This window comes from Adiantum capillus-veneris, chromosome 7 (genome assembly GCF_014529385.1).
Source record: "Adiantum capillus-veneris isolate H3 chromosome 7, ASM1452938v2, whole genome shotgun sequence".
Lineage (NCBI taxonomy): Eukaryota > Viridiplantae > Streptophyta > Polypodiopsida > Polypodiales > Pteridaceae > Adiantum > Adiantum capillus-veneris.
The window spans coordinates 86,552,061-86,624,149 of NC_140937.1; the positions used below are offsets into that span (position 1 = coordinate 86,552,061).

The window sequence follows — 72,089 nt, forward strand, 5'->3', positions numbered from 1 at the left end:
ACCAAATGGGCTGAAGCAAAAGCAACACGAAAGGCGGATGCAAAAACAACAGCTAAGTTCCTCTTTGAGAACATTATCACAGGTTTTGGATGCCCCTTTGAACTTGTGAGTGACAATGGAACTCATTTTATAAATGAAGTAATAAAAGAACTCACATCAAACTTCATGATATCTCACCACAAGTCTACACCCTATTATCCCCAAGCAAATGGCCAAGCTGAGAGTACCAACAAAACTCTCATCTCCATTTTGACAAAGACAGTCGAGGCTCATCGCACTGATTGGGACCTAAAGCTTACATCAGCTTTATGGGCTTATCGTACAGCGTATAAAGTTGCTATTAATTGCACACCGTTTAAGATGGTGTATGGTCAAGAAGCAGTTATGCCATGGGAGTTTGTCATTCCTAGTCTTCGAGTAGCTTCTCAAGAAGGTTGGGATGGTAACCCCTTAGTTGAGCGATTATATATCCTGGAAAGGCTAGATGAAGAGAGGCAATTAGCTGTGCGAAATGCTCTAGTGGAGAAGGATAGGAGAAAGAAGTGGTTTGATAGCCATTTAAAGGATAAAGACATCAAGGTTGGTGATAAAGTTCTTATGTACAGGGTACGTAATGAAAAGAAGAAATTAAAATACGCTGGTAAGGGACCATATCGAGTGTGTGAAATTACCCCGCAAGGTACCATTCGTGTGGAGACTCTAGATGGAGTTGAAACCATTGGATTCCTTAATGGGAGTAAATTCAAAAGATATTATGATACTCTAAGCCAGGAAGAGTTGCAAGCCATCCATAAAAAGAAGGCTGCCAAGGAACAAGCAGAGCTTAAAAAACTCCAAGCAAGAGTTGAGGCTCGAGAACGACAACAACGTCTTAGACGCCAATGGGAGGCTAATCTGGGAATCACGCAAGCATTTTTCGAGGACACAGATGACGACTCATTAGAATCTGAGCCACCCCTACGATACCCAATTGAGCTAAATAGCCCCTATGGGAAAGTACTATACAATGCCTTATTAGATACGGAAGCTAAACACAATTTGTTATCCAATGGATTTTGGTGTCAATTAGGGAAACCGACCCTATCCCCGAGTACGATGCAAGTCAAGGGCATTAATAAAAAGAAAACTGCTATTCTTGGAGTCCTTCAGACCCCTATTGTCTATGACAATGGAAGCATAGTGCAGAGGTTTCTAGTCATGCCCGCAGGAGCTATGGAAGGCAACGTAAACCTGGGACGCACGTGGATGTTGGAAACCAAATGCACTATTGATTGGGATACTGGTAGTGTCACGACGCGACCACCGACTCTTACCCCTATCATTCAAGCAAAGTCACCTACGTTGCAAACTCTAGCAAAGTTGAAGGATGGCCAACATTCACAAGCCAAGGTGGTTAACTCGTCTTTGCCGGCTACCCATGAACCTAGCACTTCAACACTTGTAGTTGCAGCAAGCAGTAATATTGCAAGTACTCAACCTGCACGACCTAAGAGTACATATCAATGGGTCCCCAAGGCCTTACTTCCAACTACCTCAACCCTCCCATCCATTCCAAGAAAAAATTCCCCTGGAAAACCAAGAGTGCGCTGTAGGAGAGCCAAGACCAAATCACGATGGATTCCAAAACGACTATTAGAAGCCCAAGGCTACTATGATGGAAATGAGCAAATTTGGGTACCTAAACGTAAAATGTGTCCTTCCCTATCGACAACAAACCCATATGAGTCAAACAGTGTAACGCTAAAGCCAATGGCAGACCGTGGAAAGGGAAAGATCACAGAATGCTACACACCTAGTCCAGAGCTAGTTTGGGCTCCAAGGCAAAACCAATTTATTCCACCTAGCTCAGGAAGGGGGGAGTTCCATGAAGCTTCTATCTCCTCATGTAATTAATCCATAGAGGTAAAAGCTTCTACACAGCCTCCATCTATAGTAGTGGACCTCCATGAAGCTACAAAAGAATCCACACCTCCCAGTGTTCAAGAATCACCTGATGAACCACTTCAAGTTCGATCCTGGGAGAGTACCTTACCACCCTTGCAACTTGACGAGGCACCTAGGGTAATAGAAAACTACTGGCAAAAATCCTCACCTATTACCAACTGGAACAATTGATTTCAAAGGGTCACGACATCATTTCAAACGGTATGATCTACCCAAGGAAGGGGGGAGTGTTTGTGGACATCCATCATTCACTTGCTTCCCTCTCAACCTTTCTCCCTGACCTCTTAATCTCCAATCTTAGGGAATGTATATATAAAGCCTTATACTCACAAAAACAAGATAAAAAAGTAAAAGAGAAAGAGCCATAACACAAATCATAAAACAAATTATGCACAAGAACACGACCCTTGTAATATTTACACTCTAACCATCATCTATTTGAGTGTACAGATATGGCTAGTACGCTAGAGTCATCCACTCCTACCTTGGGTGAGAGGTACCCTCGTTACTTTTCACAAATATTTCACATGGTCTTTCCAGTGCTTGCATGTGAATGGGATTTGATAGGTACGCTAGCATGTGAGAGGAATTTTGAGGAGTTAGAATGGCTGATACGTCTCTTGACCACGTCTGATCCATACTTAGTAGAGAACGTTTCTCCCATTGCACAAGCCTACCCTTTTGACCAAGATGACTATAGGCATCTAGTGACCTTCTTAGTAAACATGGGCACCTATGATGAAGAAGAAAATTTACAGGACTACACGGATGGCACATATGGTCTCATGGATGATGACTTTGTTTATCTCGACGACGAGGATAGGGGTTTAGCCTTAGGGTTTCCCCCCAACCTTTACAATATCCTATTCCCTTGACTCTCTAGGGGGAGTGCAAATAATTAGGTTAGGGTTCCTTATGTTTTTTGTTGTGTTCAATAAGTGTTAGTACCTTTTCCCACTAATGTGCCTCCTGGAGGTATTCCTTTTGTTTCCTAGTGTGTACAGGAGCGTGTTGCTATTGATAGGATTTGGACCTTCATGGAATCTTTATCTCGACTCACTCTTCAAATCAAGCGCGACCATCGACACAAACAGGTGTTTCTTATCCATTAGCATTGCCCCTTATCTTTTTTGCATCTATGATTGTCTGCTTTAATTGTGATTGGTAGGATAATATCCAGCACATTTGCTTAGTAACAAACATTTAATTCAATGTAATTTTTTGTCATAATCACTTGTCTAGGTTTAAAAATCAACCAGTCCGACTAAGCTAGTTTGACCAAGTTAGGTGTTAGAGATCTTCTCTTAATACCATGGGGAATTCCTTCCTAATAATCAATGGTTACTTAGGTTCTTAATCAGATTTAGGCAGCATTGTGTGAAATGTACTAGGGCTTTCTAGTGGGCTTGACCCTATTGACCTTTCGCTTAAGTATTATAAAGGGAGTTTACTAGTGTGATGAGCCTGGGGAGGTGTATCAGTGTTATATGACCCCCCAAAGTTACAAAATTAAAATGCTGGAAATGAACAAACAAAAAATCAAAGTGCCACACTGTAAAATCTTAAGCTGGAAGAGAAATCTCAGCTTGATTTGGTACTTCACTCACATGTATTGCCTATGGTACTAGAACCCTAGAGATTCCCAGTGTGGGCGCTTTTCCTTGAAAAGCAAAAAACCCAAGGCATACAAAATAAGCACACACATCAAATTGAATCACTGTGAAAACACTTTGGGGGGTCAAAGAAAAGGTAATCAGTCAGGCGATGATTTCATGAGAAATTCCTTTTATCGTAGCTTAACTACAAGGTCCTCTAGGTATAGCCTCTAGTCAGCCCTCGAACATGAAATACTTGGCTCTCGCGATTAAACAACTTAATTGACCAGAGAAAATTAAGAAGCTTACCCATGGTATTAATAGTCGATCTCTAGTGCCTTTCGACCGTTAAATTAGCGACCCCAGACTTGTTTAATTTTTCACCTTTACATCTGTTTATGCATTTGATTACATTGCAATTTAATGTTCATTGCTGACAAATTGTTTGAAATTCTTTTACCGATCAATTTGTCTACCTAAAACTGCATATGCTTTTTACTCACTTATGAGAATGCAATTATTGTGCCAATGTTGTTTGATTTTGCAGTGACTGAAGAAGGCTAAGGACATTCATCTCAAATGCTCTTCCACCTCGACGAACGAGCTTCAACTCAATAGCTTCTGAGGACGGAATCTACATCAGGAAGGGGGGCATGTTAACCCTCACGGCTCACGGACACCCCATCACCTACGACGGACGTGTATTATGTATTTGGTAGAGTCAGGTACCGGGCTTGTCAGACCAATAGAAAAAGGGTAAGAGTGATCGCCGATGAGAGGCGCACTCTAACCGGGACATTCAAGGGATTAGTTGGCTAAGCATGGGCGCCCAAGTGTGAATGGGGTGAGCTCATATAAAAGCCAACTAAACCTAAAATTCACTCATTCTCTCATTTGTGCAATAGAAGAGTGCTCTTGCTCCATCTCCATCTCCATCTTCTTCTTCTTCACCTCCTTGTGTGTGTGTGTACGTGAGAGAGAGAGAGAGAGAGCGCGATCAAGCATTGCGGCGGCACGACGGAGGTGAAGCGGTTGAGCGCGACGTAGCGGCGTCTACTTCTTCTTCGCGGCGAGGAATCCTCCACGGCAGGAGCATAGAGCGGTGAGTGACACACCAATGCCCTCTTTTGAGCTTATTAGTTAAGCTAGTTGTATGCTTGGAGCCGTCTATGGCTCGCACACAGTGTTAGGCAAGGCCCTTGCTTCGACAGTGCGGCAAGGAGCGCACATAGAGTGATTGCTCCCTTGATCTAAGATGCTGGGATTTCTATTCTGGTACAATCTCCCTGATCGAAAATTCATGAAGAATTGGTATTGCAAATCCAAACCGGGTCACCTCAGTAGCTAGCTTGAATTCCCAGTTTTGATCTTACTTGTTGGGTAGTATTCTCTAGTACCTGCAATCTATCGAAGAATGCTTGATAGCTATGAGTTTATAGCCCTCCTGTTAGTCCTAGCTTTCAATCGAAAAAATTTAATGAGGTTTTTCAATGACACACAATTTTCCTCACAACATCAACAGTTCAGGTCCAATTTCAATTTTGAAAAAGCCACCAGGTTCCTGTGGACTACCTCTTTGTGTGGTAAAATTTTGCTTTTGTTCTGACTCATAGGAACATGGATCGCGATCCATGTTGGGAAGCCAAATTGACTTTTCTTGGTACCATTAGGTTCAGCATGATTATTAGACACTATGGCATCAATTTTTTTGGAAATGGACCTCTGGATTGAATATTCAATCAATTCTGACACTTTGCCAGAGTTCCTGCCAGTTTGGGCTTTTAGTCTAGTTTTTTGTATCCAATTTCAATTTTGAAAAGACCCCTAAACTCCCTGTGATGTCCTCCAGTTATGGTGCAAATTTTGCCTCAAAATGTGACAGAGGAACATGGATTGCGATCCATGTACCTTAGTGCCAGAATGTACTGAAACTTGACACACAGCTGGTTCTTGGTCTACTAATGCTGGCTATATGGTTTTTGAGTGCTTTGGAGTTTTTTAGGTCAACCAAAAGTCAGCTTTAGGGCCTGTTCCAGTGGTTTCCCCCTTGATCTGATTGTTGCCCTTTTGGCCCACTTTTTGACCTTTTTTCATAAAAGTTTCTTGGGAGAAAGTACTTCAGATGTTATCACTTTTCTACTCGCCCAATATCATCTCTAAATTATAAAAAGGTACATGGATCGCGATCCATGTTTGGCAAGATTTTGGAATGATCTTTTGTGAGTTTGTGATAGAGGGTATGGTGATGCTCTTCCTTAAATCTTTTTGGATTTGACCAACTTTTTTCAAGTCAAAAGCAATATTTTGTGTCTATTTTGCGGTTTTTTGCAAACAACTCTTTTTTTGGTGTTCTTTCACTTTTTTGTTGTGGTGATCCATGTTGGACAGGCAAATTGGATTTTTTTTGCACAGTCTGTCTCATGTAAGCTTGTCTATCCCCTTTTTGAAGGTTTTGTTGGGTGTGGTTCAGTTTTGACTGAACATCAATTTTCAACTTTTCAGAGCTATGGTCTTCGGCACCAAAATAAGGTTTTGGATAGTTTTTTTCCTTGATCCTTTTGGCCCCGAATGATGGTGTAAATTGTTACTTAACCTACTCTTATAAACTGAAATAGATGCACAAACATAAATGAACTTAACAGTACAGAAACGACAACGAAGTGTGTGGTGAAACAGTCCTTTCCAAGTATGAGAAAATCAAAGAACAAAATACTCTCTTGTACTTCACTCACAGCTTTCTTTGCTCATACGGAGTAGCATCGGCTAGTCTCGGACTCCAGTCTCTACTAAGCACTAAACCTACGTCTAGCTGCTTTACTGTCTGTGTAAACGGAATGGGTGTCAAAAGCTTCGAGAGGAATTTTTTCATACACTGAGTCACTCACCACCTAAGGATCGACTTCCCTGGCAGCGGCCCCCATGTTAGCAAGTTGCCACGACGGACGTCTGCAACGTAGCTTTTTTGTACTAACATAATGTCAATATGCAAGGAAGCGACTCGAGATGGGCCACGGAGACTTGATGAGAGTTTCAATCTCACCAAAGTGAACTCAGAGGGCTACTCAAACTACGACAAAAGCAAATCAACCTCTTCCTAGTCAGAGAATCAGTCTGCGTCCAATCTCACTGCTCTAGGTCATCATGTCTTTTCGGCATACAAACAAATCAGGAATGCAACAAAACTTGAGGAGAGATATAACAACACCTAGGGGCACAATTCTACCAAGTTCTGCAACCATCTGGGAAGGTACATAAATCACGATCCATCACAAAAAATGTGTAGAAAACTGAAATAGAACTATACGAAAAGGTCCCCCTTAAGCATTAAAAAACTTATCCTAGGTCAAAACATCAAAAAACAACCATTTAAGAGCTCAAATCAATGCATTTAGCTCACAAACAATGCATCGCGAACCACATCAGAATTGAGAATGGCTACACTTAAATTGTAGAGCAAGAGACAAGGAACACCATGTGCTATTTGAAAATGAATTCTGATTACCAGTCCACGAGAAAAGTGGATTACAAATTGTAGCAATAAGAGGCTTCTCATAGTGAACGTTCAAACTCCTCCAAGCTAATGATTTTTTGTTTTCTCAACACTAAGGGTTTTGACTTAAGAGCTAAGGGGACTTTTCCGAAGCCATTCGGCCACTTACAAGGGGTGTAGACTCAGAGAGGCTAAGAGGACATGACAAAATATCTTACAATTATGAATCCTCATTAGCTGAATTACATCGCTTGTTTCGAAACAATGAGCGAGTACTACAAGGTTTGGTGTACATCCGCTTTTTACGTGTCAATCCGTTGTGTCCACCAAACACTTCGTGTACCAATTCTTGTACTTGCCTCATGATCTCCTCTTGTTGAGCTTGGGAAACTCGATGAGGAAGCTTGTTAGGCGGTGAGCATCTTGGTAGGAGCTCAATTCGATGGTCATCATTCGCTTGTTTTGGAGGTAAGTCCATAGGGATATCATTGATAAAAACATCCTGGAATCCATTTAGAAAAGTAGACAAGTCTAACTCTTCTTGATTCCTACCATTTTCATTTGATAAATCATAAGCATCATTAGTGGATTCTTTGACAAAAATCATGTACGCAAAAATCGAGCTTTTCATTGGCTTATCAAAAGCTGGTGAATTTACAAGTGGTATTTACGACTGGACTCATTAGCATCTATATACATGCTCTTTTCCCTATAGGCGAAGTAGAATCTCCTTTCAGGGAACTTCATGTTGGCACCATGCAGTTGAACCATGGTGCCCCTAGGATAGCATCCTCATGTTGGAGAGGAGAGATGAAAAAGTCTTATTGGTCGACATAGCTTTGGACATGAATCCTCAACTTTCCAATCAAGGGAGTAACGGAGGCTTGCTATCCCTTGAAAGCTGTGTCAGCAATTACAGTATCTCCCATCTCAAAAGCTTGAATGCCCAACGTGGTGGCCAACTCTGTTGATATGAAGTTGTGAGTAGAGCCAGGGTCAAACAAGATGAAGGCATCATGTTCCCTTACCTTTTCCCAAGCATAGGAGAGAGGTGATCCTTTGCAATGAGCATCTTCTTTTGGAGCTTCGATGGTGGAAGCTCAAGGAGTCTCACTGCGGGAATTTCCCTTGGGGCAAGAACGATAGCCATGTCCTTGCTCCCCACACTTAAAACACTTATGGTCCTTGCAAAAAGCTTCAAGCTCTTCAAGAGAGAGTTTTCTTTTACCTTTGTAAACTCCCTTCTCCTTGGACCGATCGTTGTTGTTGTTGTCATTGGAATTGCCTTGGGAAGGATTTTGGGCATTGGTTTTCCCCTTTGCATCACTTTTGTCTTTGTTTTCCATGGGCTTTACATTTCGTCTAGCCCCTTGTTGGAAATCGATGCGGGAAGCAACCATGGTGTGGTCGATTACTTCGGTGATTGAACCAAGCCGTTGGGAGTTGACATACTCGGCCATTTCTTCAGGTAATCCCACACAAAATTGTTGCTTTTTCTTGGCGAAGTCTATCTTTTGGAAGACAGTAGCCTTGAGACGTAAATCCCAAAACTTGTCCACATATTTGTGAATAGACTCATGGGAGAGAAGCTTCAAATTGCGTCATTCGGTAAGTACTTTGTCCTTGGCATCGCTTGCAAGCAATTGCTTCATGATGGAAACTCATAGAGTTTTCAATGTCTTTGGGGCTTCACCGTTGCCACGAAGGCTGGCCCACCATTGACAAGCCAATTTTTGGAAGTGCATAGCTACGTGTGTAGTTTGGAGGACTTTGTGAAGCCCTCGTCTCCAAAGGCCGCATCAAATTGTTGGATGAAGGCCAATACTTTGTCGGTGGCACCAAACGTGCCAACATAGGTGAGAAAAGAGATACTCTTTCCTCCCTCTTTGAACCTCTTGAGCTTTTGTGACCTTTGCCATGCAGGGTATGATTTGCGATATCCTCCCCTCTAGTATTCTCTAGGAGAATAGCCATAGCGTTCGTCAGAAGAGGAGGAAGGTGAAGAAGGAGAAGAGGGTGACCTCTTTCTTGACCTTTTCTTCCTTTCTTTCCTCTCTTCCCTTTCAAAGTGATGAGGATAAGGACTGTGGATTGACCATTTTCTCTTGGGAGGAGTTTGTGATCATCTAGACCACCATCTTCGTGGAGCCACATCTTCAAAGGAACTTAGGGATTCATTACCTTCTCGTTCTTTGGATTCCTCGTCTTGTATGGGAGAGAGTCTTTTTTTGGGGGTCTCATCAAGAGGCCTCCCAACCTGTCTCTCCTCTTGGAGAGGAAGGGAAATCCCATAAGCATGAAGATATTGAGTAACTTTGGCTTGCAAAGCAAGGTTGCCTATAGCTTGCTGCAACCTAGCAAAAAGATAATTGACAAACATGGGGGCATCATCATTAGCACCTTCATGTGCAAAATCAAAGTTATCAATGTTCATTCTACTCTCTTGGTTATTGTCAACCATGCTAATTATACTTATGTGTTTACTTAGTGTATTCTTTGGCAACTCAAAACCTTAGTTGCTACTCCTCTTAGCCATTGAAAATCAGCACTTAAGTATCTACACCCACGAGTCAATTTGGTTAATTTTAGAGAGTAGTGGAGTGGGTCTAATATTGCAGAATTGCCAAGGACTAGCTCCTTTCGGACTTCTTATGGCTCAATTATGGTAAATCCGTGGTCAAAAAAGATCCCATTATTAAGACCAAAGCTCTTGAGGTGTGCACCATATCCCACATAGTGGGCTCAACAAAACACATAATAGATGCCCAGTCCCACTTACCCTAATATAATTAACAAAATCAACAATTAATAGGCTACTTAAGGACCTCTCTTTTTAAGCAATAAAAGAGAAACCAAATTCTCTGATACCAATGTAATGGAAATGGCCTATGAACTTTGAGAATAGCGGAATTAAGAGAATTAGAGTGAGCATTTTTGTGAGATTACTTTGAGAACATAGAGGGTGAACTTAATTGATGGTAGCAAAATAAACATAGTACTTAATTAACTTGGCATGAACAATACTTTTTCAAGAGAGAGTATTAGAGAACATGATAATAGTTGAGGACCGGTCCCCCCTCCAAAAGCGTTTGTATTATAGATTCTCCCATCAAATGAGACTTGGTACAATACTTTTTCAAGAGAGAGTATTAGAGAACATGATAATAGTTGAGGACCGGATTTACTTGGAGCCGGTCCCCCCTCCAAAAGCGTTTGTATTATAGATTCTCCCATCAAATGAGACTTGGTACAATACAACCTTTGTGTTCATTGTGACCTAGGTGATGCAATGAAGATGGAAAGCTTCATGCATCAAGAGCATAACATAAAATTTTCAAAAAGCATTAACTATCCCAAGCCTCAGTCCCAAGGCCTCAAACACCTTCGAAGGTGGAGGGAGCGAGCGAGGAATGAGGGTATGGAAGAGGAAGAAGAATCATTCATAGGAGAAATAAATAGTTCCTCACTTATTATCACTCTTCTTGCTTGGCATAGCATAATAGCGTAGTAATGAAGATGAAGAAGATGGCAAGCTTAAGCATTGAAGCATAGCTCTTGATTGATTTGCATTCCATAGCCAAGAGTGTTGGTGTAGGCTCTCAACTTCTCAAGAAGCTTGGAGAAGGAGATGGAGCTTTTGCACTTTGCACTTCACACAATGAGAGAGAGAGAGAGTGTGTGTGTGTGTGTGGGAGAGTATACCCCATCTCATTCTTTGTCCACCACCACCCACCCCCCCCGGCCTCTCTCTCTCTCTCTCTCTCTCTCTCTCTCTCTCTCTCTCTCTCTCTCTCTCTCTCTCTCTCTCTCTCTCTCTCTCTCTCGCTCGTATTATTTGTTACCATATACATATGGTAGTGATGTGTGTGAACAGACTAGGACCGCTGGGGCATTTTTTCCCTCTTTAGGAGGTTTTTCCCCCCGTGCATTGTATATACACCCATCACTCTAGGGCTATCTATCTTTCCATTGCAGACTAACTTATACACTCTCTATTGTGTGCCTTGAGCTTTCTTCATCTTCTCCAAGCTGTGTGTGTTTCTCTGCAACCCTAATTCAAACAATTGGTATCAGAGCAAGTCACGTCCTCCCGGGCTGAGTCGCCAACAGCTCCAGCACACACATGCTCACTTTCTTTGATTTCAGTGAGCTTTGGTGAGCGTGCGCAGGTCGACAAATACTTTGGGAAAGCTCGTAGATCTAGGTCTGCTCAATTTTGATTTGGGCTCATTTCGGCCTCCGTTTCCACTACAGGCAATACTGCACAAGGCTATTTCGTCATTTTGTGCAGAATTTCTGTCAGTGCCGTTTTCTGCATAACAGGTGCCTTATAGTCTTCTACGGTTTGTGCTATATAGCACAGGTTGTTCCCACTTCGTTTCTCCTATTTTCAGGCAGTTTTCACATCAGGTGTAGCATTTACCATGGCTGACAACAACAACACAGATGTGTTCAAGATGTTTGCTGCTGAGGACAGGTTGGATGGGGACAACTACCCTATGTGGGCTTATATGATGCAACATGTTCTTGTGTCAAAGGGCGTCTGGAACATTGTGCAGGGCACTGATGTACGTCCTGGTTCTGAGGATGTAGGCGATGTTGAGGATGTTGCAGGTCTTGCTGCAAGGATTACTGCTGTTAGAGTTGTTTTCCCTACGGTAGAACAAGCTTGTTGGGATGTTAGGGATGCACATGCTCATGCATTGATTGTGTTGTCTGTGAAGCGCACCATTGTTCCTCACATCCATTCAGCAAAATCTGCAAAACAGGCTTGGGATATTCTAGCAGGTCTTTATGCAAGCCGCAATGAGGCTAAAATTGCTTTGCTGCGTAAAGAGCTGGAGTCGAAGATTATGCATGAGGAAGATGATATGGACACTTTCCTTGCTAGTGTCAAGGATATCAATGAGAAACTTATTTCTGCAGGTGAAGTTATTCCAGACAGTTCCCTTGTGCAGACTGTTCTTGATGCCTTACCAGATTCTTACTAGACTTTTGCTATTACTTGGAGACTTATGACCCAAGGAAATCCAGAAGTTGTCAAGTTTGATGCATTATGCACATTGCTGTTGCAAGAGTCACTTTCCAGAAAAAATAGGACTAGACAGCGTGCAGTTGAACAGGCTTTTATTGCTTCTCAAAGAAAGGGTGGTAACAACAATGCAGCCACCTCTTATGGTTCTGCTACGAGTGGAAAAATTTTGTTCCTAATGCTTCTGTTGGTAGCAAATCGTCTGGAAATTCTGGTGATAAGGGCAAAAAGAAGATGCGTTGCCATTATTGTAAAGCCAATGATCACTTAATCAAGTCATGTCCTAAGTTGAAGGCCAAAGAGGCTAAGAAGAAAGAGGGTGGTTCCACTGCAAATGCTGGTTCCACTACAAATGCAGCCATTGTTGAGTCTTCTGTGAAAGGAGATTGTGTTGCTGATGTTGATGCAGAATGGGCTTTTAGCGCAGAGTGCACTTACAATCCTGTTGTCCATGATGCATGCTTGTCAGTTGCTACAGATTCACATGTGTGGTATTTCGACAGTGGTGCTACAAAGCACATTACCTCACATCGTGAATTGTTTACCTCTCTCGAGTCTGTCCCTCATGGGAATTCAGTCACTTGTGCCAACAACGCCTCTTATCCAGTTTAGGGAGTTGGAAAGATTGTGCTCACTGTTGCTAATGGCAGTTTCTTCACACTTGTTGATGCACTTTATGTACCTGGGATCAAGAAGAATCTCTTGTCTGTATCCGCACTTGCTAGACTTGGACTTGTAGTCAAATTTGTGGATGACAGATGTACAGTTCATGATCTCAGTTTTGGTGATGAAATTGTTGCATCTGGGCTTTTGTGTCGTGGGCTATATAAGCTCACTTTGTATGACAAGTGTGGACAAAATTTTGCAAATGATGTTGCAGATTCAAGGACTATTTCAGATGCAAAACTTTGGCATGCACGTTTTGGTCATCTGAATTTTTCCAGTTTGCTGCGTTTGCAGAAATCTGATATGGTCGCTTCTTTGCCGCCTCTTGAAGCACCTGTCAAACATGTTTGTGAAGGCTGTATTTTGGGTAAGATGCAGCGTTCTAAATTTCCAAAGGATGGTTCAGTTCGGGCCACATGCAGGTTGCAGCTTGTGCATAGTGATGTTTGTGGGCCCATGCAAACTCCGTCCTTGGTCAATTACCTGTACTTCGTGACTTTCATTGATGATTACTCCATGTATGCATGGGTATTTCCGCTTAAAGCGAAGTCCGAAGTTTTTATGTGCTTCAAACAATTTCTAGCTATGGCTGAAAATGTCTCAAAATGTACTATGGGCACCCTCCGTTCTGATCGAGGGGGGGAGTATATGTCTCGTGTGAATTTATTGCATTTATGGCTAGTCGTGGGATAAAACACCAATGTACAGTGCCTTATACACCTCAGCAAAATGGTGTTGCTGAGAGGAAAAACAGGTCACTGACGGAAATGGCACGATGTATGGTCAAAAGTCAAGCTTTGCCGCATTCTTTTTGGCTTGAGGCCATCATGTGTGCCACTTATGTACTTAACAGGTGTCCTACGAAAGCTTCGCAGTCTATTACTCCATATGGAGCATGGCATGATAGAAAGCTTTCTATTGAGCACATGCGTGTTTTTGGCTGTTTGGCGTATGCTTTGGTGCCACAAGTGCAGCGCAGAAAATTGGATGATAAGGCTGTCAAATGTATTTTTGTTGGTTGTAGTGCTGAAAGCAAAGGTTACAGGTTGTATCATCCACAAACAAAACGTATTATGGTTTCTCGGGATGTAGTGTTTGTGGAAGATTCTGTTCAGCCCTTGTTGTCATGTACTAGAGACAGTAATGTAAGCTCACAGGACATTTATGACACTTTGTTGCCTCTTTTCAGTGGTGGAAATACGAATGTAAGGTCCAATGAGGCAAATGTACAGCCTATGGGGGTTTCTGAAAATGTTCTAGATTAGCCTATAACTGATGCAGATGTACATGATGTACTTGATGAGGAAAGGGTTGAAAATGAGAAGGCTAGAGGTATGCCAAAATGGCTGGTGCACACTTTGTGTGACAATAAATTGGATGCACCTTTGTCTAGTCGTACTCGTTCAGGCTCTCGCCATGCATCTTATGCATCAGATTGTTATGCATTGGCTGTGTCTAGCTTACATGATGTTGAGGAGCCTCTGTCTTTTGATGAAGCACAGAATTCAGAAAATTGGATGGCTGCCATGCAATCAGAATATGATGCACTCATAGAAAATGACACATGGACTTTATGTGATTTGCCTCCTAGCAAAAAGGCCATTGGTACGAAGTGGGTTTACAAGTTGAAACGCAAGCCGGATGGTGAGATCGATCGCCATAAGGCTCGACTTGTTGTAAAGGGTTATGCGCAGCAAAAAGGCATAGATTATGAAGAGACTTTTGCTCCCACTTGTCGTATGACTACTGTGCATTTTCTATGTGCATTGGCAACTCATTTTGGTTGGGATGTAGATCAATCAGACATTGTTACTGCTTTCTTGAATGGTGACATATTTGAGGAAGTTTATGTAACGCAGCCTCGCGGTTTTGTCAAGAAAGGACAAGAGGACAAAGTGTGCAAATGTAACAAGGCTTTGTATGGGTTGAAGCAATCTCCTCGTACTTGGTATGAGAAAGCTAACACTCATTTGGTCAAACAAGGCTTTTGTAACAGTCCAACAAAAAGCACATTGTATGTAAAGCGTGAGGGTGATGTACTTCTCATTGTGGTTCTTTATGTAGATGATTTGCTGATCTCTGGACCAAATGAGAGACATGTTGCTGAATTTAAGGCTGATTTGAATGCTACTTTCAAGATGAAAGATTTGGGGTTGTTGCATCATTACTTGGGTATACAGTTCAAGCAGTGTGATGGTGGTATTGCCTTGTGTCACAAAAGTTACATAGAGACACTGCTATGTAAGTTTAAACTTGAGGATTGGAAACCTATTGCCACTCCCATGGAAACAGGTTTGAAGTTGAGTCTACATGATGCTGGCGATCCTACTGATGTCACTCTTTACCAAAATGCTATTGGCTGCCTCATTTATGTATGCAACACGAGGCCAGATATTCAGTTTGCAGTCTCACAGGTCAGCAGATTTATGCATAGACCAGGGTCTAAGCATTGGCAGGCTGTCAAGAGGATTTTTCGCTACCTTTGTGGCACTTTACATCTTGGCTTGTTTTATCCCAAGGGGGGATCATTGCCGCTAGACTTACATGCTTTTTTGAACTCGGATTGGGCTGGTTGTTTTGACACGAGAGTGTCCACAAGTGGTTTTTGTTTCATGCTTGGCAGTTCATGTATATCATGGTTGAGCAAGAAGCAACCTACTGTGGCCACTTTGAGTTGTGAGGCTGAGTACAGGGCAGTCTTCACAGCTACGGTTGAGTGTGTATGGCTCAGACGCCTTATGGCTGATTTGGGTGTTGGACGGGGTGTTGGACAGGACACTGCCAACACTATCTACACTGACAGTCAGAGCGCATTGGCAGTTGAGAGGAACCCAGTTTTTCATGCTTGCACAAAGCACATTGAGGTGCATTACCACTATGTCAGGGAGAGGCTCTAAGCAAGAGAGATCAGCTTGGCTTATGTACCAACACAGGACAACCTTGCAAATCTTTTCACAAAGGCATTGTCTCGTGAGAAGCTTGAAGCTTTCTGCAAAGCTTTGGGCTTACTCCCCTTTATGGACTGATTATGTCCTTAGGGCATGGCACTTCCCTTTACTCATGTGCCAGCTCTTGTTCACCGCATCACTCCAGGCATTTTTTCCCTCTTTAGGAGGTTTTTTCCCCCATGCATTGTATATACGCCCATCACTCTAGGGCTATCTATCTTTCCATTGCACACTAAGTTATACACTCTGTATTGTGTGCCTTGAGCTTTCTTCGTCTTCTCCAAGCTGCGTGTGTTTCTCTGCAACCCTAATTCCAACATTATTTAGTTACATCATTTGGACAAGTGTCTTCTTTTTCCTCTTTGAGAGAAAGAACTTAATTATTTATTTTTATGCATTTAAATTTTCATTGGACCACTTTAAAGCCTATCCAATAGGATTCAAGTATATCATGAGGGCCAAATGAGGAGGATCTTGACATATTTCTTTTATGCTTCTTAAGATATCATGTTTGAATTAAACACTTCAAGCACCTTAGTCATTTAAGCATGAAAATCTTTTATGCCTGTTGAGAGATCATGTTTGAATTGAACACTTCAAGAACCTTAGTCATTTAAGCATGAGAAGCACCTCAAACTTGGGCAAGGTTCCCACAAACACCTCATGCTTGGGTAGGATTCCCACCTCAAGGTAAGCCCTAGCTTGCATAAGGTCAAAGGACTTTTCAGATAACTTTTGGAGGTCTTTAATGGAGCTAAACCTAAGGTCTTCAAGCTCCATTAGGTAGCATTTCTCTTTAAAAGACCATCTCTCATTTGGACCCCTTTAACCTTGGCCTCGTGTTGAGACAAATCCATAAGCACATGTCTATATTCTAACCCTTGTTCCCGTTTATTCTCCCACGTTAAATGATCAATTTAATATGAAAAAATCATTTGGGTTGGTTAGATATTAGATTTTATGACAGGGTATAAGATAGCATGGTTGGGTGGAGACTAGCACACGACATTACTCTCCTTCTTTCACATGTCTTTTCGCACTTGGAAAAAATTTGGCCAACCATAATTGGAAGATGCTTTTAAATTCATTAGCATATCAGGAAACAAACAAGCAGAATGATGGAGAATCATTTCTATCACCATTCAGATAAGTGCAAAGACCATCATAGCCTAGTTCCATGCGATCACAATAAAAGATCTAATAAATAACATCATATTGGGAATGCCAATGGCTGAAAAGGTTTTAGAGATACGGAGTTCAACAAAGACGCAATTGTCACAAACAACAAAGAATGAAGACCAAGACTGGTCACCAGTGGAAGATAGCACAAAGTCCTCAAGCAAGTTAAAATGGAGAATGATGCCAAAGCAAAGTTTATTAACGATCATTCATCCCCAGCCTCCAAAGATCTTAAAGAAGACTAGGCAAAAGCAAGTGCATAGCAAATAGACCAAAAAGCTATGGAGCAAAAAAAGCCATCAAAGCCAGAAGTAAAGAAGAACGAGGTTGTAGACAAACAGGAAGCAATATGAAGTCCAAAGATCCACATGTTGCCAGTCGAGTCAACAGACAAAAGTCAAAGTGAAACTCAAAGCCACAAACCACCTTCCATAGGAACCAAGCTAGATCAAGACAAGACTATGGTAAAAGAAAAGTAGAGATCTTCAATAGAACCATCAATGAGAATAGCTATAGTCCTCAACAATACAAATGGAGCATGTGTCAGATGTAATGCTCTATTGAATAAAGAAGCAAAGTGCAATATGGTTGCAGATAGCATCCAAAGTATTCTTGAGATCACATCAAGCAAACAGAACAGTAAAGCAATGCTAGGCATGGGCGCGAGTCAAAATGAAATGGTTTCTACTCTTAGATCCAGAAGCATGAAGAGAAGGTAAAGTTTCAGGTAAAGTCTTCAAAAGACATGCATGCAGATGCCATCCTTGGATATCAATGATTAGACCAACACAAGGCCTATAGAGAAGAAATAGTGCTATTGCTCTACTTTCCAGGCGGTAGCCAACAACAATTAGAAGTACCATTAATTCCAGATTTAGAGTTGCAAATGTCCCAAGAATCAAAGACAAATCTTACAAATAAAGGTAAAGCTAAAGTGGACCTACAACTGACTAGCACAAAAGGCGTGACATCATATGCCTCAATATCAAAGAACCCTCATGGATCAGCTTTTACAAGCAAACCAGGCTTTAGAAACTTCAAGTCAATGACTGACCCAAACAAAACCTCTACGGAGCCACCAAGAACCAAAAAGGTAGTCCAAGTACTCAAGAAAGAAAAAGAAAGTCAAGAAAGTGTTTGTTTCGAGCAGTTTAGTAAAAGTCAGTGATCCAGGATTGAAGATGAAAGATCAACACGGAAAGACAATCACATGGGATGGATAGCATCACAATGGAGTTTAAAAGAACAGGAGTACTATAGAGGTAATACACACATATGGGTACCAAAACCGAAGGTTAGGGCATATGAAGTGCAATCAAGACCCTCCCAAGAAAGAAGGCCCACTAGGTATCAACCTCGACATCATCCTAGGATACCTAACAAGCAGTTCAACAATAGAACAACATCAAATGCTACTAAACTCTACCACAACTCTCAAGAGAATACATAACAAATATGAATTTCAAAGAATCTTCCTTCTAGACAAGCATTCTACACATGCTATACGAAGATTTGGCTACTAGTCAATCAAAGACCAGCTGCAACTATAGCAGAACTGCATGAAGATCTCAAGAGCTCAACAAGACCTAGAGGTAAGCAAAGTCAACAAAGGAGTTACAAAGGTCATCAAGAGATTTAGATTCCTAAGTTTTCCAATGCTCCAAGTCAAAAGACAAATGCCGACAGTCAACATCGGAGGCCCATATCAACATCAAACGCTCATTTCAACATGCCTAACTGGAGAATCAAACAGACCAAGGAGTCTTCACAATCAAAGAAGGACACCCTAACCAACAAAGCTGCAAATTCAAAGGTGATTAAACAGGCATGGCAAAAGAAACCTTCAATGCCAACTTGGTCCTTCAATAATCCTCTTTTTGAAGATTCAAGCTTACTTTTACCTGAAGCAATGTTTTTAGTAAGCTCGAAAATCTAAAAAGTCAAGTTGCCAGGGTGCAAAAAACACTCTTTGGCATAGTCAGAGTCGGACTGCTGAGCCACAAAATGAGGAAAGCATTAGTCCCAAAGCTTCAGGTTGTAATAATCTATGTGCTAAGAGTCGTAGTTATTAGGCTTATGCTCAAGCTAGAAGAGTTGAGCATATCATATCTAAGTTGTGATGAGATGAGCATAAGAGTCAAAGTCTATTAACTTCATCATGGTGGAGTGATGTAGAGTAACACTCACACATAGTGCATAATAAGATGAGAGCACATATCCTCAACAAAACGAAAACCCTTCCTAAAGAGGTGCCAACTTATAAAGCCATGACAAATGCTTTTATAGCTACACCTTCTTTCTGAAGATCTCCTCAAAAATCTTTCTTACACGACATATTGTTTTCAATTATTATTTGTGTATGCATATATAGGATGTCCCATCATTGGATATATGCATTAGATACTCTTTTTTTCTTCCACCTATGCACCTTGAGTGAACTACAACAGGCAAACCAACTTTCCATCATGCTACTCTCATGTTTACTGCCCTTTTATTTCCATATCCATCAACAAATAATCCCTTCAATACTTTATTAATATTTCCCATGCTAATAAGTACTCAAATCATGTGTGTATCCAAAGGCACCTTTTTCCCAGTGGGTTTTTTCCCTTTGTCATCCAAGTATTAGACCCTAATTTAGAACCTCACCATTCTATTTCCCTTGTACATACTCTCAATAAATAAACAAAGCCTCACCATAATGCTGCTACAATGGACAAATGCAACGTCATCTCTCACATCAGAGACAATTTCAGACCAATGAAGATGCTACAACGAAATGAACCGCATCAATAAATTCAATGACAAATAAAGATAGCCCATCGACAATCAATCAAAAACCTTACAGACTCCACGGACACTCTTCAACAATGCCCGAGGATGGACACTAAAATTAGAAGAGGGGAATGTTAACTGAGCCAACGTCAGTTAGCAGAAGCTGTTAAAGGCCAAGCCTTACAAACATCAAAGACAAATACGGAGAAGCAGTGAAGATTGGAGTTCACATTTTTCACATTTTCCAAAAACTACCATATATTGTAATTTCTCAACTTATTTCATACCATTGTAACTATTGTAACATGTTACAGGCTCAATGGGAGTTCCAAGCTATAAAGAGAAGGTCAGTTAGTGTGCCTAGGTTGTAGATTTAGTAAGTTATGGAGCCCTAAAGACTTTGGACACCCGGACATAGTATATTTTTACCCTAGGTATATAAGGCAGTGTGCAAATGAAATTAGGGTTCTCAGCCTCATTTGTTGAGATCACTCTTTGGTAAGAGCTCATGAGGTGTGGCTATCGAGTCCTTGAGCTTATCCTTGCTCATGTGACTTGATTTACACTAATCAATACTTAATTCTCTTTCATATGCCTCTCTCATACTTTTGATGATTGCTAATGATGCTTGTAGCTAGATCGTAACTAATTAGTGGTTAGTCTCGCTCTAATCTTGTGTTATTTCCGTTTATTCTTTGTGTGTGCATGTAGGTTTGATTGGAGTGCGAAAGCTCAATAGATCTATATGTGTGCGCTTGTGATTAGTTGTGTGCGTCTTTGCAATCGTAAGCGTGTGTGATTGGATTGATTTGAGGTGAACAGAAGTGGATGTGGAGATTCCCAGACATCGTGGCTTAGCTCCTCCGTAGGCCAAAAAGCTCGTCTCATAGAGTCGTCATTCATGTTGCCATGATTAGCTCACTAATTGGTGAGTGTTCCCATGCCCTAGCCGGGTGGCTCATCACTCCGGATTGTCAATTATTGTTGGTCATTGGAGTTATGCTACGATGGTACCCCCAACAAGTACTAAGGAGACATCACCTTCGTGCACCAAAATTGCCTTATTTACCCTTATATACGGCCCCCTCCTTTGTCTTAAAAAAGCCCTGTATTATACGCTCACCTACCACCTACGGTAACCTTTAGTGAATACCCTTGAGATGAAGACAATGCGCATAAACAACATATGGCAATCACTTTGTCATCCAGGTTCAAACTTTTGAGCCTGTAACTAGCTAAAACTAACATGGAACTCATTCAAATGAGAAACAATTGTGTTGCCTTCTTTTATCCTCAAATCAAAGAGTTTCTTCATAGCATAGACCTTATTCTCAATTGCTTCCTTCACATAAATGTTACAAAGAATTTTCCATAGGATGGAGTGATCTTCTCATAATCATAGCGAAAAAAATAAAATCTAGTAAGTAAAGTCTTCTCAACTACTTCCTTCCCATAAAAGCTACAAATGTTTTTCCATAAAAAATGGAACGGTCTTCTCGTAATCATAGTGAAAAAAAAATATCTAGTAAGCAAAGTCTAATAAATGTAGCCAATGCATCTAACTCAACCCAACCCTCATCAAACATGGTATCAAGAAGCATGGATAACGAGCCAAAAAGCATTAACCACTTCTTTTGGACAGGAACATCTTGGATTTATTCTTTCCATAGTTAAAAAATCCTACCATTTAACTTAAGTATATTGTAAATTTTGACACAAAAGCTGCCATATTCAGCATAAGATTATAGTAGACTCAATAGAAAATTTTGGCAAAGTTTTCATAGTGATTGGAAAATAGCTCAACCAAACATTAATAAAGAAAATGCATAATCAATAGTCAAAACTATGGTCATGAGAAAATTTGGTAAAAGTTTGATAGTACTTTGACACTAAATGGACAATATTTAAACCAAAAAACCATGATAGAGAAACACATAGACAAAGCATAAACTATGATAAAAGATCTGATCAAATTTAAAATTTGAGGAGTATTCACGCAAAAATCTCAAATGATGACAACCATAAATAGTGAGTATATAGTAAATCAAAATATAGACATAAGCTGAAACAATTGACTCAAAACAGTGACAAGCCAACACGGTTATCAAGCACCTAGTCCCTTCTATACATGTCCTATGGCGAGACTCCAATGACCTAAACCACCCCACATTGGTTAACATGGCCTCCAGTACTTGGATTCAAAAAAACCTCACCACAATCCTCACTAAAGGCTATGTAGATATGACCCAAGACAACTATCATAAAATGCCAAAATCAGCACTACGCGTGTTGGATCCCTAGATTATTTACATAAAACGTGAGAGATATAAGTCAAAACACTAGTAACAAGAGCAATTGTACACAAGCAGGCACCAAGTAGAAAAGCAACTCAAACTCAGCTTAAAAGTAGTCAAAAGGCTCCCATTTGAATTGAACTCGATCCGATCATGCATGAGAGGCATCAACTCACAAGTGAGAGTACACTACCAAAGAGCATCAAAATTATCCATAAAGTGGTCTATATGCATAGACAATTCAAACTCACATCAGAGAGCTCGTTTGCATTCAAATCAATGCTCAAAACACTAAACAACTCACAAGCATATGTGAAAATTCCATCATGCATAATCAAGAGAGAAAAAGACTACACCCGATGCCCAAATACGACATCATAAAACCATGAGCAATGTCTTTCACAACCCACAACTATCATACACTGACCATATCATCAAATTTCTCTAACCTTGCATAAAAGAGAGCAACACTTGCATCTGATGCACAATACTGTTCTCAAAGACCATAAGCTGTCAAATGTTGCATATAAACAAGAGATATATATCATTTGAAATCATGCACTTGATGAGGCATGGATAGCCGAATTGGATATTTAGTATGTCAACATATACCTTAAATGCATATCAACATGCCATGTATAGAAGCCCCTAGAAGGCACATCAACCCACCATGTGTAGGAGGGGGACACTCTTTTGAATCCCTTGCTTCAACACATCTTTTGAGGTTTTGGATTGCTCCAAGCACAATATGGACCAAATTTTACTAATTTAGTATGTAACTAGAATATCCACAACTCCTCTCTCTATGTCACTAACTTGCATTTAGTCTAGAAATTTGGGCAATCAAATTGTGTCTTGTGTCTTTCTTTTATTCTCTTTCTTGATTCAACAAACTTACAACCTCCCTTTGCATAAATTCTTGATGTTAAAACCTCAAGTGAAAAGTATAGACGACTAGACGACTGATATGAGAATCAACATTTTATGATGGAGATGCTTCTCATAGTTGCTCAAGCCCACCATGTATAATATTTTGTGTTTGTATAGAGAAGCTTCCCCCCTTTTTTGTCCCAAATAAGTGAGTAGACACTCGTAGGATCATAGAATTTTAATAACTTGACAATACATAGTTTAGAAATCTTACAACATTTGGGCTTTAATTAAAGATTCTTTTTGTGCATACTACTATGTCGTGTGACAATCCTCTATACAAATTTATGTACTATGTATTACTAGGTAAATTGCAAAAGGCTCTTCTAGAAGTTGCCAGGAATAAGGTAAGATTCTACATAAATGCAATGAGCTAACATAGGATGAATGGTTAGACACTATGTAAATGCAACAAGCAACCGGATAGAAGTAGCATGTAGAAATACTTATAAAAGGATGTTAGGCATGTGAGCTTCTAGAGGACTCAAGATCTTAAACATCAAGAAAATTCATGACTGCAACTCAAGGCACATAGCCGCTCGTTGCACTTGGTAAGGGTAGAAGATTGTTGAAAGACATTCACATATATTGAGCTCAATGTCATGGAGCTTTGGGTGCCTTGAATCTTTAAAATTACCACCAAGATGGCAAAAGTATCAATATCACACAATGGCCCTTTGCACCCTCCATCCATTTATATCCCCAACTCCCCTTCCCTTTCTTTGTAGGCCTTGCTTTTCTCACAATTTTTAATGAATCATTTTTAGTGCATTTCGTTGTCTTCCTTTGTTCGCTCCCGTCTAGGGACCTTCTCCTCTCTCTCTCTCTCTCTCTCTCTCTCTCTCTCTCTCTCTCCTTTCAACATCTCCCCCACCCTCTTTCTACCTATGGACGTGAGTGCGCATGTTGTAATGGATTCTCTACTTTTACCACACCCATTAAGAGAAACAATTTGAGTGCCACAAATGCTACACACCATTGAAAATTTGACTCCAAAAGTTCATGGGTAGTGTGGGTTATTGCATGCTAGATGGCAATGAAGCAATTCATTTCAAGCCAATTGGAAAATAGAAAGTAGGAAAAATTGAATTTATGCATGGAGAACAACACAAACCCAAATGGAAACTCTAATGGGATAAGTTAGATGCCATGGAAATGATGTCTAGGAAGTTGATTGGAGGAAAGGGATCAAGATCTATCAGTTTGAAGGATGTTTGTGCATAAGAGGCTATTGTACAATGAAGGATCATAAGTCTAAAGTGGTGGCCTTGGTGCATTTGCTGTACAGGCCTCGTAAAACAGACCCATTGGGGTATACTTGAGGCCATCTGTTGATAGAGAGTAGGGTGGATATGCCAATGAAACATTTATGGCTTAATACATGGGATGGAGAGTAGCACAAGCTTAATTAAAGAGAAAGAGAGTTTTGATACGCAACGTAGACTTTGTTTGCACAAAGGTTGCTCTTTTGTAGAGAGAGATAAAGGACAAAAGATGTCATAATATAAGCCCTTAGCCTACACATCATTCACTTTCCACATGGATGGTTGAATAAGCTTGTCCACCTCACACACATGGGATATCACATGGTTTGCTTACATGGCTTGACACATAGGATGATGACACAAAGAGGGGTTTCACACATCCATTGAAGTTGCAACAAAGCATCCACCCAACATTTTTGTGACCTTACACATGTCAATTGAAAAGACATTTAACAGAAGAGGATTTTAGAAATCAAGAAGAAATTTGTAAAAGTCAAAATAACACATATTTGAATATTTTTTTCTAAACTTTTCACACGCCTTCTCAATGGAGGCTCTTGTCTTTTGCTATATTCTCTCTCTCTCTCTCTCTCTCTCTCTCTCTCTCTCTCTCTCTCTGAGAGCCGCATCTCACTCACACGCACGAACACATGCACGCACATGCACGCTCGCGCACACACACAATCCATTTGCCTTCAAAAGAGTAGGCCATCGTGAGCTATCAACTTGTTTAAAATGCCAAAGAATACTCTATGTTAGTTTCCAAAATAAAATCATATCATCAAAAAACCTATATGGTTCAATGAGATACAAACTCATGATTCTCAAGATGCTACTAGGGACATCTTTTCTTGTTGGGGGCATCTCTTGTCCTATAAGCTTGCATGCTTCTATCATTGGATCCTTTTTAAGGGGGGAGGGGGGTCTTACCGGAATGCCACTGAAGTGAGTGCTCATCCAACATTGGCTCTCTTGAATGCCCTTAACACATGAGCTTGGCCATGTCCTAAGCTCTTGAGATGTATAAGGTGCATTCAAGGGGGACTAAAAAATCCCCTGTTGAGCATGTTGGCATGAATAAATTGATCTCTTTTGTGAATGTATATTGTTGATCTTCCTAAATTTTTTGAATTAAACAACCCCTCCTTTGGAATTCACATAATATAATAAGGGTGTGTTCAGTTTTGAGGGGGGATGCACTATTGCGTGAAGGATTTACTTCCTCTCCATTCACAATGCCCAACCCTTGCCAAAGGGAAAAGCTAACAACGTGCCAAAAATAATATTCTCTGCAAGCTATGAGGAGCGATCCAACTTATCCCCTCTTTTTGCACCGAAGAAAGCTAGTACCATTTGTGGTTCTAAGGGTGAGGTGCCGCCCAAGTTTATGGTGGGTCCTGAAAGCCATGTTGTTGTCTTTGACTTATGGATGGGAGCCATGGAAGTATCATAACCCATGTCTCAAGATTTATGATCCACAACTTGAACACGGCCTAACATGACTATATAGATACATTGCACACAAGCTCCAACAAACAAATGTAAATGTTCATGCAAAGCCCGAGAGGTGATTGAAGATGGTAGGAACAACACCCCTGAGATCAAGGCACAATGTGTGGCTAGGGTTTCAATTCCCACAATGAACGGTTGCAAACGGTAATGAATGGCATGGGGTCTCTAATAACTTTCCGATAGATGCTATGCTTTTGAGGTTTGAGCCATTGAGGATATGGACAAGAGCCACCCCTAGAATTTTTGCATGTCGATCAGTTGTAAGTGCTACATGTGTGCACCACAAGAGTTGACCCCCTTGATGCCTCGAGCTAGCAAAGAAGGGTCCTCAATTGCTTGGAATCTCTATTTGTTGATCGGTTGTAAGTACTACATGTGTGCACCACAAGAGTTGACCCCCTTGATGCCTTGGGCTAGCAATGAAGGGTCCTCCAGTGCCTGGTGGAAGATTGTAGGCATGAGCACATGTAGGATCAATGTGGGGGTTATGGAGGAGAGATGGGGCTTGCATAGAGGGAGATGCAGCCATAAGAGACTCAGGAGAGGGGGTAGTTAGTCGGCGATGCTTGGCTAGCGGTATACTCATGGCTGTTAGGGAGAAGGCACACCATGAACTCACTACATTTCTAGAGTGTGCGCATCACTGGGAAGTTGGGGGTTGAAGGGGAAATCTGAAAAGATTCATATCAATATCAGAATGTAGGGCCATTGTAGGCCTAGTCGAGATACAAGGGGCACTCCGTAAGCATGCCAAGTTGGCTTCTTTGGATAAGGCGTAATTTTTCCTCCCCACATCACACACTGAATGAACGAACAACTAACCTAAAATCATGTAAAGACGCTGGTGTGCAGTAGAGGCGGACTCTCTGCTGCAGGAAGGGAAGAGCTTACCGCGATACAAAAGGGCGAGCTTGAATAAGTACAAGAGAAAAATTGCTGGTGTAATGGCAGCTACACAGTCATTCTCTTCTCTGAAGTCCGTCTGCCCCTCTGCGGATGGTCTGCGTGCAGGAACTCGCTCCTTTGATCCTTGCAAACTTAGGGTTTCCACTTGCAACGAGGTTGTTCTGAGCTCCTTTCATGTGCGAGGGTTTGCGGCTGTTGCCGCTTCCTACCGACCCTTTCGATGTGTGGCAGCTACCGTCCACAGTAAGCCCATCTCTTTTCTTGTTTTCCTTCACATGTGATCAATGCAGTCTCAAAATCGCTGTTGCCCCTCGGTGGATTGTGTTCAAAGAATAGTGTGGCCTGCCCCATGCCATATATATGCTGGCATTGCACATCATTATTATTTTCGAGAGCAGAAGTTTCGACTGGTAACCCTTCTGGGTGGACATGGGGTGTCAGCTGCATGCTTTCTTGCATGTTGATGCATTCCCGTGTTTCCTGTCCAATTACAGTACCATGTTTTTTTCATGGATTTATGCTGTTGCCATTGTAGGTGTACCAACTGTTGCAGACACAAAACAAGCTTTTATTACCAAGTTTAGCAGACCTATTCCTAGTATCTACAACAATGTGATCCAGGAGCTTATTGTTCAGCAGCATCTGATGCGTTACAACCAGACTTACAAATACGATGCAGTCTTTGCTTTGGGTTTTGTTACTGTATATGATCAACTTATGGATGGGTACCCAAGTGAAGCTGACAAAGAGGCCATATTTAAAGCATATATTGAGGCTTTGAAGGAAGATCCTGAGCAGTACAGGTGAGGTGCTGTTTTTACTTTTAATGGCATTTACCTACTTATGGCACCTTACACTCAATTAGAACTTTCAGTGGCAGAGGTGTTTGGAGCTTCTTCTATCTCTCGATATATTCACTACTTTGGCTAGAATAGATTTTTTGTGCAAGTAGTACTGTCTCTGAACACATTTTGACATGTGACAACCACCTTCCGGGGTCTTTATATGTATAGGCTCTATTCCTGTGATGATAAAGGTGTAGGTCACGTTTCCAAGATTACTGAGAATTAGCTTGGTAGGTCCGTTTTGATCACTTGGATGGTGAGGAGCATTAAAGGTGCCCTAGTAGAGGTTACTGCATCTGATCCGCAGACTGGACATAAGGCCTAATTCGTATATAATTAGTCACTTGAGTGAATTACTGGCATAGCAGAGTTCGTTCTCCACAATCTCGTTCAAAGAGGAGTATTGGTTCAAAGAGGGCTATTTTGAGCAAGGTCCTTGCTACTATGTCTTGTGTTGATGTTGTGATGGAAACCTCTCTTTGTAATAGGTAACATGGCGGTGGGAATTATGAGGCTACATTTACGTTGTTACTCTCTGTTTCTTGATGGAGGGCAAATTGGTTGGTTGGAATTATATATCTTCTTCCATTTACATCGTTACTTCAGGGAGTGAGAAAAATCTACAAGGAAGCTTTAAATGGGGTGACACGGCTTAAGAAGAAATGATTGAAAGCTTTCTTGTATCTGAGTTCAAGATAGGTATTAACCGCAGTTCACATGACGTTACTTCAGGGAGTGAGAAAAATTTACAAGGAAGCTTTAAATGGGGTGACAGCTTAAGAAGAAAGGATTGAAAGCTTTCTTGCATCTGAGTTCATGATAGGTATTAGCTGCAGTTCACATGACACTGCCAAAAGAGCTGACAGTATATGACCTGCTGGTGTCAAACTTTAGAAGTATGGATGTGATTATCACGTGACTTAATTTGAGTGGCTGATAGGGTCGTAATCAACAAAGCCCTCTAGCTTTGCTAACAGAGAGTGATGCAGCGTTTGTATGCTGGCTTTAAACCAATGCAGTCAACTTCTTAGTGGGAGACTTGTGATGGTGTCAGCTTGGCTGGGTGAGAGCCTCGTTAGCTTCGGGGAACTGCACCTGCTATCTTGCTTGTCTGCTCTAATTTGGGAACGTTGAGGCCCGTGGGACTTGATTCTGCACTTGCTTGGATCATTGATTTACATATGTACTTACTGAACGAGGAAGGAAAACTGCTGGCAGAATGTGAATGCTTGCTCACTTTAGAAGTAGAGGTGCTCCTCTTTCATTCCTTTAGAAGATACTCGGAGAAAGGTGTACGTTACTTAAGATGGCTTCGAATGAGGATGGAAAGCTGCTGGCAGAATGTGAAGGCTTGCTGATCTAAAGATTAGAGGTGCTTCTCTTTGTTTAAGAAAAGAGCCTTAAAAGGAGGTGTATGCTACTTGAGATGGCTTTGTTTTTGCGGCCTTCATATGCTCTATGTCTCTTTCTCCCTCTTTATTACTTCCTTCCTTGCCCTTCCTCTCTCTGCAGGTTTTGATAAAGCCTGTATGCTATTCCAAATACCTTGTTTTTAGATAACTTTCCTGGTTGCAGGCATGAAAGACTCTGTGGGAGGTTTCTAAGGTATTGGCTGTATCTGAGAGAGATTTTTATTCTTGGTAATCAAGGTTCAAAATCACTTCTGTAACTCTTGCCTGTGCTAGCTTCCTTTCAGACTTGAAAGTGACATTTGGCTACTATAATGCTTTAAGGTTACATTATGGACTAATGGGGTGGGACATTTTGTACAGCTGGGAGTTTAATCCTTAAGGAGGTTTAGGTGAAAGCAATCCTGCTGATGTGCAATGTCTAGTACCGAAGAAAAGATGGATCTTTGATAACTTCTGTATAAATAACTAACCTATCGAAAACTCCAAGCCGTTGAATATTGGTGCAACATTCTGGTAGACTAAACTGTTCAGAGTTTTGGAGGTCATCGTCTGGGTTTCCCCCCCATTTAGATCTAGCGAGGGACTTCTTTGTGGCTGAGCCTGGCCTTGTGAGGCCTTTGCAGATTCTATGCACGTTGTGGACTTTCGTCTTGGTTGGCCACTTGAAGGCTTTTGTGCTGGGTGCCATATTTTTTTTTGTTTTCCTTATTTTCCCACATGTTTGGGTCATGGGGTATTTGAAGATGGGGTGGGCATTTTGGTTAGCCCCCTCTATAGAGGAGGGAGGAGGCCCTCATTCTGGTAGTGTTGTGCAGAGCCTTGTACCTCTCTTGTGATAGCAGAGCTGCCCTTGCTGGCTTATCCACTCTCTCTCCATCTTCTCTCTCTAGCGCTTTTCTCTCTCCTCTCTCCTTCTTTTGCAATAAAAGTAGGGCTTTAACCCTTTGCATTATATGAAATTGACCATAGGTCCACATACAAGAAATATGGGAGAAAAAACTTAAAAGCTATACAATGAGATCATGGGGAAAAATCCCAAATCAAACTACAGGAAACATCTAGGGATTAAGATACTCTTATTAGGTGGTGAAATGTATCTAGTTGGATGGTGATCAAGCCTACACAAATCTGCCCAAAGCTTTGTCCACCTTAGGTGATTTAGCAGAAACTGCAAAGTCTGATGCTTGTATTTGACTGATACAAAGAATCTGTTGTAAAAACCTCTTGGAGCAACTCACAAAAGCCAAGGGACTGTGAAGCACCTACCCCTAGGCTGCGCCTCTAAAATCATCCGCATCCCACTCTTAACATTTTCTGATGATGTAAGGATAAAGGTTTATGGCATAACATCTCTCTCTCTCTCTCTACCCCCCCCCATGTGTTCCTTTGTCACCCCACCTAGCGTTGCACTTTGATATGGTAACAAACATAGTAATATGGGACACCCATTTTTGCGTTATTGAGGAATTGGACGAGATTGGAGTTGTGTCTTGAAGGCCAGAAGGGACTCGAGTTTGAAGGTTCGTGTGCCCATTATCTATGTATATTTTCAAACAGCCGATTGGAGACTTGTGTGCAGTAACGGGGGCTAATTTTCGACTCATATCAACCAGTGTCCTTGCCCTTGCTGAGGAGTTTGGAGATCCATTTTGATTGGAGGTTGCTTGCAGCCTTGAAGCCCAGTTTGTATTTGTCTATGGAGGATTCCCTTGCGACCTTGGGAGTGACTTGACATTGGTACCGAAGAAGAACAATGTTGTAGAGTTCTCATGATGTAGAGACGGAAGAAGAAACATACAGAGGTAGAGCGGATGACTCTTTAGAGCATTTGCGAGAGTCTACTCATAGCTAGGAGTTGTTGGAGGAGATACTTGAGAAGGCTCTAGTGTTGCTGGTGTTTTCACATGATCAAAAGCACTTCTAGGAGGGTGCTTATGGAGGTGGTCAAAGGCTCCAAGTATGGTTCTCTTTTTTCCAAGGAGTTAGAGAAGCTTGGAGAATATCAACATTCTTGGGATCGACTTAATGCATGGATCTGGCAATTCACCATTCCTCAATTGAACTCGGGAGACACTTGGACATGTTTGGAGTGTGACTAATGCTCGGGAAATCTTTGAATCATAGGACGACGCCTACAAAGAGAGCTCATCTAGAGGTACAATTATGGACTTTGGATTCTTGGCAGGTCAAAGTCCATGATTCACATTGAGAAGATGCAAAAGGTGAATCTTCTTGCAAGGAACATATCTTTGTGGAAGATATGGCTATAATTTTGATCATGGAAGTTTCCATATGCCGAATGAATACCCTTGTCGTACAATCGTACGGTATACATTCGTATAGCGGTACTTAAACAAATACAGTCCAGCCTTTTTTTAGAATTTGTAGCATGTACCTTGATTCCTTGGACTTTGTGCCCTCTCCCTATGTCATTTTTCATAAGTTTGTTAGGCCCTTTAAACTTAGACACAGGTATGAGGTAATTTGTAGATGCTTTTTATGGTTTTAAAGAGTTTTTTTGGAAAAAACATATTGTATTTATCCAATTAGTATGATGTCATTTGAAATACGCCATATTTTCCTGTACGAAACGGTATCGTACTTTATCGTAAGACCATACAGTGACAACCCTGATGTGTTGATGCATTTAACTCCCAAGTATAGTGCTCTCTATTCAGCCTTGATGGCTTGAGGAAGGATAAGTACTTTGACATGGGGGAGCTTGGTTACACGGTGTTGGATCATAACGGACTAGCTACGGAGATCCCGATGTAGAGGGGACTTGAGGCCTTGACCAGACAGTTGTCACAAAGTGATGACGTGGCTACTTTCTGCTAGAAACCCTAATTTTTGGAAACCCTAACTCTAACTGTTGGCTGAAATTCTTAAGTGGCTGAAACCCTAATTGACGGCTGAAATGCCACGTGCAGATTTTTCTGGATTTTGCGGCGTGGAAAAAGGCGACGCAATATTTGCTTTTTCTCTACGCTTTGGCTAGGAGAGAGAGAGAGAGAGAGAGAGAGAGAGAGAGAGAGAGAGAGAGAGAGAGAGAGAGAGAGAGATTACTTGCTTTATTTTTGAAAGCCCTATAGAGGGTTGAGAGAGAGAGAGAATTTTTGCTTTTGTTCTGAAGCTTTTGGGGCTCTGCTTTTGGGCATCCCTTGTAATCATTAAATAAGCGGAGAGGGGCTCACTCTGCAGAGCCTCTGGACGCAGAGTCTGAGAGTGAAACCCTAACCACTCTCTTGTACTTTGACATTGATTTAATACGTAAAGAAATACCGAAAGGGGTGCCAGTGTCTGGGGCCAATATCTCTAGGCACGGAACTCCACCGGGTCAATGCAAATCTATTGTGATCTGTGAATTGTTTTGAAGTGGTTATTTGGTGCTGTTCTGATTGATTCTTGACTTGGAGTGTCCAAGTCTGTTACAACAGTTGTCCAAGAAACGAGAGCATAAGCAAAAGGCACCGAAGACAATAGTTATGGTACGATGAGATACCCAAGAAAGATGATACTTCTAGAACTGGTGAGGGAACTAAGAATGAGTTGACACGGCATACATGTGGAGAACATGGGTTTCTTCTAGTGCTAGGCTTCATTATGGTTGAGTCTACCCTCCATCTCTAGAGTTATGTAAGAAACTAAGTACGCAGATCTTTGTATCGATTTAGGCTCGTATGTGTGTGTGGTGCGGGTGTGGGGGAGCATATATGGGTATCTAGTTCTACACCACTCTTGGGCACGAAGGACGTTAGTGGGGATGTCATAGTCTTTAGTCAATACTATGCATGATGGAGATGATAGTTATGTCTTGTGGGTGGCTACCATGAGTCCATACCGTGTACTTTCCTTTGAGGGTGAATCTGGGCCTATCCATGATTCATCCAGGTATATTTTTTAGTGGTAAAGCGGACATGTAGACTTCACATTGTGAAGTTTTTGTCCGAGTTACGTCGAATTGATATTGTGCTGATTCTTTCTATCTTTTGTGGTGCGTATTCCCTGCCAACTACCTCATTTTTTCTATGTAATGCTTCTTTTAGTGCTAGGCTTCATTATGGCTGAGGTTGCCCTATATCTCTAGATTTATGACAGAAACTCAGCATGTAGATCTTTGTATTGATGTATGCTCGTGTGTTTGTGTGTGTGTAGTGTGGGGGTGTGGGAGCATATATTGGTACCTAGTTCTACGCCCACTATTGGGTACTATCGACGTTATTGGGGATGTTGTAGTATTTAGTCAATACTATGCATGATCGAGCTGATGATTGTGGTCTTGTGGGTGTCTACCATGAGTCTATACCTTGCACTTTCCTTCAAGGTTGAATCTATGCTTAGCCTAGATTCATTTAGGGATATTGAAGGAATTGCCTAAAGGAGTCAGATTCGGATTTGAAGTTCGATGAGGCAATTGTTGCTGTACTTGTTTCCACTTTTACACACTTGGCTCGTCTTGCTTTTCTTCATTAAGCACTCACAAAGACTTGCCAATGGATAGCACTCGTCAGATTTCAAGGCTTAGGTGGCTGCTTTTACTTACCTAGGCAGAGTCTAGAGGACTTATCCAATCTTTGGAGGATAGTGTGGTAGACTAGCCAAAGGTGGGTCATCTTTGGGATACTCGATCACAACATGGAAGCTGATTTTTGAAGATATGGCTTTGTTTTGATGATGCATTTGACTCCGGAGTGCAGTGCTTTCGGTTTAGCGTTGACTGCTTTAGGGAAGACTAGTGATTTGACACAGAAGTAGCTTGTTCCTATGGTGTTTAATCATCAAATACGGAGGTTTGGATTTCGAAGTGGCTCAGAGGCCTTGGTGGATTGTTTTCCAAGAAATGAAAGCACAAGCTAAAAGCACAAAGGGATGATACTTTTAGTGTTGATGAGAGATCCTAGGAGGAGCGATATGTCAAAAGTTTTGAGAAAAAGGGCATATTCAGAGGAAAGGTATGAAGAAGTCTGATATGCATTTGGTGTCAAGTGAGGGCATCTACTGCTGCACTTGTTCAAGCTTTATACCCTTGGTTCACCTACCTTCATCTTCATCAAAGAATCTCAAAGGCTTGCCAATGGATAGCATTCTTATAATATTTCTTGCTCACCGTTAGGCTAAGGTGTGTGGAGGATGGTGTGGAACACGAGTCAAAAGTTGCTCATCCTAGTGATACTTAGGGTCATGAGACGCATGTATGTTGGCCCTTGGCATTGTGAGCCCTGTTAGAGTTTTGGCATCTCAAGTGAATTGCCCAATGTGATCCCATTATTTATTTTGGCTTTAGGTGGGTAGGGCAATTTATTGAGGTGGCTATATAAGCACAACTAGCTCCCATTGTATAAGTATCAATTCATTGCCAAGGTTGGTTGGTTCAATATCTCTCTCTCTCTCTCTCTCTCTTTGTCTCTTTGGTGTATTCTCCCCATAGCTCTACGTTTCCGCATCGTCGACTATGACAGGGTATTAGAGCTTTGTGCTCGGTGATCGCAAGGCGGGAGAGGATCGGCACGACGCAGAAAAGCAGCATGGAGACCAGGATTGCTGAAGGGCGGCTGCATTTCTAGATTCACTGGTCGAACATTTTGAATTGCTATGTTTTCTTGCCTCTTTTCTTTTGCGTTTTCAAACGTTGTGTATAAAGTACCTTTAGCTGTTGCGTTTTGAAACGCTTGCAGTAAAGGCACTAAGCGACGATGAAAGGTTGTCCACAAGGTGAAAAGGTTACAGAAGAGCGTTTTGTAACAGGCTTGGGCATTCCAAGCGAGAAATCAGTAGCAACACACGAATAGAAACTTTAAAACCGTTGAACTTATATATATATATATATATATATATATATATATATATAGAGAGAGAGAGAGAGAGAGAGAGAGAGAGAGAGAGAGAGAGAGAGAGAGAGAGAGAGAGAGAGAGAGAGAGAGAGAGAGAGAGAGAGAGAGAGTTGACACAACACGATGGAGTTTCGCGCCCAATAGCATTGGCCCCAAAAATTGGCGCCCCTTTCGATATTTCTTTATCATTGATCATTGCGAAGTACAACTCCCGAGGGACCTCTGCTCTCAGACTTTGTGTCGAGATGTTCTGCAGAGGCGCCAAGGGCTCTTATAGATAGTACAAGGGATGCCCAAAAGTAGAGCCCCAAAAGCAATCAGTCCAAAAGCACTTTCCCCCATCTGCTCTCAAAAGCTAGCTCTAGAGACTCCCAAAAGCAGCTAGCGTAATTCCCGGAAGTCTGGACAGCCTGCCACACGGTAGCGACAGCGCAAATCGTGGAATTCTGTCGGTCGTGACACGTCAGCTTCCATATGGTACTACGTGTAAGGTGAAGCAGAAGTGAATGTTGAACTTTGCTCGAGATGAGTGCTCTAAACTGTGCTCAAGGTTCCTTTTATTTACGGAAGGGGGAGTCTTTCGTTCCTTTAGTGAGAGAGTGCAATGGACACAAACAAAGTGGTGAACACTGTGAATGAAGGTGCTGAGACTGAGAGATAGAGAGAGAAGAATATGACACCAAAATGTTGTCAAATGCTCCTCCGAAGGCCCCACTCTCTATGGCGAGAGTGGTCTACTTATGATTGCACAAATCTTACAATGCTTGGACTTGTTGACGATGTTGACCACGATGAGGACGACGACGAGACGAACTGAAATCTGAAAACGCTAAGGGCTGAAATCTGCAAATCTTTATCTGCTGAATTCTAACTCTATGTCGGTGACGATGCCGACGACTACGATGCGACGACGACGCGCTGAAAACGCAGATGCTGAAATCTGCGTTTTCCGGGCTGAAACTGCAAACTACGCAAGTGGGAAGGTGAGATCTGCGAGGTTCGGGACTTAATTTGCTGTGGGTCTATGCTGAAAACTGAAAACGCTGGTCTTCTTGTTGTCTTGTCGCGACGACGGAACTGCGAAACGCTGGATGTTATGTTGCTCCAAAAATGCTAGGCTGATTTGGTGTCATGCTGGGAGAATCTAGGGCTGATCTGCTGTACTGCTGTACTGCTGTCGCTAGGGCTGATCTGCAATGTAAAACGCTGGAAGCTTTGCAATGTTGAAAACGCTAGGGCATCTTAGGGGTCCTGTTGAGAAGTTGTCCGTTGAGCAAGTGCTCCTGCTGCCTCTTCTGCAATAAGTGCTAGCGCTAGGTTTGCTTATATATTCACTTAGTCAAATTGCCCTCCCAGATCCCAACAAAAGTCACTTAAAGATAATAAGTGAAAAATATCAAAAATAAGAAAAATAGGTCTATGCACTGTAAAAATGCTCCTGATGGGAATCTGATGATCATGCTGTGTGTAATCAAAGGATATGCATCTAATGTAAGTGTCTGGACATGCACGGTCTGCGAACAGACTCACAGAAGTGCCAAATCACTTCCTATTCTAGACGAACTGAATTAAACTGAATCCTTGCCATGAAGTAGCTTGTCCACGTACACATAGGGTAAGATGTGCACGTGACATCCCCTCCTTTTCAAAGTGAAGTACTGGTACCGAATTGTATGGAGTCGAGGGAGATCGCCAATAACATCCGGAATCCTGGAAAGAACTCTTCGCCGGCCCACTCGAATGTGTGGGTTGTGTGATACTTGAACTTCATAAAGGTCAGCAATGCCGCCTTCTTTGGGCCGCGCTGAAAGCGACACAGTCATCTGTGGCTCCTTCAATGCTTCAACTTCGTCTATAGTCATGCGTCTACCTTCTTCAAGAATCTCCGAGGCTGAAAATTCCTGAAACCACTTCCAACACAAAAACATGAAGATACCCATTCCATGTAAAGTGACTGGAAATATTCTAGTCTTTCGAACAAACTGTGCATGCAATGTAGATGAACAAAGTGAAGGAGTGTCAAACCCTTCACCAAAAACACGCAAACAATGGGGTCGAATCTCGACTTTGTGATCTAAATCAATCAACTGTGGCAATTCACAATGGAAATGCCTATGCTTTGATGCTCAATCCTTCTTGTGCGCTTTGGATACCGTGTCATGCCTAGGAAGAGACATGGAATGTGAATTCCTTGAATGCTAACATTTCATCTTTTCATGAGTAATCTGCATACATTCGTGCTCATTCATGAGTGAATTGTGCTCAACGTACAATATGCCATGCCTGGGAAAAGGGATCACGTAAGGGTAGTGATTAAAATTCAGGAAAGCAACGCGAATGAAACACTCAAACAATGCGTGGTGACTAATCATTCGAACACATAATACTTCCTGTGGGGGTTCTTTGGACCTAGGCTTGAGAGCCAAGATCGGTTTTCCCTGAGGGGGTTCTTTGGACCTAGGCTCCAGAGTCAAGATCGATGCTTCGTGATTGATCGTCTTTGCAATGAAGTTAGCTTCACTAGAGAAAGTATCAACTAACACATCATCCTTGTGAACAATCGCATCATCTTCATCCAAATCATCATGCTTGTCATTATCATTCAAATCATCATGCTTATCATTGTCATTCAAATCATCATGCTTATCATAATCATGCAAATCATGTATGTCATGCTTGGGAGAAGAAGAGATCGAGAGTCTCCTTTTCTCAAATCTCTTGCATCTGAGCCTGCACTTGAGAAAAGAGTTGCAACATCTCTTTCATGTGTCAGTCTTTCATTGGTTTTCTTGCTTTGTTCTCGTGATTAAATGTTGCTTCTCTTACGTCGCGTTCACGATTCAATTCGGCTTGTCTTTCTTTGGCTTCCAAGCGTGCTTGCTCGCTCTCGCGCACTATGGCTGCCATTCTTTCTTGGTACTTACGATCAATTTCTGCCATTCTTTCTGTTGTTCGTGCTTCGCGTCCTAACTTCCTTGCTTCGCGTTCTAACTTCCTGTCCATCATCATCTTGTCGAAAGCCTCCATAGGAGTTAGTGCAATCCTTGGCGTAGATAGAGAAGGGGAGGGTCGAAAAAACCTCCTGGTGGGGAAAACTCTTCTTCGCCACTCCCATGCGCACCACCTCCATGCGAAGTATCCATTCCGCTTCGGGTGATGACCATCCACTAAAGTCTTGGGTTCTTAAGTTCTCGAAGAACTTGGGTTCTTGTGGGTCTTGGTTCTTGAGTTCTTGAGGTTCTTGCGGTTCTTCTTTCGCTTGCAATCCGTGTTAGAGAAGGATCTTCTCTTCACCCAAGTTCTTCTCTTTTCTGCAAGCGCACCTCTTGGCGGCCTTGCGCTCACACCAAGGTTGCTTTTTCCCACCTCACGTCGATTGGCCGGCCACTAAGTGCATAGTCCACTCTCAATGAGTGAAAAGAGAACAAGGGGAGGCTGGACAAGCCCTTCTTTCTTGGGTTTCCATTCACTCTTCAAAAACAGGTTTAGGAATCGACTCGCCCAAGAGGTCTTGGGTTACGTGCGACCGCAACAAGCAAAAAAAAAAAGTGGTTCTTGTGGTTCTTTCCTTGAATGATACAGAACACTGCCAAGCTCTGTTACCAATGTAAGGTGCAGCGGAAGTGAATGTTGAACTTTGATCTATGATCACAAACAAAGTGAATGGACACTGTGCGTGCAAGTGTATGAGACTGAGAGATAGAGAGAGAAGAGAATAATACAACACCAGAGACGTTGTAAAACTCTCCTCCGAAGGCCCCACTCTCGTCGGCGAGAGTGGTCTACTTATGATTGCACAAAGTGGTACAATGCGTGTTGGAACGAGGCTATGGGGGATGCAGCCTAAGGGAAGCCATGGCATGGAGGAAGCACAGCAGAGAGAGAGAGAGAGAGAGAGAGAGAGAGAGAGAGAGAGAGAGAGAGTCGACACGCTGAGACAAGAAAAATACACACCATTCTCTTTTGTGAATCCTTACATATATAGGAGTCTAGATTGATTTTGACCATCCCTTATACATGCAATGTCCAGTAGCCTTTGCATGCTTTAAGAGTATGTTCCCATTTGGGCTTGACACCCAACAATCCCCCCCTCAAGCCCAAACTAGACAGACCGTCTCATGATACCTTGAGTTTTTGGTGTACTCGTCAACCGTGAGTTTTAGGTTTTCTCACAACCAAGGATTTTTGGTTTATCCATAACCTGGTGCTAGGTCAGTAACCCCCCCTTGAACAGATAGGGTGTAGGTCAAAACATTAGCTACCAAAAGTATTGGAGTTTTTGGTTCACTGCCAAACCTTGGGTTTATGGTGTACCCAGTAACCTCATGAGCGTGCAAAAATGGGCTGAGAACTGATAAAATGGGAGGTCTTACCATTTATGGATGGCAGTGTCTATATCCCGTACAAATTTTTATCATGGCATGACTAACAACAGATAAACTAAAAGAGGCTTTGACTGAAAATATGTTATTGTGTTGACAATTGAAAAACTTATGACATTGAATTGGTAAAAACAATTGTGATCCTATTGTTCAAAGAGTTGCCATATTCATCAGTTCTGGCATTGGTGCTATTTTCCATGCACTGATCAAGTAGGTACCTATAAAGCTTGGTTGCATCGAGCTTGACTCCAAAAATGTTGCACCTAATGTTGGCATCACAACCCAAAACTTGCATCTCTATGGTTGAGAATTTTGGAGACCAAGTATTTGGTACAAAGTTTCCAAATATCAATAAAGCGTAGCTGCTCTGCTTGTGCATTTGATCTTGATGTACCACACAACCCACAAAGTTGGCTTTGAAGGTGAGAAGCACCTCTTGCATAGGGGGGCATCCAAGAGCAGAATGGGCGGACATGCTCAAAATAAGCCTTAGGTATGAATGCTCATGCAAAGAAACACTCACAAAAAACAAGTTCATCAGTTGTGCCTGAGTTGCTTGATTGATAGCGAGTTGCAGAAAAGAATCTAGGCTGTGTTTTGTGATGAAAAAATGCTCCACACGCCACCACAGTAGTCTAGGACAGCGTTTTAAAAGTCTCTGTCTTGATCTAATTAGCTTATTCACAGCCACGGCTTTTGATCATAGCCTTGCTTCAGCTTTGTGAGCGTGTTGATAGGCTTGCTGGCTGCGCTATATCTTCAACGCCCTAGCCGACCTCCTGAGCTCGGCAATTTCGCCACCTCTAGCTGGATATGAAGGCAGAACGGGGGGTGGTGTCTGTGTCAAGGATTGCTTAGAGCCAAGCCAGGCGTTGCCCGTGATGCAGATGTTGCTTGATATTGAGCAGGTTGACGATATTTTTCTCTCAATTGCAAGCGCTGGTTCTTGCGAGGATCTTCGACCGCAGGCCCTCGTGGCTCTGATACCAGTTGTTGGAACGAGGCTATGGGGGATGCAGCCTAAGGGAAGCCATGGCGTGGAGGAAGCACAGCAGAAGGAGAGAGAGAGAGAGAGAGAGAGAGAGAGAGAGAGAGAGAGAGAGAGAGTCGACACGCTGAGACAAGAAAAATACACACCATTCTCTTTTGTGAATCCTTACATATATAGGAGTCTAGATTGATTTTGACCATCCCTTATACATGCAATGTCCAGTAGCCTTTGCATGCTTTAAGAGTATGTTCCCATTTGGGCTTGACACCCAACAATGCGTATGCAATGGACTGATGCAACTTGGGACTATGCCGATGATGACGACGATGACTTTAGGGCTGAAATCTGTGTTCTTCTATCTGCTGAATTTCGGGGCTGTTTCGGTGGCTGAAAATGACTGTTTTGGCTGCGTTTTCGAGCGCTGAAAATGGGGTTCTTGTGCATGGGACTAGGCTGAATCTATGCATGGGACTAGGCTGAATCTGCTGCTGTCCCTAAGTGCTGAAAACGCTGCCTCTTCTGCTGCAGAATGGCTGAAATTAGAAATCGCTGGCAGATCTGAAAAACGCTAGCAAAAACGCTAGGTAGCTGGGAAGTTCTGGCGATGGTAGCAAGGAAAAACGCCAAGCTATGGGAGACTGTAGGCGATGCCAACACTGGAAACGCCAGAGGCTGTGGGTGATAGGGAGAAGTGAAAACGCTAGGTTGAATGTGGTCTTGGCGATGAAGAGGACCAAAAACGTTGGGGTATTGATGGGGGTTCCTGCTGAGAAGGTGCCTGTTGAGCGGAAAGCTCCTGCTGCCTCTTCTGCCATTTAGTGCTAACTTTGGTTTGCTTATATATTAACTTAGCAAAATTGCCCTACCTACTTTTGTTGGAAAGTCACTTAAAAATAATAAGTGAAAAATGTCAAAAATAGGGAAAATAGGCTAAATGCTCTTGAAAAATCCCCTAACTGATTCTAATGGATTCTGATGGGAATTTAGATGATCATGCTGTGTGCAACCAGATGATATGCATCTATGCTGAGTGACTGGGCATGCACTGTCTACGAATAGACTCACTAAAGTGCCAAATCACTTCTAATCTAGACTGACTGGACTGACTGAACCCTGATCATGCTGTAGCTTGTCCACGGACACATAGGGTTGGATGTGTCACGTGACATCCCCTCCTTTTCAAAGTGAGGTACTGGTACCGAACTGTATGGCGTCGAGGGAGATTGCCAATAGCATCCGAAATCTTGGAAGGGACTCTTTGCCGGCCCACTCTGATGTGTGGGTCGTGCGATACTTGAACTTCATAAAGGTCGCAACGCTTGCTTCTTTGGGCCGCGTCGAAAGCGACACAAAGTCTGGTGTGGCTCCTTTGATGCTACATCTTCGTTGAGAGTCATGCTTCCTTCGTCTTAAGAATCTCCATGGCTGAAAATTCCTGAAACCATTTCCAACACAAAACCATGAACATACCCATTCCATGTAAAGTGAGTGGAAAAAATCTTGTCTTCCTCAAAGATTGTGCATGCAATGTAGATGAACAAAGAGACGGAGTGCTAAACCGTTCACCACATACACGCAAACAATGAGATCGAATCTTTCTCTTATGATTTAAATCAATTAACTACGGCAATTCACAACGGAAATGCCAATGCTTGGTGCTCATACTTTCATGTGCTCTTTCTACCAATGTGTCGTGCCAAAGAAGAGACATGGAATGTGACTTCCTTGAATGCATACTCTTCAACTTTTCATGAAAAATCCGCATACATTTATGAGTGAAACGTGCTCAATGAAATCGTGCTCATTCATGAGTGAAACGTGCTCAACGTACAATATGTCATGCCTAGGAAAAAGGATCACATAAAGACGCTGACAAAAATACAAGAAACGATCACGAATGAAACACTCGTACAATGGGTGCGTATCAATCATGCGAACACATAATACTTCCTGTGAGGGTTCCTTGGACCTATAGGCTCGAGAGCCAAGATCGGTTCTTCCTGAATGGTCGAATCGTCCTCTAGGGGTTCTTTGGACCTCGTTTCGAAAGCCAAGATCGGTTCTTCGTGATTGATTGAATCTACAACGAGGTTAGCTTTGCTAGAAAAAGCATCCACTAACACATCATCCTTCTTGTGAACAATCACATCCTTTTCATGCAACTCATCATGCTTGTAAGAAATCACTTCTTGATCATGCAAATCATCATGCTTGTCTTTACCATCCAAATCATCATGCTGATCATTCTCAATCAAATCATCATCATGCTTCACACAATCATGCAAATCCTGTGTATCATGCTTTGGAGAAGAAGAGACTGAGAGAGAGTCTCCTTTTCCCGAATCTCTTGCATCGGTGCCTGCACTTGAGAAAAAAGTCGCAAGAACTCTTTCATGTGTTGGTCGCTCTGTTCTTGGAGGGCTTTGTTCTCGCGATCAAATTCTGCTTGTCTTGCTTTGTTCTCTCGATCAAATTTGGCTTCACTTTCTTTTTCTTCCAAGTCGTACTGACGCTTCATGGCTTCCATTTTTGCATCGTATTCACGATCTATGGCTGCCATTCTTTCTTCGTAGTCGAACTTCCTGCCCATAAACAACCGCTTCAACTCCTCCATAGGAGTTAGTGCAATCTTTGTCGTCGATGGGGAAGGGTCGGAAAAACCTTCTGGTGGGGAGAATTCTTCTTCGCCTCTCTCATGCTCATCACCTCTAAGCGAAGTATCCATTCCGCTTCGAGTGATGACCATTCTGAAGTCGTGGGTTCTTGTGGATCTTGGGTTTTTAAGTTCACGAGGAACTTGGGTTCTTGGGGGTCTTGGTTCTTGAGGTTTTCTTTCGCTTGCAAACCGTGTTTGAGAAGGATCTTCTCTTCACCCGAGTTCTGCTCTTTTCCGTAGGTGCACCCCTTGGTGGCCTTGCGCTCACACCAAGGTTGCTTTTTCCCACCTCACGTCGATTGGCCGGCCGCTAAGTGCACGGTCCGCTCTCAATGAGTGAAAAGAGACACAAGGGGAGGTTGGACAAGCCCTTCTTTCTTGGGATTCCTGTCACTCTTCAAAAAACACGGTTAGGAATCGACACGCCCAAGCGAACTTGGGTTCGTGCGACCTCAACAAACAAAAAAAATTATTGTGGTTCTTTCCTTGAGTGATACAGAACACTGCCAAAGCTCTGATACCAATGTTAGGTGCAGCGGAATGATTGTTTGCGCTTTGCTCAAGATGAGTGCTCCGAACTGTGCTCAAGGTTCCTTTTGTTCTTATGGAAGGGAGAGCCTTCCGTTCTTAGTGAGAGAATGCTATGATCACAAACAAAGGGAATGGACACTGTGCGTGCAAGTGTATGAGACTGAGAGATAGAGAGAGAAGAGAATAATACAACACCAGAGACGTTGTAAAACCCTCCTCCGAAGGCCCCACTCTCGTCCGCGAGAGTAGTCTACTTATGATTGCACAAAGTGGTACAATGCGTATGCAATGGACTGATGGAACTTGGGACTATGCCGATGACGACGACCGGGATGACGATGACGACTTTAGGGCTGAAATCTGTGGTCTTCTATCTGCTGAATTTCGGGGCTGTTTCAGTGGCTGAAAATGACTGTTTTGGCTGTGTTTTCGAGGGCTGAAAATGGGGTTCTTCTGCATGGGACTAGGCTGAATTTGTTGCTGTCCTTAACTGCTGAAAACGTTGCCTCTTCTGCTGCAGAATGGCTGAAATTAGAAAACGCTGGCAGATCTGAAAAACGCTAGCAAAACCGTTAGGTAGCTGGGAAGTTTTGGCGATGGTAGCAAGGAAAAACGCCAGGCTAGGGGAGACTATAGGCGATGCCAACACTGGACATGCCAGAGGTTGTGGGTGATAGGGAGAAGTGAAAACGCTAGGCTGAATGTGGTCTTGGCGATGAAGAGGACCAAAAATGCTGGGGGTGCTGATGGGGGTTCCTGCTGAGAAGGTGCCTGTTGAGCGGGAAGCTCCTGCTGCCTCTTCTACCATTTAGTGCTAACTTTGGTTTGCTTATATATTAACTTAGCAAAATTGCCCTACCTACTTTTGTTGGAAAGTCACTTAAAAATAATAAGTGAAAAATGTCAAAAATAGGGAAAATAGGCTAAATGCACTGGAAAAATCCCCTAACTGATTCTAATGGATTCTGATGGGAATTCTGATGATCATGTTGTGTGCAACCAAAGGATATGCATCTATGCTAAGTGACTGGGCATGCACGGTCTACGAATAGACTCACAAAAGTGCCAGAACACTTCTAATCTAGACTGACTGGATTGACTGAACCTTGATCATGCTATAGCTTGTCCACGGACACATAGAGTTGGATTTGTCACGTGACTATAAAGCTCATCGATCACCATTCAGTGATCGACCTATGCTCGACCGAAGCTCTCAAGGAAATTGTCAACTTGTGTGGCTCTGGATTATGAAGCCAAAAGCAAATGCACGAGTTCATTGGAGGACAGATGCAAAGGCTTGCCCGATGAGGTCGACAATACTAGTACTCAGTCAGCTGCGTCAGTACCCACGAGGTCTGACAACCAATGTTTTAAATGTGACATGACGCTTTGTTTGGCTTAAGAGTTTGAAGCCAAAGGCAAAAGCATGAACTCAAAAAAGGACAACGGAAGGGAGAGCCTTCCATTCCTTTAGTGAGAGTGCAAATGATTACAAACAAAGTGAATAACACTGTGAATGAAGGTGCTGAGACTTAAAGAGAGAAAGAAAGACGAATACGACACCAGACGGTTGTCAAATCCTCCTCCAAGGGCCCCCCTCTCTATGGCGAGAGAGGTCTATGCTATTGATTGCACAAATTTGGTACAATGGTCTAGATGCAATGGAGTTGCTGACAATGTCGACGACAATGATGACGACGATAAGACATGTTGAAATCTGAGAACGCTAGGACTGAAATCTGCAAATCTGCTAACTGTTGAATTCGGACATTGTGTCGGCGAGGACGGCGATTGGCGATGACGCGGCGACGAGGCGCTGAAACGCAGATGCTGAAATCTGCGAACAGCAGGCTGAATCAGAAAACGCTGGCTGATCTGACCGTGCGGCGAGGATCTGCGGCGGGAAGGTGAGATCTGCGACGCTAGGGGCTGGTTCTGTGGTGATGCTAGGGGCTTATCTGTCACAGAGAATTTGCAAAACGCTAATGCTATCCGCAATCTGCAAAAACGCTAGGCCTGATCTGGGATCTGCAAAATGCTAGGATAGATCTGGAACTGCTGAAAACGCTAGGCTGAAACTGAAGCCAAACACTGGTCTTGATCTTCTGTTGGTTGGAAACGCTAGGTCACCTGCTGAGAAAGTGCACTGTAAGCTGGTGAACTTTTGGTGCCTCTTCTGCCAGAAAGTGCTAGCGTTAGGTTTCTTTTATAGGACTTACGAATTTGCCCTATCCAATTTCCCAACAAAGTCACTTATTAATAATAAGTGAAAAATAGATAAAATAGGGAAAATGGATTTTGTGCACTGTAAAATGCTCATAATGGTTACTTACTGTCATGCTGATGATCATGCTATGTGCAACCAGAGGATATGCAACTAATCTAAGTGTCTGGACACGCACGGCCTGCGCACAGGCTCACAAAGGTGCCAGAACACTTCTTAAGCTGACTTGAACCCTAGACCTGACGGTAGCTTGTCCACATGCACATAGGGTTAGATGTGCACGTGAAACCTTCGATATTTCTTTATTGTATTCACATAGGGAATAAAATTTGTGATTTCCTACAAGCTGCCCCGCATAATCCAGGCTGAAAATGACTTGTTCTGGTCCGATTTTGGCAGCAAAATTGTACTAGGACGCTTCACAAACAGAATGCCCACGCAAAAAGTGACTTCCCCGACGCATACGGACACTTTGCAAAACCTGGCGAGAATCTGCAGCACGCTGAACTCACTGTTTTTTGCCTTGAAAATGCGCCAAATCACTCGCACAGCGGTCCCCTCGCGTCCTTGGACCTCCTTGGGGTATTAGGGACCGTTTAGGGCCGAAACCCTAAATCTGCAAAAATACACAGCAGGCTGTATTTCCCTGTTTTGGGCTCCGTTTTGCGAGCTGGTCGCATCCATCCTCGAGCTCTTGCACCTGTAGGGCTATTTGCCCTTTGAATCGGGCGAGATTTCGCGCGTGAAATCTCTTCGAATTCACCTGAACCTGCGGGGGATTAGGAACTAGCTAACCTAGTACCTGTGCAAGAGACTCTTGCCTCGGCAATCACGCGTGAACCCACACAACTGTACATAGGTCAAAGGAAGAGCCCTCTTGTGGGGCATCACATAACTGAATGGAGGGGAGAGAGAGCAGTGAATGCTGTGCAAAGCTTCAACTCTTGCACTTCACTGTACATAGAGGGTAGGCAAGCACACAGTAGCTTTGGTACCTGCAACAATCCACCATACGGCTGAAAATGCATCGCCATGTTTAATTTCAAGGCTTCTCTCTCTCTCAAGCTGGAAAGTGCCCAGAAATGTGCTAAATGGCACTCATGCATGGTTTTCCCGTTTTGCACCTTCCGACCTAAAAATATCTCAATTGGTTGCTCAATTGACTTAGCGGTAGAGTATTAAAATGTTTCTCTTGTCATTCCGGAGCTAATGACGCAAATAGATTTTATGGCCCAAAATAGCAGTTCCCTAAATTTTAGGAGATGCTTCCATGGCACTTCCACTAGTCATCTGACCATTTATCACCACCGGGACCATATCCAAAAATGCAATGTAGCCCAATTATCGGGTGATCTTCTCTGCTTGAGTGGAGCCTAGACATATTATTACTCCTCGGATTCCAGTGCCAATCGGCCCGACCAACTCGTGGCGACAAGGCCTTCACGTCTGCGGATGAAACTCTCGGCCATCGGCCATTTCACACTGGCCATACAGCGTCCAGCCATTTGCAACTTCAAAAAGAGGGTCCCAAAAATTAAAAAATCAAGGGAAAGAAACCAACAACTAAGATTAGCAGTTGCTACGTCCTCGTGACCCCCCCCCCCCCCCCCCCCCCCCCCTCTCTCTCATTTTCAAGTGTCATGTCCCTCTCCATCTTACTAATCTCTCTTCTTCATAGTTTTCTTGTATAGTTATGTGGCATTGTAGGTTCTCTCATGTGTCAGCGGATCTTATCAGAGTTGAACCAGATCAGAGTTGAGGTGTCGACTAGATCGTAGGCCGGTTGGTGTCTGTTTCACACCTTCCGTTACTTATTCTAGCATGATAACATAGCCTTCATGTCTCGACCGCCTGGGCTAGGCCAATGTAGTGCCATCTTGGACTTGATTGAGAGGGAAGAAGCTTGTTGTTTTCTTCTACGTGGGTTGATTCACATATGTGGAGGCTATGGATCCTCGTCTACGACCTCCCCCTCTTCTACTTCTTTATTCCAACCTCTCTTTATCGAGAGAAAGGTTGTGGAGGATTTAGGATACGGAGTATTGCTGCATTGCTTCGGTCTTACCAGTTGGGAGCTATGTGGTTGTGCCTTCTCGCTAGAGAGCAAGCATGTGGCTTTGTGATCTAGAGGGGGATACATCTTATCTAGCCTTCTTCTCTAGGGAGAGAAGTGTTTGGGCAATAGTGGTATCATCTTCAACACTTGTGGAGTGGGTTTCTATGGTTGTGTTTCTTTGAGGAGATGGATTGGTTGATTGCTTTGTCATCTGCAATTGCATGATTATTTGGAATTGTTTACAAAGTTATTCTATCAAGGACTTGATTTAGGTTGATATGGAGGTCCAGCCTTGTCTCGGGAAGGTAGATGTGGCGTTTCAACTTTCGGCCCCACTCTATAGTCTTCTGTCATAACTCACTAAAAAACGAATTGAGAAATACATATCCTTTTTGCTAATTTTTATGAAGTTATAAATCTGTTTTCCTTTTTCAAAAGAAAAGGTAGCCATATAATCGCATTTGTATAGGCCATTAATGAGTAGTCATCACAGGCTATGGTGGAACCACGTAGTCATAGAAAGGATTAATGCCTTGGAGTGTGGGCTGGGTTTGCCAGGAAAGATAGTTATAATCAATAAGATGGCATGATCATGAAAGATTGTTAATGTGCATACATGTGGTCTAATTGCATTGAATACGTTTCTCACTCTAAAGGCATCTTGGATTGATGTTCTAAAGCTAGAATCATGTTACACTTGGAAAGAACTTTCATTCGATACCCATGCTGATGTTTTTTTTTTTTCTCTACTAAAGATTCTAGAAGATTTTAGTAGATTCTAGAAAAGCTAGGCAATCTGCTCTTCTACAAACTTCAGACTGAATGGTAGCGCTAGCTCAATGTGCTGTAAATGTTGGCCTATGAGATTTGCAGGTTATAAACTCCTTAAGGCTTAGGTAGGGCAAAACCTTTGTCAAGCTCTTATAAAATAAATCATTAGAATGATTTATTAATAAGTTTGACTAGGGCTAAGTTTCTGGGTGAAACGGTCGCACATCTATCGATCCAGGAATCCGATTGACGCGGGGAATGGCTCATTGGATTCCTCTAACCTAGAACTACATGCATGTCATGCTAGATGCCCACCGTAGTGTAACAACATCTATTAAAACGCTTCTACGATCCATTTATGCAAGAGGGTTCCGAATTGGAAAACCCAAGCTAATGGACTTGTCCGGACAAGTAGGTCCTGCTAATAGGCTCACAAAATTGCTGGTACTAATCCTCCTAAAATTCTAGACACTCCTATCCAGGGACATGTAGAAAATTGGCTTTGGAAGTCGATGAAGCATACCCACGTGGCACATAGAGCCATGTGCATGTGAGAAAACCTTGGTTTTACCAAGGTTTTCAGACAATCAACTGTCCTGCGCAAAGCTATGTAATACTTCCAAATGTCGTTGCATACCCTCTGTGGGGAGAGAGAGAGAGAGAGAGAGAGAGAGAGAGAGAGAGAGAGAGAGAGAGAGAGAGAGAGAGAGAGAGAGAGTCCCAATACATTGGCCAAGCTTTGCTAACACTAGAATGAATGCTATACCGGGGGGGGGGGGTGGGGGGGCACAGCCACAAAACAGCCCACTTCCTAAACTGTTCCTGGGAAATACTAGAGCCACCACCGGACAAAAGATGGAACTCTAAACTCTTTTAATTTTTTTGCGTGTGTGAGAATTTTGGTTACAAAAATCTGTTAGGTTTAGCACCATGAACATTTGAAAGACATGCCTAGCTGCTGCCTTTAGGCTTTCATGTCTGTCTATAAGTCATCACAGGTGATGGAAGTGTCACAGACACAATGTTCTTCTTTACGTCTCCCTTATGGTCTGCGGGTTGGTATGGGGCTGTATCTAGCTTTTACAAACCTGTTTGTGTTGTCATTGCTACATCGCCTCCTGCACTCCGTGCGGATCACGTTCTCACACTTTTTTTGGGAAGATCCCTGCATGTATCCCTGATCATTGCACCATGCTTCTGTAGGAAAGATGCCAAGAGGCTAGAGGAATGGGCAAGCTCGAAGACCGCACAAACAATAACCTCTTTCAAGTCGGGAGATGGAGAGGTGGAGGTCATTCTCAAGGACATCTCACAGCGCGCATCTGAGGGAAAGTTTCATTATAGTCGATTCTTTGCTATTGGACTTTTCAGGCTTGTTGAGAGGGCGAATGCCACTGATCCGGCAGTTTTGGAGCAGGTTAATGCCCTTGACATTATTCTATTGGTCCATTCTGCTTCAGATTTTTTCCACTCATTGGTTGTTTGTTTGTTTGTTCCTGACAGCTCTCAAAAGAACTTAATGTCAGCAAATTGAGTGTTGATCGGGATCTTGATGTATACCGCAATTTGCTGTCCAAATTGGTGCAGGCTAAAGAGCTACTGAAGGAATATGTGGAAAGGTAAGAGATAGGACAAGCATCTGTTACCAATGATGAATTAGATTGCAGGCAATACTTTACATGCTGACTGTTTGTGTCCTTCCATAAATACACCTATGTGGCCTATTTCAAAGTGGGGATTTTATTATTTGTGTTTTGGTTGTTAAACAGGGAGAAGGTAAAGCAAGCCCAGAGAGAGTCAAACTCAAAGTCAAGTGAAGCTGTTGCCAAGCTGGAGTCTGTGGATTTGTGAGTGAATTCATGGATCCTTGCCTTTGTACATGCTCATACTAAAAAGGAGCTGTTGTAATGAGACCACTACATCACCAACGTGATTTGATCTCCGTCATTTATGGGGATTTACAGAAGTTGGCAGTCTGACAGGGTAGGGCCTTTTTCTTGCTCTTGCTTTTCTGACCAAGAGATCACCACTCCACTCTTTGGATAGATATTACTATGGTGACTTTTTTTGTAAGAGATTTGATGGCGGTGGATGATTAAGGCTCTCTCCACCAATCTAAATGGTGAGCATGTGTAAAGTTGGAGTTGGCCTATCATTGTAAGTTCATATGTAGCCAGTTTTGTGAAATAAAGCTTACTTTGTTTGATCTCCTAGCATGTCCCTTAGTTATTTTGTGTGTCTTTAACTGAAAGGAAGGGGACCTTAAATCATTTGAAGTAAATGGGTCGCTTATTTTAGCAATTAGTGCAGTCTAATACTCTGTTTCATTACGGGAGTGCTGCTAATTGTGTTCAGCTCCTTTTTTGAAATAGGAGGACATCATAGGGTGTTGGCACTTGTCACTTTTGCTTAGGCTTCCTTCTAGTTTGTAGTTTTGCTCAAATAGATTCCTTGCGGTAGTGCAAGCGCTTTGTTTTCTCTGGTTATTCACAAGTTGTTTGATTGTGATTTTCTGTTTTCTGCATTTTCCTTGTTTCTCTGGTTTCCATTTTTTTAATATATATTATGTTTCCCCTTGTTTTTGCTCGTGTCTGCTTGTTGCATACATTGGGTTGTGTGTGCTCCTATGTATTTTCCTTTGTATGTTGGTTGGTGTTAGTTTGTTTACTGGAGGCTCCATCAGTTTCGAAGAATCATGGTGTGGGGCTATGGAGATATGTAGGTGGTTTTTTTTCTTGGAGGCTTGTCCTGTTCATCTGCTGCTCTCTATGCAAGTTTCCCCATCATCAATTTGCCCTGCTCTGTTGAAGGTTTATATGCGAGCTGCCGGTGGTCTCTCCCTTGGTTGCTCTTGTGGAATTTTTTGAAGTTTTCTTTGCAAGCTTTGGTCTTGGCATCGTCTTCAGTTCTTGATGCAGTCTGGTTTGTGGTGGAGATGTAATGGATGTTGGGGTGCCCCTTTCAGCCTCAGAGCTTTGGTGGTGGAGTTGCAGCATAAGGCAGGCTCAAAATATATGAGAGTAAAATTACATAAATGCTATATACAATGACAAAACAAGGTGTAGCCTTGTTTTTCTATCTCTCAAATCTCCTAGCATAAATTTCCCTATTAGATACAAGAGGTGAAAGCTCTCCTCATAATGTATCATCACCCAAGAAGAGGGATCTCATCTCTATCAAAACTACCCACAGAGGAGACGACAGGTACTATGCCACCAGGCTCAATGGGAAATGAAGAACAAAGTTTGTGGAAGGGTGGGCTTGAAGAGGAGGTGGAATCTTAGGAGTGGAATCTGTGGTGACATTAGGAAGAGGACGGGGTCTAGTTGGGTCTCCTAACTTGGCATTAGATTATGTGGGTGATTCAAATTTTTGAATAGGTGTATGTCGTGTGTGTAAAAATGTTGGGTGTGTAAGAGAGGTCATAGGATTCACTTTGCCCTCCAAAAAAGATTTGGACATTTTTAAGATTTTGGGTCATCATAACTTCTACATACAATCTTTGATTTGAGAGAAGATTGATTATTTAGAATCTACATCCCAAGCTCCCAATGCAAATTTGTTACATGATAAGTTTTCTTGCTAGATTTCAAATTTTCTATTGGAGGGAAAGAGTTTTATCCATTTGAATTTATATTATGTCCTTTGTTTACCTTTTCATATTAAAGGTTGGATTGTTTGAAGTGGCAAACAAAAGTGCCCTCCTAGACCCCATTTCTTTGTAATGGTAGGGGGTGTCGACCTTTATGGGATAGTCCTAACTCTTACTGCACAAAATTCTTAGATACCTTATCTTTAAAATGTTTGACAGAAACTTTGTAAGAAGACCTGCTAATCTGGCTGTAACAACCAGACCCTCGCCTAATTTACATAGATCCATGCTTTATCTCCATTTGCAAAAAAATAGGACAATGCTTTGGTCCAATCCAAAGGGCTCTATCTAAGTGCTTGAAGTGATGTCTCGAACATATCTAGCACCTTAAAAACTATGGCATGTGGCAGGCTCAACACACATGTACAGTTGATGGGGAGCCAATTGCCTACAAGATGCTCATAGATCCGGCTAGTGCTAGTTCTCTCACTTCTTTGAAGTGTTTTTTTTCCCCGACACACCAGAGGGCTAACGGGGGAGGCATCCCTTCCAAGTATTAGCCATGTTCTATCAATCACTTTTCCAAGTGATTGTGCAAGTAGTGTAGCAAGAACCTCACCTATACTCAATCCCAATAATGCAAAGCATGAGAGGAGCTATAGAAGCCCCAACCATCCCGTGAACAAGGTAATGTAGCACCTTCACAAGCAATAGAATGCCTTTCCACAGTCCTCACTCAAATCACTTAAGCTTTTAACTAAGCATTGTTACACATTCCACACAATAGTCTGACTTGAGCAACAAGCATAGACATTAAGCACTGCAACAACACACCGAATGCAAATATTCACCAAAACACACACACATTCAAGACAAGTAAAGCAGGAGACGTACATTAACACCCATTTCACCTAGTAAACACATTGAAGCATACACACACATACATCTGGCAATTTAGCCGGTTTGCTACGCCGCCCGCGCTTTGTTTGCCAAAATTGGTACACCACTCCGCTATCGATAGATTGGGGAGAATAGATTGGGAATATGTTGGAGTACATTGTGAGTAGAGATAGTCTCTAATCCTTTTCGTGTAGAAGAGAAAACTAGCCATAGTTGTCGTCAGTCTCGTATTGAAAAATCTAACGATTTGGGTGAGATCTATAAGAGCTATGCTAATGGGAACACCCATTTTCTTTTGGCACCATTGCCATAGAAGGTGCCCATGGATTAGGAGGTTTTGTGTTTGGAATTATAATGGGTTGCATTCTTAATAAAAAAATATTAAAACTTTATTGCTGTTACTTTACTAAAGACACTACCAAAGTTCGGCCAAAATAACGATAAACATTATGATCCGATTAACTCATAGTCCAATACAATGTTCTCTTACGATGGTGGTAGAGGTAGGAGCTTTTATAGGAAATTGGTGTAGTTAGGGTTTCCATCAACTGAGAGATGCTTAACATAAAAATAGAGGGAACTAAGGGGCTGAATTGGTAGGGAATCCACAACACATACAAGTGGCTCTTGGTGGGTGAGAGATTATTCTCCAAGTGGCAAAGGACATACACCTCATGGGCTATACAGGACACGTGTACATGGACAATCTAGAGAGCACACACATGGGAAGGAGAAAAGAGGCCCAACAAACTTCCCCTAGAGCTCTGTGTAACATGGTAAGACAGACAATCCAAATGACATCGTGACAATAAACCTTCAGACAACATGTTTATATAGAGACCATGATGTGCCTCCCCTCACATAAAAGGTTAGCAGACACATGGATCAACAAACAAAAACAATGTGCTATTCAAGAAAACATTGCTACCTTGATAGCAATGATGGCCAAGAATCGACACTAAATGACCATAGAGCACAAAAACATCTACAAAATATCACTATGTGACCCATAGTTGTAATGCATGTGGAATCTTTTATTTTTTTTGTTGTACCACATGAAGCTTTAGTTTTTCATTGGAGTGTTTTCGTTTGTCTTTGTGATAGCATTTGATGGTGGATGGTTTTGTCTTTCCACAACAAGGTAAAGTGTTCTTGGTAAAACAATTCTTGGCATAGTGGCTTAGCTTGTCACATTCATGGCACCTCCTCCCCTAGTAGAGATAACATGTGCTAATTTTTATCTTGAGGTAGTAGTTCTCTTCTTGCAAGCTATTGATGACTTCCTTAAGCTGTTGAATGGGCTTGTTCTCCTTAAGGATATCAACAATTTGGTCAAAGTTGTCCTCATCTTGTAGAGACTTGAGCAGCACAACAATCTTGTCATATAGACCAATTGAGTTCATAGGGAGCTCAACCTTCTGACAAGTCGCCTCTCCTTCTTGTGCACCATCAAGCTAAAAAAATACATTTTCAATGGAGTCCTTAGATTTGGCTCAAAAGATCCTATCATCTTTTTTCAAATCTTAATGCCTATGTTGGCATCATCCAAGTGATGCACAAAGTTTTTCCACAACAATGAATGTGATTCAAAGTTCTGCTTTCTACTAAGCCTTGATTTATCCTTGTTGTTATCCATAAAGCCATATTTAGAGAGCATATCCAAGAAATGGATTATGGGTAGACATCACCATGATGTCACCTCGATCTTCAAAATCGAAGACTTTTAGAAGCCATGAGCTCTAGTTTTTCACCACTACTTTCCACTATATGCTGTCACGTATACTCATCGCCATGGTGCCACCAACGGAAGCCTGCCATCATATCACACCGGGCACAGTGGGTGCTCTTGAGCCTCCCTTTGTCTTACTTGAGGCATGTGCTCTCTCTCTCTCTCTCTCTCTCTCTCTCTCTCTCTCTCTCTGTGGCGATGCTACCACATAGGTACTCTCCAACTACATTTTGCAATAGAGGCTTAAAAAAGTACGTTTAACCTTTTAAAAATATTATTTTTTCAAAATTTCTTAAGAGATTATTCTCATAAGTATTTTTCTCAATATGACCAATATTGAATTATCCAAATATGGCATTACTATTGAGAATTTCTCCGACACTAGTCTTTCTCTCTGGAACACCGGGATTCAACTCTTAATGATGCAAGAAAGAGTATGGAAAACAATCGCTCATGATGAGCAAGAGCTTGTCCAAAGTGGATCTCAGTGGATTGACAAAATTCAGTTTTCTCTTGCACTCATCAATCTTTGTTTAGTAGACAATCCTCTACTTCATGTTGAAGTATAGCAACCTTTGCAAACCACTTTTGGAGGTAATGTCAATAACTCCAAGTTGTTTCTTAGGATGGAGCTATACATCATTCAATTTCAATTGGGTGTTTCTCTTAAAAAGAATTTAGATGTTATTAGTCTATTATTTCAACAATTAGCCTACTCTAATGACTTCTCCCGACGATGATGATAAGAAGATTGTGCTCTTAAACAATCTTTTTAGAGAAGATAAGTTCATCAAGACTGTTACTGCTCCCAAAGTTGGCAGAGAGGTGACTTATGAGAAGATGGTCATTGTCCTCATGGATCAAGATAGAAGAAAGACTTCGGACTTTGACTCTTCAACATAAGATTTTCTTACCAAAAGCAAAACTAGAAAAGTTCAATCACTTTAACAAATTAGGCCATGCAATTGACAAGTGTTTCAAGAAGCTTGAAAATCAACAAGACCAGCATCATGCTTAGTTGGTTTATACTCATCTTGAAGGTGAAGAAGAGGACCCTTCAATAGAAGGCAATGCAAGTTAAAGAGGACTCACTTGATAGTGAGGATTCTTTTCTAAAGGCTCACCAAATTATACCTAGCTGGAGGACCTCCCTTCTTGAGCAAGAAAAGAGAAACCTTGTGCTCTGAAACCAATGTAACATTTAATGGTCTAGTAACTTGTGTGTAGCGGAAAATAGCATAAACATATTGAGCATTGCATTAGAATAGATTCCTAATGAGAATAACAAGAGTGCTTGGGTGGAGAGAGCAACAAAAAGTATAACACCTAGTTACATAGCATGAACAGTGCTTCAAAAGAGAGAGAAATTAAGCAATTGACAACAGTTGAGGACCGCATTTGTATGGAGCCGGTCCCCCCTCCAAAAGGCTTTGTATTATGGTTTCTCCCATCAAGAGAGACATTTTACAATACAATTCTTTGTGTTCCTTCAATACTAGCTAGTGCAATGAAGATGGAAACTTCAAGCACTAAGAAAAACACTTATCAAACACAACATCAATTCCCTCACGGTCTTAGACCCTAGACCTCACACACCTTCGAAGATGGTGAGAGCTAGCAGGGCATGCGAGTAGATTGAGAGGAAGAAGGAGTAGTCTAACGAGAAAGATGTATGTCTCCTCACATAATCGCTCATATTAGCATAGCTTAGCTTAGTAATTAGCATGATAGAGGAGATGAGCATGCATTGAAGCTTGGCTCTTGGTTGGATTTGCATCACAAAGCCAAGAGTTGTTGGTGTAGGCCTCCCTTCTCACAAGCTTGGAGTAGGTGATAAGCTTTCCATTGAAGCCTGAGAAGAAAGAGAGAGAGAGAGAGAGAGAGAGAGAGAGAGAGAGAGAGAGAGAGAGAGAGAGAGAGAGAGAGAGAGAGAGAGAGAGAGAGAGAGAGAGTCTTCTTACTCTACACATAAACTTGTGTGATTGTGTGTGGATAATTGCCTTTGAAAAATCAGTCCCGCTCTCTCTCTTGGTCAACTGCTCTTGCTATTTGATCTTGCTAGCACCTCATTGGAACTCTCGCAGCTTAGCCAATGAAAGTTAAGTAGCATAAGTGATAGTCTTCTGACATGTGTCCCCCTTTCCCCTTTTGTGAGAGCTTTAGGTAATTAATTAATTCGACTAAACTCTTATTGGACCCCTTTGCCTCTTGGCCAATAGGAATCAGGGAAGCCATTGGGTTGGTGATTGCTCATTGGATCCCTTGGGAGTCTGTCCAATAGTGTTCTGGAGAGCTTAATTCCTATTGGTTCTTTTATTAAGTGTTTTTAAATTAATTAAACTAGATTTACTCTAGACTAATTCTCATCGGTCCACCTCCATGGCCATCCAATAGGATTTGAGTACACCTTGTGGGCATCTGGCCTAGGGAGCTGACATGTGTCCCTCTTTCCTCTTGTGTACAAATGAAACTTGTGTGTGTGTGTGTGTGTGTGTGTGTGTGTGTGTTTCTCTCTCATCCCCTAATTCTTGGGCTTGCCCCGTCCTATGTAGGGACTTGTGAAGACTTTTGTACACACACACACAAAGCATCCAAATTCCCTAATCTTTGACCTTTGGACACAAACCTTTGACTTTGGAACCTTAGAATTTTGGAAGTCCTAATGGGCTGAACCCTAAGGTCTTTGGAGCCCATTGTTGCATATAGCTCTTTTGCAGATGGCCCCCCCTTTGGATCCCTATTTGCCCTCCTTTGGATCCCTACTCTGGCCGGTCTGCCAGCTTAACCAATATTCTATCTTTTTCTCCCTTGGCACTTCCCCATATTAAATGATCAGATTAACATGAGAAAATCATTTAGGAGAATTAGATATTAGTTATTATGACACATACCTTCCTTGTATGGTCATAAGTGAAGCTCACATATAACCTGCATCCACCCATAGGTGCAGTCTTTGTCGGACCATACATATGTATGTACTAAATCCAATGCATTTCTTCTCACAAGGCTTGTCATGAGGAAAGGATGTGGTGGCATGCTTCCCAAGTTGACAAGCCTTAGAATTTTTTTTGCATTTTAGCAACTTTAAAGGTTGGAAAATGTGTAATCAACTCTATAGTTTGCATTGTCTTCAACCTTTACAAGTTTACATGAATAATACATTTGTGCCAAATCTCAATATCTGCAAAAACTCTGGTACCTTGTGCAAACATGGCAACATTCACCTCAAGCACACTTACATTGAGAGTACATATTCTACCCACTTTCTTTGCTTGCACAATGAACTTTCCAGTCTTCTTATGCTCTTCAACAAAGAGACCATCAGAGTTGAACCTAACCTATGACCCTGCTCAACCATCTGTCCAAATTCTTTTTGATATTAGGTATAGTACATCAGTCATGAACTTTACCATTTATCATTAAAAATGGTACATTTCTCATATGCATAATGGGATGTGTCGTATCATCCCAATCTCTACATAGTTAGGACTCTCCAAAGTTTGCATTTCCTTAAGCCACTCACCATGACTGGACACCCGAATCCACATAATACCAAACCTAATTTTTCTAAATTGGCAGACATACTATTTGAATTTTTTCACTACAAATAGCGTCTCAAGATCATCTACATTCCTACTAGTAGTTCAATAATTATTTTGTTGCCTCTTGTCTAACCTAGTCACATTCAAAACAACCATGTCTCCCATAACCCTAGCATACAACATTCCCACGTTGACCTATATTATTACCCTGCAGATTACCATGACCTCTTGGACTCCCCCTACCTCAAAAAGTTCATCGACCACCTATATTCAATCTTTGATCATTATTCTGCTATTGTGCTTGGTGGTTGCCGCTTCTCAACCACCTCCATGACCTGTACCACATCCTATTCCTCTTCCTTAGTTGTCAAAGAGGACCTACTAAGAATTATTTATGTCCTATGTAGAGGACTCTTCCTCAAGTTTCTTCTCTTCCACAATTAGTAGGACATCAAATCTATAGATGTGGGAACATTTTCTTGAAGATGGATAACAATCTTAAATTGTTTGTATATTAGACCCAAACCTCATAGACATACTTCCACCTTATCATCATCATCAATTGTAACACCAATTGATGCAAGGGAATCACACCTGTTCTTTACCTTCAATGAATAATTATTTATAGCTTTTTCTTCTACACTATATTCAACTCAATCTTCAACTGCACCTTTCTTGCTTTTGTGATGGTCACATCCAATGACAGTAAAGTGTTCCAAGCCTCCTTAGGGGTGAGCATCTTGTATGCATCTTGCACACTCATAGAAAACCAATACATGACCTTCCGAACTCCCTAGTTCCAATCTTTAGACACCTTTATTAGTGTAGCAGTTGCACCTTTCTTTGGTAACGTTGGTGTTGTATCATGGTAATTCCATTTATATGACACAGTCTATGATGTCATCCTACATTGTATCTTGGCTATAAAGCCCTCGGTTTTACATTCTCATTCTCCTAGTTATTACAGTTATTCCGGCTATTGATTAGAGTTCTACTCTCTCTCTTTCTCTCTCTAATCTGATATATATATATATATATATATATATATATATATAGAGAGAGAGAGAGAGAGAGAGATAGTTTTGATACTAAAATGTGGAAATGAGAGTATTTGCATAGTAGCCATGGTGATATTTTGGGTTTTCTTCATGTTAATGGTAATAGAGAGTGTATGTATAACACACAAAAATAGACAAAAGAACACGATAGAAAAATAGAGAGTGTATGTATAATAGAGAATGTACATATAATGGATAAAGACGGACAAAAGAACAAGGATTGTTTGGAAGTATGCAGATGTATTTTATGGCCACCGTTGGGCCATCTAATTTCCCATGACATATTAGGAGATTTTGGAGGTCTTTTAGAGGATCACATCGAGAAGAGAGAAAACCGTGCATCCAATGAGTAGCAACACTGCATAACGTAGAAAAGAAAGGAAATAAATCAAGAAATAAGACAAACATTCTAAAGTTATTAGAATCTTGTCTTCTTTAAAAGGTAATTTCTTCTTTTTATGGACCCGCTACCAAGAGACTTTGATATTTGTTAGATATTGTGACTTTATTATACATCAGAATACTATCTTTCTGCCTCCAGTAGAAAGCTTTCAAACTCATTCTCCCTCCATTATAAAAGGCTATATTTCTTGTTACTCTCATAACCATGGCTTCTTCTTCTTCATGTCCAAAAAGCTCTAGGGGTTACTCTACTCTCTCCCCAACTAATCTTACCATGAGTCTACCAAGATGTGGAAGTTGGTAAGAAGATTGTGAAAGAGGTTTTAGTTCAACACGTTATCACTCGATGTGATTGCTCATGGCGTAATGTCTCAATGATACATCATTCACTATACAACTTTTTCACACATGCCATGTACATGTCGACTATGTTAATTTGCAAATCCCTTGGTTTTCTTTCTGAGATAAGCTTCTCAATAGAGGATGGTTTGTGAAAGAGGTAGATGGAATATGTTGCGAGATTTCACTTGACAGTTTGGTTGTCAAGGATATGATTGCCATGCAATCGCTTATCATCTCCTATTGGTACAAACATTCTCACTTTGTCAGAAGTTGCTATGTGCCTATTGATCAAGAGTCAGTAGGTTTGGAGAAGAACATTGTCATAGATGTGGAAGTGGTGGATAAAGACCTCAATCTTGTGAAAGTGATAACCATAAGGGAGCAATACAACCTTCTCTAGCTCCGACATGACATAGTGTAGGAGACTATGGATAACCCCTCAATAGTTTATTTCTTGTCAAGTGGATGCAAAGGAATGCAACGCAGGGAGAAGCAAGTCTTCTGTAGAGATCTTTGTGGCCGAGTTCAAATCAAGCCAATGTGATTCCATCTTAGATGAGTTACACAAAAATGTATCTTGGATAAATACAATGTAATGCCATCTTAGATGACTTACAGAAAAATTCGTCTTGGATAAATACTTTATTTCAAATGTACGTTAAGAGATAAGGATCCAACTCTCTCTCTCTCTCTCTCTCTCTCTCTCTCTCTCTCTCTCTCTCTCTCTCTCTCTCTCTCTGTGACAAAGCATTGGCACCACCTTGACAAGTACAAAGAATCATTTGATGTATCGAGTTAGCACAACAAAGTGTATTTGCAAGTACAAATTGAGAGGTAGAAAAGGGGCTTAAACACAATTGCTGCAAATATGGGATCAAAATTTTCTCCAGGGCAGAGAGTTGTGCCAGGTGGAATAAGCAAACCCTTATGCGGTGTGTCATCTATATATAAAGTGTTCTGATCATCAAAGGGCACATGGATTTGAAAAAAAAGTTTATAAATCAGGTCTACATTAGATTTTGTAGGGTGGTAGTGGCTTTTGATGACAACACAATGTTTTTAGCTATGTATAAAACTCATAAAATTGAGTTCTAATTTCTGAATTCCAGATTTGATGCAGACAATGGCCATCATTGGCTCAATTTTTTGGGACTGCATTGAAGACCAAATCGCACCCCAAACGGTGGAAGAAGAAAATGAAAAAAATCCTTGGTGTGTGGATGAACAAATCCTCTGATTGTTGCCAGCCCAGAAAGTGCACAACCCCATGTTATTTGTATCTTGCATATATATCTCTTTGTAAACATTGTGTGGAACATATAACTTAGTTAAAAACTAGAATGAATCTTTTATTTCACTACATTTGATATCAACGAAACAACCATGTCTACTAATAGCAAAGGTCCATATTGGGTTTGTCAAGTTTCTCCTTTTCAGGCCCTTGTTCTTGTTAGACAAGGGGAACTAGAACCTAAGAGTCCACCATCCAACCACCCACTATATAGCATAGCCCCTTGCCCTTTGCCCTAGTTGGACACCCTTTCCACACTGCCTAGCCCGGCCTTGCCCTTGTCTAGTCCGGCCTTGCCGGTGTCCTGACATTACTCCCCCCTTAAGAAGAGTTTTCGTCCTTGAAAACAAAAGGGGGAAACTTCTTCTTAAGAACACTATTGTTTTCCCAAGTGGCACCTTCCTCAGGTCGGTCTTTCCACTTGATTAGGGCTTATTGATGTCATGATGACGTGTACGCAACTCATGATAATCGAGAACACGTTCATGCGGTAAGGTAGGAGGTTCAATGAAATCAACCAAAATCTGTTGGTCAATGACATTGTCATCCCCATATAATCGCTTACGTAAACGGCTTACATGAAACACCGGATGAATACGAGAATGTGCAGGTAGCAATAATTTGTAGGCACGATCACCTACTCGCTTGAGTATTTTGAAAGGCCCACAATATCAGGGAGATAATTTAGGTGTTGGCCTAGTTTTCAGACTTTCTGAACGTTCTGGCACACGTAAAAATACTTCCTCCCATTCCTCAAAGGTAACTTGCTGACGTTTCTCATCAACATACTTCTTATACCGATCCTGTGCTTCGGACATTCTGATGAGCAAGTTTCAGCATATCCATGTGGTCTTGGAGAAAATCCTTAACCTGTTGGAGCTTTTTGGTTGCCAACCCCACCGTAACAGGTGACCTAGGTTGAAACCCATACATGAGCATGAAAGGACTAAATCCAGTTGTGACATGCTTAGCACTGTTGTAAGCAAACTCGAGAATAGGTAAGTATTCTTCCCAGTTGCTGACGTTGCTCTTAGCATATCCTCTAACACCTGGTTAACTCGTTCAGTCTGACCATCTATTTCTGGATGATCTGCTATACTGAGATTCAATTGTGTATAAAATTGTTTAAACACATCCCTCCAGAAATGACTGTTAAACTTGGGATCACGGTCACTGACAATGTTACTTGGAAAACCATACAATTTGTATAGATTGTCCACAAATAACTTGGCTAGTTTTGGTGTCTTAACCGCTGATTTGGTTGGAATAAACTTACATAGTTAGTCAACCGGTCTACGACCACCCATACCGAGTCATGACCTCGTACAGTGGTTGGTAAACCCACAATAAAGTCCTTAGAGATGCTTTCCCATTTTCCATTGGGAATCTCCAAAGGATGTAAGAGTCCTCCTGCTTTCAGATGCTCTGCTTTGTTAACTTGACATTTTGGGCAATGCAAGACATAAGCTTGAACAAAGCTATGTATACTTGGCCAGTAAAACTGTCGTCATACAAGTGCATAAGTTTTTCTAATACCTGGGTGCCGTGCACTTGGACTATCATGACATTCATAAAGAATTTGGTGCTGAATGTCTGTGTTCGTCGGTACACAAACTCTCCCCTTATGGAGTAGGTACCCATTGTCGATGGTGAAATGCTTCCATCGCTGTAGTTCATAACTCGATAGAGGAGAACTAGGTGTGGAGGTTAACGTTACACTACCATCATTGGAGTGAGAAGGATCCCTCATTTAAACATGGCTCCACACTTTGGAATATTCTTCATCATGCTCATATTTGCCTTTGAGAGAATCCAAACGTTCACTACGAAGTTCCGTGAACAAGATAGAATCGATCTCCAATATACGACTTAGAGCATCAGCCACCACATTGTATTGACCTTTACGATACCTGAGCTTGGTGTCATATTCCTGAAGAATCTTGGCCCACTTTGCTTTCCGACCCTTCAAATCCCTTTGTTGTGTAAACCATTTGATCCTTTCATGGTCAAACACAACTTCAAACTGAGCACCATACAGATAATGTCGCCATGTTTTCAAGGCCAACACTATTGCATAGAGTTCGCGCTCATAAGTAGAGTAGTTCTGCTGAGCTGCATCAAGCTTCTTGCTTTCAAATGCAATTGGCCGTCCGTCTTGTAACAGGACTGCTCCAATAACACGATCACTGGCATCCGTTTCCAAAACGAATGGTTTCAAAGGATCTACAATAGCTAGTATGGGAGCTGTAGCTAATGCATCCTTGAGCGTATCGAAACTGTGCTGTTGAGCGGATCCCCGCCGAAAAGCTTTGCCTTTGCCTTTTAGTTGATCCGTCATGGGAACAACAATATTATCATAGTTTTTAACGAACCTTCGGTAAAAACCTTCAAATCCCAAAAAAAATATGTAGCTCTTCCAGATTTTTAGGAGAAGGCCATTTCCGGATGGTATCCACTTTGGATTGATCCATATATAACCCATTAGCTGAAATAACATGCCCTAGATAGTGAATTTCTTCTTTCAAAAATTCACACTTAGATTCCTTGGCATATAATTTTGTTTGTTCATAACAACTCGAACACCTGCCTGAGATGTGGTAGGTGCATGTTCTTCTTCATAAGCACTGTAGACTAGAATGTCATCAAGGAAAACGATGATAAATTTGTCCAATTACGGCTTCAAGACACTATCCATAAATGTCATGAATGTTGCGGGCGCATTGGTTAGCCCAAAGGGCATCACCAAGAACTCGTATTGTCCAAACCATGTTCGGAATGCAGTTTTGGGTATATCAGCAAGTCAAATATGGACTTGGTGATATCCTGACCGCAAGTCTATTTTCATAAAAATGCGAGCATGAGTGAGTTTATCAAACAACTCATCTACTCGGGGCAATGAGTATTTGTTCTTAACTGTAACCACATTTAAGCCACGGTAGTCTACGCACATGCGTATACTGACGTATTTTTTCTTCACTAATAGGATAGGAGAGGCCCATGGTGAAGAACTAGGTTGTATATACCCTCTGCTAAGGTAGTCAGCAAGCTGACGTTCCACCTCAACAGCTTCAAAATAACTCATATGGTAGGGCAGTTTACTGACAGGATTACAGCCTGCAGCCACCTCGATGCTATGTTGCACCGATCTTGTCGACGGTAATCCTGGTGGCAAATCATTAGGAAAAACATCTTGAAATTCCTTCAATAATTTTTGTAACTCATTAGCAACGTTTGCTTGTTTAGAATTAGCCATTGATGGAAGAGATGAGAGAGAAGCATGCGGCGTTAAGGAAGGTTCAACAGATTCAATGTTAGAAAGAAAATGAGACAGTGAGTAACACAAGAAAACTTGATCTATTTCATTATCAGAAACGAGCTGCATAAGCTCAACGGTACAAATTAATGGTGATGAAGGTACATCCTTCTCTCCTAACAACAACACATGTGCGCCATGGGATTCTAACATCAAGGTGTTGTGCTCATAGCTACGCTTTATTGATGGTCCTAGGCTATGCAACCACTCCCTACCAAGAACCACGTCTGCCCTTTCCATGTTCATAACCTGAAAAATCAAGGATGTGGAGTAACCTTGTACTTCCAATGGAACAGCTCGGCATTGAGTATCCAAGAATTCGGTATCATGTCCATTCATCATTGCTACCTTGTACTCGGACTTTGTCATGTCCATTCATCATTGCTACCTTGTAGTGGTGGGTACTCGGAGTTTGAGGCAATTTGACTTTTTTAACCAATCCATAATTGATGAAATTGTGAGTAGCACCGTCATCTACCAAGATGCGCACCTTGTGGTCTTGCAGAGATCCGTGCATACGTACTACCTCATGTGGTCCAAAGGTTTGTTGAAGCCGTGAGACAACATTCATGTACCACCTCTGTGTGTGTTACTTCCACTACAAAGAATCATGAGGAAGACTCAAGAGGTAGCAGTTGCACCATGTGCACTGCTTTCTCGTTGCCATGAGTAGCAGATTTCCGCTTGGGACAATCTTTTTTGCCATGACCGCTTCCTAAACATTGAAAACATAATTTCTCCTTCTTAGATTTATCAAAGTCCTCAGGAGAGAGAGGACCCCTGGACCCCTTGGGTATTTTAGATGCATCTGAATTGGCAACTATAAATTTCCTTTTATTGTGCCCATACTGAGTGACAATGTGTATTAGCAGGCACGTGAATATTATGTGCTTTCTTTTCATCTGGATCATCATGAATACCTGCTTTCACTATGGCTTCCTCAAATGTTTTAGGGTCTTGGGTCTTGACGTACTTCTTAAGCTCTGGTGTCAGACCTTGTATAAACCCCCGCACTTGTTGAAAGTTATCTAAGCCTTCCAACTTGAGGATAACATCCCGATAGTAAGATATATATTCAAGCAATGATGGGTATTGGCGCATGGAACACGTGTCCCAAGCCGTCCAATTCCGATATGCCTCATTTGTAGGCAAAAATTCTTTGCTAAACATAGCTTCAAAAGCTTCCCAACTCTGTGGTATGATATTCTTCTCCTTGAGAGACATCCACCATTTGTAGGCCTTGCCTTCCAGAGTTCAGCTCGTTTGCAAAGCTCTGATTGCGTCCGGAGTACGCCGTAAGGCGTGAATTCCATCCCACTTGCTGAGAAAGATATTCAGTGCATCCTTATTGTGGTCTCGCACTTCTCCCTTAAAAATTGGTGGTGTGGTGTTTTTCAACAACTCATCCACCTCTTTTGCAGTGAGAGTGTGCAAAGTATCATCAGTTGGGCCTTGCCCTAGATTAGAAGGGCCTTGCCCTTGTGTAGCAACGTGCTCATGCATGTGCGTGTCAACAGGACCCTTGGACTACTGTTGCATTAATTGAATCACTAATGTGGATAGTTTAGTAACATTTGCATTTAAAGCTTTAAAATTTTCATCCATGACTGACATGCGTGTCTGAAGTGCACAAAATTCTTGAATATCAAGCAATTCGTAAGTTTCATCACCTGTCGTAGCCTTGCTGGTACTCTCCTTGAGAGGATCCATCGGCTGCCGGCCATCATGGGCAGGATCAAGCGTACTTTGCTCAAAATCAAAAGTCATATTGATATCTGAATCCATGCCGACACAGTGTGGTGCAAGGAATAGTAAAAAAAAATACCTGAGATTGAGAGCACTTGCAAAGTGTAATTAGCCTTGCTAATTCCGTCAAAATCGATAGTATCCCGGTGGAAATAGATCCGAAATGTCCGCCGTATAGGGAATTCCTAAATTCCTTGGTAGCCGAATCAATTATGCTTGCAACCGTTAATTGATTTTGAAAGATAATGGTACTTTGAACTCCAGTCGGAATGCTTTGCTTAAATTTTCGAGTTTCTACCGATAATACGCAGAGAATTGGTGTGTCGAAGTTTTTTCCGGCCATGTCGAGATGCCGTGCCTTGCCGGGCCTTGCCAAATCTGCACAGGGGCGGTACCCGACTGTGGGTACTGCCCCTTGTACTTGAAAAAAAGGGTTGGCCACTAACCCCCAAGGGGTTGGGTGCCCTTGCAATGTGTAAAGACAAACTCTCAGCGGCTATGGCCGCTTATAGTAGCACACGAGGGAGGAGAAGAGGCCATGGCGGCCACTGTGTTGCGCAAGGGGCTTCGGCCCTGGGTCGAGAAACACTCCCCCACCCAGCGCAATGCCATAGAGCCCGCAAGGGCTGGGTTTGGTGCAAGTCCCGCCTCAGCGGCTCCTCCTTGCAAGAGGGGTTGCCCACGGATTTCCTGCTTGTCGTCCTCCTCATAGGAGAGGTGCTCCACAGTTCCTTGACCCCGACATGCAACTTGCTCATGAAAGTTTGTGTGGCTCCCCTCCTCCACAGCTGTGCCTTTCCCAAAAAAGAATCAAGAACTTGATACCAATGTTAGACAAGGGGAACTAGAACCTAGGAGTCCACCACCCAACCACCCGCTATATAGCATAGCCCCTGGCCCTTTGCCCTAGTTGGACTCCCTTTCCACACTGCCTAGCCCGGCCTTGCCCTTGTCTAGTCCGGCCTTGCCGGTGTTCTGATAGTTCTTTCACGGTCCAAAATTCTTGTGCTTCCATGGCAGAGGTGCTGGCTTCTTGAGTTTCATGGTTTTCTTTTTAAGACTCAAGCACTGTTTCAACCTTAGGAGCAGGAACTTTTGTTTGATTAAGAGAGGACTCTGGTTGGTGCTTGGGAGTGTCCATTGTTGAGAAATCTTTGTCTCCTTTCTCTTCATCAATCCCTCCCTCTAGATGGTGAATTTCTTTCTCTTCCTCTTGCGCCTTCAGTTTAGAGACCCGATCTCCTGAAGAGGACTTGTTCTTTTCCATTGTCTTAGGTCCTCACCAATCATAGTCATCTCCACACATGATCATCCACAAAGCATCCAAAATTTGAGGATCGGAGATAGCAAGTAGATGTATAATGGTAGCGTGGTATAGCTACAGATATTGTAAGTTGTATCTCTCCAACGTATTTTGAAAAATTAAAAGAAATTTAGATCAGTTATTCAATCTATACAACCACCAAGTTATTGTAATACATTGCAAAATGGCTACCTTTGACATGAATGGATTTTATGCAAAGAGGCTCTGTATTATGTACTCTATTAATATATACAGAAGGAGAGAGCTTAAGCTCTTGTAAGCACACACACATGCACACAGATGGAGGCAAAACCTTGTACGTCTTCCTCTTCACTAACTCAAGATAAGAAGTCTACAAAGCATAAAAGATGAAATACACTATAAAAGGAAATTGGTACAATGGTCTAGTGTGAACCGCTAGTGAGTGAGCTAGATGGATAGGTGTGTCATCACTCTGGTGGGGAGACTACATCGATGTATCCAACTATAGTATCACTGACGAAGATATGCGTATTCACCAAGGTGTGCCAGTGATGATGATTGTCGTTTTAATAGTCATCCAAAAGTAGTACATGTTGACATCTCAACACTCTCCCTCAAGATCAAAGATATCTCCTAAATGCCAAGCATCACTCAAAACCATTGCAGCTTCTGTGCTCCAAGGGCCTTCGTGAAAAAATCTACAACCTGCTCAACCATCATCACATACTTGAGCTTGATGTCAACTGCCAAGACTTTCTCTCTGATGAGGTGGTTATGCACCTCACTGTGTGTTGTCCTTGCATGAAACACTGGATTTTGAGCCAATTGTGTTGTTAAGGTTCTAGAGTAGATGAAAAATGGCCTTTGTACCCATACTCCAAAGTCTTGAAGTAGCAATGTCAATCGTGCTACTTCACATCTCGCCATTGTAGGATCCCTATACTATGAATTTGTACTTGATACAAGCTGGTAGGACTCGTTCTATCATGCAACTTGCAACTCCATGGCTTCTTATGATAACCTACACTAGGTGACCCTTGCAGCCCACTCAAAACCTGTGTACCTGAATTTTTTGTGGCCACATTATCTCTTACATCAGCCCCTAAATCACCCTCCACATCAGCATAACAACTTGCCATTTCATAATAAAAAACACCTTTCCTCACCCTAACTTTACCAGTGATATGAATTGTGATATTTATGTCCTTTCTGCTCAAGGGAATATCCAATGAACACACATTTTTTGCTTTTGGGTCAAGCTTACTTCTCAGCTCGTCAAACACATACACATAAGCAATACATTCGAACACTTTAAAATCTGATACATCTAGTTTTACACCTTAAAACTTCTCTTCTAGTTTCATATCATGTATCATAGTAGTAGGGATCCTGTTCATAATGTAAACAGATGTAGCAACAACGTCAGCCCAATAGCAATGAGGCATGCTCTTCTCATTCATCAACACTCTAACAACTTCTGTTATGTGTTTGTTTTTGCCCTCAACAACCCTCTTTTGATGTGGAGTATACCTACATAAAAGCTGACTCTGAATTCCATGCTTTTTGAGAAAACCATTAAACTAGCTGGAGAAGTATACTCCCCCTCCATCTCACCTCATACACTTTACATGTTTCCAAGTTTGTTTGTCAACCAAAGCCTTGAAATTCTAAAAGTGCATGAACAACTTACTCTTGCTTCATGAAATAGACCCATACTGTAACATTTAATGGTCTAGTAACTTGTGTGTAGCGGAAAATAGCATGAACATAGTGAGCTTTTTATTAGAATAGATTCCTAATGAGAATAACAACAGTGCTTAGAGGGAGAGAGCAACAAAAGTATAACACCTAGTTCAATAGCATGAACAATACTTCAAAAGAGAGACAAATTAAAAAATTGACAACAGTTGAGGACTGGATTTGCATGGAGCCGCCCCCCCCTCCAAAAGGCTTTGTGATATGGTTTCTCCCATCAAGAGAGACATTTTACAATACAATTCTTTGTGTTCCTTCAATACTAGCTAGTGCAATGAAAATGGAAACTTCAAGCACTAAGCAAAACACTTATCAAACACAACATCGATTCCCCCACTGTCTGAGATCCAAGACCTCACACACCTTCAAAGATGGTGAGATCTAGTGAGGTATGAGAGTAGATTGAGAGGAAGAAGGAGTAGTCTTACGAGAAGATGTTCATCTCCTCACATAATTAGCATGGTAGAGGAGATGAGCATGCATTGAAGCTTGGCTCTTGGTTGGATTTGCATCACAAAGCCAAGAGTTGTTGGTGTAGGCCTCCCTTCTCACAAGCTTGAAGTAGGTGATAAGCTTTCCATTAAAGCTTGAGAAGAGAGAGAGAGAGAGAGAGAGTCTTCTTACTCTACACATGAGCTTGTGTGAATGTGTGTGGATAATTGGCTTTGAAAAATCAGCCCCCTCTCTCTCTTGGTCGACCCCTCTTGCTATTTGCTCTTGCTAGCACCTCATTGGACCTCTCCCAGATTAGCCAATGAAAGTTAAGTAGCATAAGTGATAGTCTTTTGACAGGTGTCTGAAGGAGTACGAGCGGAAGTGTGACGCGAGAGAGAGTGCGAGAAGAAGAGCACGACGATATGGTGAACTCGCTCTACTGTAATGTGTAGAGCATAGTGAGTTCTTATTAGGTTTTTACAAAAGAATATGTGTACATACCCGGCGGCCCGCCCACTTACCTGGGCGACCACATTGGGCTTTATACCCCAACAACCTCCCACTTAAAGTCCAATGTGGTACTTTAAATGTGAGAGAAGCTACTATATAAGCTAATATACAAGAGATGTAGAGAAGTGATGTACTACCCTACACCTAACTGCTTGTGAAAATGCGCAAAGCTCTCTGAGGGAAGTCCTTTTGTAAGTAGATCAGCAGGATTTTCTGTGGTGTGAACTTTGACAAGCTGAAGTTGCTTATCCTCGAGCATTTCCCTGATGAAATGATACTTCACATCCACATGCTTTGTCTTTGAGTGATAAACTAGATTGCGAGCCAATTGTATAGCACTTTGACTATCACAATATAACACAAGCATCTCTTCTTTGATTCCCAAATCTGTTACTAGTCGATTAAGCCAAATTGATTCTTTGCATGCCTCTGATGCTGCAACATATTCAGCCTCTGTAGTAGACTGAGTAACACAATCTTGTAATCTAGAACGCCATGATACTGCTCCACCAGCCAATGTAAAGACATACCCTGACGTAGACCTTCGGTTGTCTAAGTCACCTGCATAATCTGAGTCTGTAAAACCCTTTACACTTAGCTCCTGACTCCCATAGCATATACGCATACTCTTTGTAGCTTTTAGGTATCTCAATATTCCTTTCACTGCCTCCCAATGTTTCTTGCCTGGGTTTGACATGTATCGACTTACTACTCCCACTGCAAATGCAATGTCTGGGCGAGTAGCAATCATTGCATACATCAAACTACCCACTGCACACGCATATGGAATCTTATCCATTTCAGCCTGTTCTTCCTCAGACACAGGACAATATTGTTTGCTAAGTTTCACATGTGGTGGCAATGGAACACTCAGTGCCTTTCCCTTCTCCATATTGAAAGCAAAACCTTGTCAATATACTCTGTTTTAGATAACCAAATCAACTTCTTTGATCTGTCTCTCTCAATGCGCATACCAAGTATATGACTTGCCTCACCCATGTCTTTCATGTCAAACGATTTTGCCATCTTTGACTTCAAAGCTGAAATTTCTTCCAAGTGCTTGCTAGCAATGAACATGTCATCCACATACAAAATAAGGATCAGCCAACTACCATCCTTAGCCTTCTTTGTATATAGACAGTGATCGAACTCACTAAGTTTGTAGCCTTGAGAAAGCATAAACTTGTGGAATTTATGGTACCATGCCCTCGGTGATTGTTTTAAGCCATAAAGACTCTTTAACAACCGGCATACCCAATCTTCCTTGCCTTTCTCAACAAACCCTTCTGGCTGCTACATGTAAATTTCCACATCTAAATCACCATGCAAGAACGCTGTCGTGACATCCATTTGGTGGGCTCGGTGTTCTCAGAATTTCATTCTGAGGTCATCTCGGTCACCGTTCGGCTTCGACAAAGTTCTGCGCAGGCCATTTTCGACTACGTGGTCTCGACAGGTGCAGATCCGACTCTGCAAATTTGGGGTTTTTCGGCCTACGACTGCAGGTGCTGAGGATATCGACACTCCCAGAGTGTTGATTTGTGGCTGTCTACACATCGAAGGATGGTTCACAGTTCTGACATCCACTAGTTCATCAGGTAGCTTGTGTTTGCTGCTTGATATTCCAGATTTCATCCTGACATTGCAGGTACTTCCTCATGGGATGTATTGTCAGAGATGATGTATGTTTGTTGAGGGTTTGCTGGCTGTGAGTCACGCAGCAAACAACAGCCGCATCGGTTACAACATACAGTGGGAAATTTGTGGATGTATGACTTTGTGGGAAGTCTATGTACTGTCAGATTTACTGCAGCCTTTGTTGCGGGTCGAGTGAGGTTTCATTGAGTTGGGGGATTCTCGAATGTTGAGATCCTTTCGGTGATACAGGTCTTGGAGCGATCCCTCGAGCACCCTTAGATAGGTAGCTAGGATGTATGGACTGTGAGTTAGACAG

At 42.0% G+C, this 72,089-nt stretch overlaps 1 protein-coding gene across 1 annotated transcript; it reads left to right on the forward strand.

The window, feature by feature from the left end:
• The first annotated feature begins 26,426 nt into the window (after positions 1-26,426).
• Positions 26,427-50,444, forward strand: PSB29 (photosystem II reaction center PSB29 protein). Its single transcript, XM_086516193.1, has 5 exons — positions 26,427-26,779; positions 27,072-27,339; positions 49,439-49,652; positions 49,739-49,854; positions 50,005-50,444. Exons 1-5 carry the CDS (start codon positions 26,575-26,577, stop codon positions 50,084-50,086), a joined length of 885 nt encoding a protein of 294 aa, XP_086372319.1. The 5' UTR covers positions 26,427-26,574; the 3' UTR covers positions 50,087-50,444.
• Positions 50,445-72,089: the final 21,645 nt, after the last annotated feature.

Coding starts and splice junctions, on each gene's coding strand:
- PSB29 (XM_086516193.1), top strand. CDS start 26,575: ATGGCAGCTACACAGTCATTCTCTTCTCTGAAGTCCGTCTGCCCCTCT. Junction 27,340..49,438: donor GAAGATCCTGAGCAGTACAG/GTGAGGTGCTGT, acceptor ATGCTTCTGTAG/GAAAGATGCCAAGAGGCTAG. Junction 49,855..50,004: donor CTGAAGGAATATGTGGAAAG/GTAAGAGATAGG, acceptor GTTGTTAAACAG/GGAGAAGGTAAAGCAAGCCC.